The following is a 72089-nucleotide window of genomic DNA, read 5'->3' on the forward strand; positions in this document are numbered from 1 at the left end:
AATAAGTATAGGCATAAGATAAATTCTCCAATGTAGAATTCCTTAGGCAGTGTAGAATTGCATACACACACACACACACACACACACACACACACATATGCACTTTCAGTAAAATATAGATGTAATTTTTTACATATATGTATGTGCATATAATTTCAGTAGAAATACCAAATTGTAATTTCAGTAGATATGCCAAATTGGTCTCCAAGGATATATTTAAAGATAATACCAATGACTTATGAATGCATAGTGAATATCCAAGCTTTTAATTTTTTTGTTGCCAATCCAATAATGATGTTTAAATTTGCGATTCTTCTTATTAGTGGGATTGAACATTCTTTCATGTGTTTTATAGCTGTTTGTTTGAATTATATGAAATTGTCAATTTCCATGCAATTTTGAAATACAGAAATTATAATTTCATATGATACAACCTAATTTTATACTTCTTTTTTCTAAACTGTCTGCTCATTTCCTTTGCCTATTTTTCTGTTGTGTTGGTCTTTTCCTTATTGATTTCTAGGTGATCTATATGTATCTGAGAGATTAGCTTTTTATGATATGTTTCAAATATTTTTTTCACCAAAATTGCCTTTTGATATTTCTGTCCATGCAGTTTTATGTCATCAAATTATCATCTTTTTCCTTTTACATAAAGTTTATTGATTTTGAATTGCAGTTAAAAGGTTGCCCACAGTCCAGAATTATAAAGGAATTTTTATATAACTGCAAGGCCTCTTTTAAAAAGAAGATTTATAGTTTTACTTTTTACTTTAGAAATCTTTTGGTTAATTCATAATTCATCCTGGTATAAGATGTGAAGTATAGATCCAATTTTGTTTTATGATTCTTTCTAGTTGGCTACTCAGTTGTTCCAACAAATTTAAATATTTTTTAAGTTTTATTTATTTATTTTGAGAAAGAGAGAGAGTGAGCACAAGTGAGGGAGGGACAGGAATAGAGAGAGGGGGAGAGAGAGACTTCTCACTGTCAGTGCAGAGCCTGACTTGGGGCTCGATTTCACAAACCTGAGATCATGACCTGAGCTAAAACCAAAAGTCAGTTGTTTAACCGATATGCCACCCAGGTGCCTCCGAATAGATTTGTTACATAGACTTTTCTTCAAACTGCTTTGATATGCCACCTTCATCATATGCTAAATCCCTATAAACATTTGATGTTTCTCTTCATGTGCTAGTACTTTACGTCTTTAGTTACTGTCAACCCCAGGAGCAATAATGACATCTAGCAAGAGAGAAAAACCTGTGTAAATAAGGACAATCTTTTGCCTTAACTTACTGGTATTTTTCATCAAGGACATATAAGTACTGTGTAAGCAGATTTGTGTCTAAGATTTTTCTGGTAGACGCTGACTTACAGCAGTAAAAAGTAGAAAAGAGAATAATGACTGATTTTTAATGCTATGTGTCAACTAGGCTAGGCATGGTTTCCAGATGTCTGGTCAAACATCAGCCAAGATGTTGCTGCAAATGTATTTTTTAGATGTGATCAACATTTATAGTCGGTAGACTCTGAGTGGAGCAGATGACCCTACATAATGTGGCTGGGCCTCTTCTAATCAGTTGAAGGCCTAAAGAGCAAAGACTGAGGTTTCTTGGAGAACATGGAATTTTACCTCAAGACTCCGACATAGAAATCTTGCCTGAGTTTCCAGCCTATCTTGCTTTCTCTGTGGATTTCGGATTCAAGACTAACAGCTACTTTTAACTGAATTTCCAGCTTGCCAACTCACCCTGTATATTTCAGATTCTGTAACACCCACAATCACACGAGCCAGTTCTGTAAACCAAACCTCTCTCTGTATATCTCCTAATTATTCTGTATATCGGGAGAATCTCGATTGATACATTGAGTGACAACTGTGATCAGATTAAAAAATGTTTTTATTTATTATTTGTTTTAGAGAGAGAGCATGAACGGGGAAGGGGCAGAGAGGGAGGGGGAATAGAGGATCTGAAATGGGGTCTGTGCTGACAGCAGAGCCCGGCGCAGGGCTCGACTCACTAGCCATGAGATCATTACCTGGGCTGAAGCCAGATGCTTAACTGACTGAGCCACCAGGCACCCCCAGATTTTTTAAGGAGACCAACTATTTCCTACCATTGCCATGCCCCTGTGTGTAGCTGATGAGTGCATGTTTGCAGTGCACCCATGTGCTTAGAACCCTGGTAGCTTTTCCCACCATGATGCCTTGTCCTGTCCCACAGACTTCTGTCTATGTTCCCTTTCTCGCCACCACTCTCACTAGGTTGCTTTATTCTTATTAGGGAGGGGGGCTGAATGAGATGAATGGAAATATTCTTTCATCAGTGAAGGGCTTGCAGATCTTATTTAGGAGAGAATTTATTCTGGTTTTTTTGGGCTATTTTTGAAAACCGACATTGTAACGGAATAGCGTAAACTCTTGAAATCATTGAAAATTGACCTTTCCTCAAAGAGTATTTATCCAAGAATTGACATTATCCCTCTATATTTTTTAAAAGAGTTTTTGTTTTTAAAAAAATTGAGATTATTTAGCACTTTCCCAGTCTTTAGAGGTCTCCCAATTCTTTACTACAAAAAATGTATTTATTTGTAAATACATATGTATTTTATAATGCACACACAGGGACACACACACACTTTTGGTACAGTTTGACTCTAAAAGGTACAATGGGGACCAGCCCAGAGAAGACACATAGGTGAGGTCTCGATGGGTCCTGAACACCGAGCTTTTACTTCTTCTCTCTGCTTCCACCAAATTTTAAAAGAAAAAAGATTATATTATAGTTCTGTTTTAACTGGACATTTTAGCGGTTGGGTTGGTTTTTCTGTCACAACATTAAACAAACCAAGATTGTATAATTTGAGAATTTCACACATGCGTAAGCATAAGATGCATAAGTCTGATGTTTATTTAAGTGCCACCGCTTTAAAACAAAAGGTCTGCTTGGAAGCAAGAGGCAGATAACTCATGTGCAGTGACAGTGTTTTGATTTCCCGACCATTTGTAGGTCTGGACCAAGGAATACAACCGTTGGGAATTTCCCTGTCTTGGAGACTACTATGACGCATAAAGGATAGCATCATACGAATACAACGGGATTGGCAGAGCTATAATGCGTCAGAGGAAATACTGCTAAACTCAAATGTTCTTAGAAAATACCAGTACTCAGAAAGGTGGAAAATGATGATCTATCTGCCTTTAATTGAAGCAGAGTCTTCTCACTGAACCAACCAAAAAAGAGGAACATCATGAGAGAATATTCCAAATTTGGACGTGCCAAACTTAATACCTGATCAGAATCTAGCTATAAAGATAGTTTATGTAAGTCTAAATAAAATACAGACCTAGGAGTGAGAAGATAAATAAAAAATAAAGTTTTCTATTCACACAAACATTTTTGAAAATTTCATAGGACTTTGCAAACCTTCAGGAATTGAACACTGGTTTGGTTATCAGAACACTGCAAAGGGTTTAGACCCGTCATTATACACAAAGAAACCAAGGTTAGCGCAGTGGCTTTCAGTTTGTTGAAAACTGTGAGCCTTTGGTCTAAAATGTTCCGTGAATGAGGTCAGGGGATCGCGGTGGTCACTGCAGAAAACAGATCAAAACAGAATTGCCCTGAGGGAAGGGGGATCTGAGACCTGGAACTCAGGTTCTGGGCCAGGACACCTGCCCTGCCACTTCTAGGGAGTTGCTGTGGAGTGTGGAACCCTTGGTGCTGTGCATAATGCAGCTTAAAACACGCCAGCTCGCTTTTTGTTTACAGTCTCAGGACAGCACTCAAATCAGGGTCCCAGTAGGTGGACAGAGCATCTTGCAAGATCCTCAGGAAAGCACACACGTCTCAACTTACTGAGTCAGAGATAAGGCAGCCTTTTGCCAGAGGAGGTCTGACTGCTCCAGGACCAACACATCTCTCACTATAATTTTTTTAAAAATCTTTATTTTTGAGAAAGACAAAGAGAGAGAGAGAGAGAGAGAGAGAGAGAGAGAGAGAGAGAGAGAGAGAGAGGAATATAGAGAGAGGAAGACACAGAATCCAAAGGAGGCTCCAAGCTCTGAGCTGTTAGCACAGAGCCTGACGCCGGGCTCAAACCCACGAACTGTGAGATCATGACCTGAGTCAAAGTCAACGCTTAACCGACTGAGCCACCCAGGTGCCCTGCACATCCCTCATTATAAAAGTAGTGGCAATGAGAGATGGAATAGAGATTTGTGTCCTTAACACTGTCCCTGGCACAAAGCTATCCACAAAATATCAGCTATTACTGTTCCTGCACCTGCTACTGAAAAAGGCACATGAGTCCGACTGCACTTGCTGCTACCGCTGCTGTTAGTTTCTGTTGGTCACAGACCTGTCACTGCCATTTTTTTTCTGCCCCCAAAAAGCAAAAAGTGAGGATCAAAAGGAAAAAAAACCCCAAATGGCTCCAGAATTCAATAAGCACATTTAAAGCAGCATCTTGTGAGCATACCACAGACTCTGTCTTTCTTCCTTGAGTCTCATATTACATAGAACCTCTCATTCCCTAGAGAAAAAACAGCCTTCACTAAGTCAGACATCAAATGGAGGCTCCTGGTGGCTAATCTCATGCTAAGAAATGGAACAACAGAGATAAATAAGTAAAAATAGTTGATCTCATTTATCCAGTTAGTAGCACAGTGTCTAGCTATAAAGTAACTGCTAAATATACCGCATTTCATTTTATTCTCACAGCAACACTGTGGGGGAGGTACTTTTATTATCTCTACTTTACAGATGAGGAAAGTGAGGCCCAGCGAAGTCCATTAAATTGCCCATGGTCACAGAGCTGACAAGTGAAAAAAAAGTAGGACTAACTATTCTGTTGATATATAATTGTTTCAGGATTTCATCCAGAAATGGACAAGAGCCATTGAGTCGTGTTTTTAATTTATTTTATTTTATTTCAATTTTTATTTGAGAGAGAGACAGTAAGCGCAAGCTGGGGAGAGGGGTAGAAGGAGGAGGAGAGAGACAGGGAGACAGAGAGAGAGAAAATTTTAAGTGAGCTCCATTTTTAGCACAGAGCCCAATTCAGGGCTCAACCCCATGACATTGGGATCATGACCTGAGCCAAAATCAAGAATTGGACGCTCAACCTACTAAGCCATTCAGGCACCCCGAGTAGTGGTTTTAAATATGCACCCTGCACCCTATGCTGAGGTTCACATACTCAGAGAAGCATTGGCGTTAGGCAGCTCTTGCTAGATGGGCAAAGGAGAGGTGACTTTGAGCAGTGAGAGCAGAAGGAGGGGTTTGGAGTCCTCAGTGGCTTTCAGCAGCACAAGCTCATTTTCTTTGGTGGGTGATCCTGTAGGTTGGTTGTTGGTTGAAACTCAGCCGAGGAGGAGGCAGGGTTCCTGGTACTCCAGCCAGAAATCAGAGGAGGAAAATTCAATAATATTAAATAATCAAACTGCTAATTACTTTCTACCTCAGATTTGTTATATTTCCATCACATTTGGGCCAAACCTTGAACATCACTTTAGGATATTTTATTTGGGTCATACACTTGAACATTATAAAGCCATGAATCAAGTTTCCTTCTTCATCCACCTCTAAGTTCCCCAAATTATGATCCAAATTCATACTGCCATAATTTGCATTTATTGAACATTAGGCTACTTAGATGTGTTTTATGGATCAACATTATTGGGATGTTTATATATGACTGACACTTATGTATGGAAGTAGAAAATGCCCCTGAAATATTTTCTCTTAAATGCTTCTCCTTTTTCCTGTACCTTTTCTCTGTTCATTCAGTAAACACTTACTGAGTACTTTATGAATACTTACTGAGTACTTAATGAATTTAAATGATCACCTGGGTGGGTGAGGGGCGCCTGGGTGGCTCAGTAGGTTCTATCTGACTCTTGATTTCGGCTCAGGTCATGGTCTCATAGTTTGTAGTTGTGAGCCCCACAGTGGACTCTGTGCTAATAGTGTGGAGCCTGCTTGGGATTCTCTCTCTCTCTCTCTCTCTCTCTCTGTCTCTCCCCAACTTAACTTTCTTTAATAACAATAATAATAATGCTCAAAATAAATAAACTTAAAAAAAGAAGAAAAGTAAAACCCAATTTATTAAAAAAAATGACCACCATGCTAGATGTTGCATATATAAAGATGAAGAGACACAGACCCTGTCCTTTACGAAGTTCCAGCAGAGTCTATTTGAACTAGAGAAGAGAGGCTCTTGGCCCATGATCAGCTGATAAGAGGACTTTTTAAGGTCCTATTAGGCAGTATTTTGCCACTAGCCAGGAAGTAGCACAGGCTTTGGGAGAGAAGAACCTCAATTCTATGATGTTGGGGAAAGTTCTTCAACTATTCTGAGCTTTAGATTTCTCATCTATTTTATCAGTATTATTTATCATGGATTAAATGACAGCTATCATTATTTGAGAAGGTCCCTTCCTTCTTTTTCAGTGTATCTACAAATTTTTGAAAACAACATAACGTGAGAAACAGTGGAGTGAATTCAACAAAGACAGAGCTCTCTTCTAGGGACATTGTTCATTCTCTAAAAAAAAAAAAAAAGCCCAAATGACCTTACAAAGCAATTTTAAATTTTATGTAGTGTTAGGTTTTGAAATAGTAAGAAAAATGGCAGGACCTACCCCCTTGACATATCAAAGTGCTATAGAACCAGGTGTAGACTCCAATGGCACTCATTTGTAGACTCGTAGGCTCCAGGATTCTATCAGCACATTTAAAGCAACATCTTGTGAGCATACCACTGACTCTACCTTTCTTCCTTGAATCTCATATTACATAGAACCTCTCATTTCCTAGAGGAAAAAAACAGCCTTCACTGAGTCAGACATCAAATGGAGGCTCCTGGTGGCTAATCTCATGGTTCTTGAGTGGTTACTTGTCAACCCTGTAGTCAGTGAATAATTTAAAACAGACATCTTCATGCATTATTCAGGAAAACCTAACCTGGGCTACAATGTGTGGATACCACAATTCCTGAAGGGAATTTGCTGCCTTTGATTATTTGTACATTTCCTTCCCCCACATATCCAAATATTCAGTTACAAGATTATCTGCTGACCCAAATGACAGGTTTATTAATGTCTGCATTCAGCTGTATTGACATTGTTGTTTTCAGTGTTCACATATCTTCCAGATGCCTCACATGATGGGAAATTCATGAATTGAATTCCTGTTGAATTTACACCATGGTCCCAACTCGACCTGACATTTGAGTTATTCTGATTACATACATGCATATTTTTAGGCAAAATTCTTGTTGCTTCAGTTTCTTAGATTTTTAGTTGACTGGTCTTTAAGCTTCAGTATTTTTAGTGAAAACCGTCTGAAACAAAAATTTTGATAACCAAAATACTTTTGGAAATAATGGTTAGGCAGTGAAATATTTATGCTATTGAATGAATAGCATTCTGTAATATTGTAAATGATTTACATGTATCATATTAAAAAAAACCTTTAGGCAGCTATTTCTAGCAGTCAGTCTCACGTTTGGGTGTAAGCTCCTCACACCAATTAGACAAATGTTCCAGAAAGGTTTACTGTCTGCTTTAGTCTTTTCCCCTTGTTTTCTTTTGGACTAAATCATTAAGCCCCTCCTAATTTTATCTGTTATTGGCCAAAACGTAAGTACTTTACCTTGAGAGGCATCCTCAAGTCAAACCAATTCTCTCTCTTGTGTAAACAAAACAAAACAAAAGCAAACAACAACAAAAACCTTTAGCTACCTAGGTCATTTCTAAACATGCTATTTTTATTTCTTGAAGGAGTATACTGAAGAGGAAGGAATAATAAATGGCATTAGTTTTCTTTTTTCCCCTTCCTTCCTTCCTTCCTTCCTTCCTTCCTTCCTTCCTTCCTCTTCTCTTTCTCTCTTTCTTCTCCTTTCTTTCTTTCTCTCTCTCTTTCTTTTCTTTTTCTTTCTTTCTTTCTTTCTTTCTTTCTTTCTTTCTTTCTTTCTTTCTTTCTTTTTCTTTCTTTCTTTCTTTCCTTCTTTCTTTCTGAGAGAGAGGCTGAGGGGCAGATAGAGGAGACACAGAATCTGAAGCAGGCTTCAGTCTCTGAGCTGTCAGCCCGATGTGGGGCTAGAACTCATGGAGTGTGAGATCATGACCTGAGCCGAAGTCAGATGCTTAACTGACTGTGCCACCTAGTTTTTCTTTATAAAAAATTTTATTTAAATCCAAGTTACTTAACATACTGTGTAATAATGGTTTCAGGAGTAGAATTTAGTGATTCATCACTTACCTATAACACCCAGTGCTCATCCCAACAAGTACCCTCCTTAATGCCTCTCACCCATTTAGCCTTTCCTCCCACTCCCCGCCCCTCCAGCAGCCCTCAGTTTGTTCTCTGTACTTAAACATCCCTTATGGTTTGCCTCCTCTCAGTTTTAATTTTTCCTTACTTTCTCCTATGTTCATCTGTTGCATTTCTCAAAGTCCACATATGAGTGAAATTACATGGTATTTTTCTTTCTCTGACTTATTTTGCTTAGCAGAATACATTCTAATTCCATCCACACTGAAAATGGCAAGATTTCATTCTTTTTGATTGCTGAGTTATATTCCATTCTCTCTCTCTCTCTCTCTCTCACTCTCTGAAATTTTTAGTATTCTGTGGCTCCTGTAACAAATGACCACAAATCGAATGTCTTAAAATAATAAAAATTTATTCTTCGCATTTTTGGAAGCTGGGGGTCTGAAGGTGTCAGCAGAGCCACAGTCCCTCTGATGTCTCTAGGGGAGATTCCTTCCTGCCTCTTCCAGGTTCTGGTGGCTTCAGGTGTTCTCTGGCTTGTGGCTGCATGAACTCCAATCTTTGCCTCCAACTTCACACGGCATTTGCCTCCTTCTCCCTGTGTCTTCTCTCTTCTGTGTCCCTGAGGAGGATATTTGTCATTGGATTTAGCGCCCATCTGGATAATCCAGAACAGTCTCATCTGGCAATCCTAATTTAATTATATCTGCAGAGACTGCTTATCAAAATAAGACCACATTCACAGGTTATGGGGGTTAAGATGTGGGCATCTCTTTTCAGAAGTCACCATTCAATCCACACTATAAGCTAAGGTTTTATCACTACCTGTTTCACTTTGAGTGTATATAAACTGTTTTGTAACGGCCACTTACTTTACTTTATCAGTCACAGAACCTTTGAATTGTCATCTTATCAGTCATATAACCTTTGAAATTCACCAAAACAAACTTACTTGACAGAATCAAGAGTTCCTTTTCCTTTATAAGTTCAGTTCAATATCAATGATTTATCCTGGACATATTTACACACACAACTTGAAAATGGCAAAGCTACTTTTACTAACAGGTGCGTTTTGTTTCAGGCAGATAAATTGTTGGAATTGACAGCCAGCTTGTCCAAGGGCTTTGTTAAAAGTTGAGATTTGTATTTGCAATTCAGAGGTAGTCACCACTAGATGGCAGTCTTGACTCATTAGAGAGCCCCAATCTTTTGGATACTGGTTTCTCCAGGAAGTGATTGCACTGAGACCTTAAGTTCCTAAGGCAGTATTTGCTTGCCTTTAAAAACAACAACACAGTTAAAATACTAAAATACATATAAATTGATTTATACTCTATAGAAAGAGAAAGGAGACACTGAGTTAAAATTAAAATGCAAGAACAGAGTTTCGAGGCATTTTGAGATCTCATCTTCAGATTTTCTTTGTTTTGGGCTAAATCTGCAAGTATAAGTCCAGTTTGCCTTGCACATATTCCTTGTTCTTTGGTGCAGTAGTTCTCCACCGTGGCTGCGCATTGGACTCCTCTGGAGAGCTTTAAAAGATACTGATTCCTGGGGCGCCTGGGTGGCTCAGTCGGTTAAGCCTCCGACTTCGGCTCAGGTCAGATCTCACGTTTGTGGGTTCGAGCCCCGGGTCAGGCTCTGTGCTGATAGCTAGCTCAGAGCCTGGAGCCTTTTTCAGATGCTGTGTCTCCCCCTCTCTCTGACCCTCCCCCTCTCATGCTCTGTCTCTTCTGTATCAAAAATAAATAAAGCATTAAAAAAAAATTAAAAAAAAAAAGATACTGATTCCTGAGTGCCACATGGGAGCTTCTGATATGCCTGGGCACTGGGAGAGAAAGCTGAAAAGTTCCACAGAGAGACAAAAGCAGCAATTTTCCTGGGAAGGCATGGGCAGCTGTATGCTTCAGTAAACAAACAGTAGGTTGGCAGAGAAGCGATGTGGTATGAGGGGAGGAAGGCTGAGAAGCTAGAAAATACAGGGAGCAGTGCCATATTTCCCTATTGGCAGAGGTTCAATAGACAGCTGTTGTTGAGTGGGACCATTTCGAGATTTGGAATTCACATGTCTCTTACTGCCCCCAAGTAGCTTCCTACCAAGTCCTCTTGATTCGAGGCAGCCTATGGGACTCTGTTTCTTGTAATCACAAGAGCAGGGCCCAGGAGACCTTCCACTGGAGAAGATGGGGACTCCCCCGAGTGTCTCCTGGTCTCATCCCTCATACCTGTGGGGATTTAGGACTTGAGTGCGGCGGATTTGGCTAGTCCTCCTCCTGCTGCTTAAAGCCACTTGGCGACTGACTCATGGTCAACTCAGGCACCGATAAATCCAAAACTAGAGCAGTGGTTCCCAACTTGGCCCTGCCTGACCCCAAATTCTGTTTCTTTTAGACATTTCTTAAAAGAATTTGTGCATTTCTTTTAAACATTAATGTTTATATGTTTATTCAATTAGAGCACCATAAGAGGAACCTTACTGGAAGAGGAACATAGAACATTCAACTTTCCTTAGTGCCCACCCCCCCTTTTTTTTTTAAATTACAGCTGTCCCTTGAACAACATGGGTTTGAACTGTGTGGGTCCACTTACACTCTTCTTTATGATTTTCTTAACATTTTCTTGTCTCTATTTATTGTTAGAATATAGTATACATACATGTAATACACAAGATATGTGCGAATTGACCGTTTATGTTTTAACTGTTAGGGCTTCCTGTTAACAGTAGATTATTAGTAGTTGAATTTTGGGGGATTCAAAAGTTGTATGTGGATTATTGACTCCATAGGGGTTGGTGCCCCCAACTCTCATGATATTCAAGGGCCAGCTTTATAACATTTTTGTGACTGCTGTTTGGGAACATAATGAGAAGGAAGATGGATGGTTCTCAGCCAAGGAGGGACACTACCTCACTGTCTCAGGAATGGAGAATGGGTTTTTATCTATTCTTTGTCTAGAATAGAGTTATATTCACAATGTTTGGGGGCACAGAGTAGAATAAGAAGTCAGTATCAGCCATTCGCAACCTTGATTATGTAGTGAAATCCCTTTTTAAAATTACTGATGCCTGGGTTCTACCTACACAGATTTTGATTAAATGGGTGTGGAGGTAGCCTGGAAATCCAGGTGTTGAAAGAGCATTTGAGGTAATATTACTATGTAGCCAAGGTCGAAAACCCTTGGTCTATACAGTCTTCCTAATCCACACAGTGAACAGCCAAAATTTTTCATGTCTAGTCACCAGTTCACAGTAGGAATGTTATGTAAATAGAGGCATTTTTTTAAAACTTCATTTCCAAAATATCCTTTAGAAGAGACAAAATGCATTTAGGATGTATACATATATAGTATCATTTATATTATGAACCAAATACATTTAGAGTTCATTTTCCTCCGCTCAAGGTTCTATGTAAAGTTAGAGGGAAGATAAAGAAATATTTAATGATTCAGTGAGTGTTCATCAGTCATCCTTTACATGCCTGGCACCCTGTGTATATCAGACACCCAATGTGGTGTTTTTTCACACCAGCCGCGGATTAATCTCGTGGTCTGTCTTCTAAGATGGAAACTGCTGTATTCACACAGGTCATACGATGTCAAAAGAAAAAAAGACTCGGAAAAATACCTGAACTTTGATACCCCTGTGGCAATGACATGTGTGGGTTCACTGATATAAGTTCTCTCTGAATAATACAAAACATTTTTAACAACAGTAACCCTCCCCCCTCAAACTTAACCAAATAGCACTTTGATGTTCAATAGAACTGGGAGAGTGGTTTGGAAAAATGTTCTTAGTTTATTGCAGGTGTTTGTCATCAAAATGGAATCACATTTCCAAGTTTTTGTTTTGGAAGCTGGCATTTAAAAAGATTTCAGAGATGTTTTATGGTGTAGTTCATTGCTTCAAGTTACTGAAATTTATTTCATTTCTATAAATGTATTATGTTTTAAAGTGATTAACTGCAAAGTGTTTGTAAGATGGCCAACCTTATTCAGTTGTTAAAAAGGGAACATCAGGCTAAAAACTTACTTAATTTAGGTAACTAAGTTAAAGTTAACTCATAAAGCATTGCATTAGCAATGTTATGTCAGTGTTTAACCTTTATAGCATTAGGCCAGTGTTTAACAATAATAAAAGAATCTTTATGCGGGTACTCTCCTAGTCTTCCATGTGTAAGAAACCCTTGTCTGAGTGGTTAAGTTAGTGCTTTTTGTCTGGTTTGGTTCCACACCCGTTTTTGTATTTTCCCAGGAGATGTCATCCACCAGCCCTGAGCAGAACCTTTCCTATTTTGGTTCACATTTATTCAGGGTGGGTTTGCAGACCTGCTAGTGAAGAGGCTGAAACAAATATATGTGGATTTGCTTTTCCTTGAAGCCTCTCTCCAATTATTCATGCAGTCCATATGTTGGCTGTTTGCACCAAACTGTAAGTAGGACTTGGCACCTGTTAGTGGCAAGAAAGAATATACTCTAGAAAAATTTCTTACCTATACCCCAGCGCATTAGCGAGCAACATAGATTTTCCTGATGCATTTGGAGAGGACGAGGAGGATGATCTGATGCCTCAGGGAAATGGCATAAAATGTCTTCAACGTCCTTTCCTTGCGTCCCTTCTCCCATGCCCCTCAGACCTCTTCCAAATGTCTTTTTTCCCCGTCCATGCTCGTGCTAACCTTCCCAGCCTTTGCTTGGGGATCCACCTCTCCTTTTTGTGTGAAGAGCAATTTAGTATCAGCACCTCCCAGTCAAGCTTGCATACTCAAACCCCGATAAAGCAGGAGGGCATTAAAAATAAAATAAAAAATAGTTTCCTATTGCTAAGGTTGTCAGATCTAGCAAAGAAAAATACCATCAATATTGCACGGGGCATACTTAAACGAAGCACTTACTCAGTGTTTGTCTGAAATTCAAATTTAACTGGACGTTTTGTGTTTTACCTGGCAATCCTAACTCTTGCCTTTGGAAATCTCTCTGATCTCCTACCACTCAATATTTTCTGGAGTTAAAAACTGATGATTATCATAAACATTTGCCCTGAGCTAAGGTTTTGCTTTTCAGTAGTCTCATGTTTAGTACACGAGTCACAGTTTCATATCTTTTTTGCTCTTTGTCAAACTCTGGTGAAAACTGTCAATGGCCAGCCTGGCCGGGCTTCTTCGAGTAGTGAAAACATCCACAGGGACGAGGCGGCTTCTTACTGCAAAGCTGCTCCTACCAGGGATCCTCGTCTTCCTCCTCTCTCGACTGTGTCCTTCTGACTTCCGGCATGTGTTTAAATACCTCCAATGATATACACTACCAATTGTAAGATTCAGTTTGAAAACCCTGGGTTTTCATCTATATACATTCAAGATCTGGATATTAGGCATCAATATGGAACTCACTTTTTCGGTTTCGCCTTGGATATTTGGTAGAATGTAGAGAGATTTAAACATATGTTACGGGGCTGCATCTGCTCCTGGAATTGCCCATGGAAATAGGAACCATAATCATTAGACATGGCTACTTATTTTTCAGATTTGTGTTCAAGCATTTGGTAGAGCAGTAAGAGAAAGCTTAAGTGCACGTTTTCATAAACTTTTCTTGTGAAAGAGGGCTTTTGGGGTGGGTGTCATTTACTGATAATTCTGTGAAATTCGTATGAGGCATCAACATACACATATTCAGAATTACTAAGTTAAATTATGTTATCAATTACTCTTCTTCACGGTGCTGATTAAGAGGCACAGAAATTGCAGGATAGGTAGGCTCTGAATTTCTGGGATCCAATTGACTGGGTTTTGATTTGAAGAAACTTATATTGATCAATTAGAAAGTCAGTTTTGGGCTAAGGAGGTATTTGGCCCATGTGTAAAATTCAGCAACCAGTAGATATTTAGATTCTTACCATAGGGAATCAATAAATTGTCTTTCATGAATCAGCACAAGGGATCCCTTTGTCTCTATGCTGATAAGCTATGATTAATCGCCAAAGAAACTCAAAACATGCTTTCATCGCCAAATGGCAGAGGTGTAATATGGACTCCAGGGTAAAGGGCTGGTGGGCTGTTTCCCATGAGGTTGATAGGATGGCATTGTTGTCTTGGTAGATGTAATGTTTGCTCTGGCCTTCTGTCTTGTAGACTTTTAAACTGGATTTTGGCAGAACACTGAGAGCAGATCCATCCCTCACCAGCAGACTTGTTAAATCAGCTCATGAGGCCAAGGAATGCAATCAGAACATCTCTCTTTGTCTCCAGCTGTGTCCCCAGGCCTCTTCTCCACTGTGCCTTCTGCTCCCGTCACACTTTTCTTTTAGTTCCTGAATGTTCCGTCATGCTCTTTATTTCTCATCAGCACGCTTGTATGTTGTTCCTCTTCCAAGGATGTTGATCTCTGTTTTCAACATCACTCATCGAACCCCATGTCTCTCTCTCTATTTCACACATGCACACACACCCACCCATACACACACAAGCTCAGGGAAGCCTGTGTGGATGCAGGACCCCCACCCCTCCTGGCTGTGCATTATGTTAGGTCCCCAGGCTCCATTTCTCTTTCCATGCATGCCGTTTTTCATCCTTGTAATTATTTATTCAACGTCTCCCTCCCCTGAGAGGTTGTAACCTCTATGAGAGCAGACCCAATCTAACACAACGTGACTGCATTATGGCTTTGGAATTAATTGTGATGCTTTTGCTCTTTGCTCCAGAGTTTCTATTCTCTTTGACACGTTTGGGAACTCAAAGCTCAGTTCTGTGAGATGGATGTATTAGCCATCAGTGAGCAGCTCTCTTGACGATTCTCAAGGAAGACTGACATTTACTCTTTTGTTCAAATGGGTTGAACACTGGTTGGCCCTGGCCTGGGCTGGCTTAGGTCTAGGCAGCTTGACACATGCTAGCTAAAGTGATTTTGGGAGTTACACCATAAACCACTGGCCATCTGATTCAGTTATTAAGAAAATAAATTCTTAGGGGAATTTTTAGGCGACTACCCATTACGGGCTTTATTTTTTAAAATGACTTCTTTATAGTGCCTCTTCTTTCCAGGATGAGAAACCTTCAGACAGAGAGTTAGCTGTTAGTTAAGAGTCCAGGCCTCTTAAAAATCCCAGCTCCACTGTTCATGCGTACATGACCATACACAAGTGGCGTAAGCATCCTGAGCCTCAGTTTCCACTTCTGTAAAATGGGATTGTATTGGCACTCATTAGTTGTTGCGAGGCTTAAATGAGATGATTCATGAGAAGTCTTTAGCATAGTTCCTGGGACATGAGAAGCGCTCATTAAATTTTTACTCCCGTTTATAAAATGGGATCAGTAATGCCTAATGCTGGGATTGTGAGGATCAGGTGAGGAAGCCTGTGGGGATGCCAGCCATTGTGTCTGGCCATGCATTAGTCCAATAAGAGAAAAACTCTCATCCCTCCTCTTTCCACTTGAGAATGATATGACTTCCTGAAAACCAGAATAGGCCTCCTTCCTGCTGATAGTTCCAAGAACACAACACATTTTCTTCTTTTTAAAATTATTTCTTTTTCTTCCATCTAAACTGGTAAGTAATCATTATTGCACTGAGGTTATAATGACCAGCTTGTAACCTATACCCTATGATTTTACCCCATTTCTTCATCCTTTCCACTATCATATATTCCTTGTAGTGATCATGGTCTTGAGTGGTTCTGACATATTTTATTTGTGGATCTCATGTATGTTATTTAGATTTCTGCAATCCCAAAGACAATGATGGCTTCTCCAATTTTTGCCTGTATCTTCTATCATCTAATTACATAGGTGCTTCTCAATTTTTAAGCATGCTGCACTTTGAAATTTCTTTCTGATTGCTTTGATAAAAAAATGGCACTGACAATTCATCTGGTTGTTAATTGGATTCCCTTTAAGCAGAATAAATTTGAATTTTGGGGCCCCTAGTAAAATTCCAGATCAAACCCGTCCTTCTATTTCATTAATAGGAAAATTAAGAGTTTTATAGAATAAAAACTTCCTTTATTCCATGGGCCTTTTTACAAAGGACTAGCAACAACATTATTTACGTCTGTCTTTGTGACAGCAAAGATATTGCTTGCAAGTTTCTTTTACTTATTCCAGTATGTTTAGTTTGAATGTTCTTTCTCCTAATAAGTTTTGGTCAATATGTTCTGTTACCAAAAACCATTGCCAGTCTTACAGTTTATTTTCCGAGAGGCTTTGTTTTTCCCTTTTTATAGGATGTGCTTGAGTTTTTTATTTTCTAAAAGACAGTTGTAAGAACAATCTCTTCCCTTCTTTCACATTTGTGGTTGTGTTCATGTTTATTTTTAAAGAGGTTTAGGGTCATGACATGGGCTTCCAGGAAGTCCATTAAGATGGACTGCGGTGTCGGATGGAGTCATTTTTGCTTTTGTCACTGTCCTCCTTTCAATGAGAGCAGCTTCACGTTGCAAAATAGAAAGAAACTTTGTTTCCTTATAACGGATTTGTAGTTTATGGCTCTTGGAGCAGTTAATTCTCTTCTTTGTTTATGTAAGTCTGTATCCAGGCCTGCTCATCTGTAAAGCTCAGTGCTTCTCAGTTGTCTCATGACAGTCCTTTGTTTCTTTAGGGGGAGGGGGAAATTTGGATGTGGTTCATTTTATTTAGTTATTTATTAAAATGTTTTAAAATTCAAGTATAGTTAACATACAGTTTATTAGCTCCAGGTGTATCATATAACGGTTCAACAATTCAGTGCATTATTCAGTGCTCATCACAATGAGTGTGCCCTTAATTCCCTTCACTTATTTAACCCATCCTCCCACTGACCTGTAGATATCTCTCTCCCTATATATACATCTAATGTAACATATATCTATATATGTCTCTATGTCTCTATGATCTATCATCTATCTATCTATCTATCTATCTATCTATCTATCTATCTATCTATCTATCTACATGCCATATCTTCTTTATCCATTGGTCTATTGATGGACACTTGGGTTGCTTCCATAATGTGGCTATTGCAAATAGTGTTGCAATAAACGTAGGGTATATATATCTTTTTGAATTAATGGTTTTGTATATACTCAGTAGTGGAGTTATTTGGATCATATGGTAATTCTATTTTTACTTTGGGGGAACCTCCATACTGTTTTTCACAGAGGCTGCCCATCTTGCATTCCTAGCAACGGTGCAGGAGAGCGCCTTTCCACCCTTGCCAAACTTGTTATTTCTTGTGTTTTTAATTTTAGCCATTTTGACTATCCATTCTGTGATTTGCATTTTCCTGGGTATTAGTGATGTTAAGCAACTTTTCATGTATCTGTATGCCATCTTATGTCTTCGTTGGAAAAATGCCCATTAGGTTCTCTGCCCATTTTTAAATTGGGTTATTATTATTATTTTTTTTGGTGTTGAGTTATGTAATTTCTTTACATATTTTGGATATCACTCTCTTATTAGATACTTGATTCTACAAATATCTTCTCCCACTCAGTATGGTGCCTTTTTGTTTTGTTGATGGTTTTCTTGACTGTGCAAAAGCTTTTTATTTTGGTGTAGTCCCAATAGTTTAATTTTGCTTTTGTCTCCCTTGCCAGAGGACAAATACCATAGGATTTCACTCATATGTGGAATTTAAGAAACAAAACAAATGAACAAAAGAAAAAAGAAACAAACAAAAGATAGACTCTTAAATACAGAGAATAAACTGGTGGTTGCCAAAAGGGAGGCAGGAAGGGGGATGGATGAAATAGAAAAAGGAGATTAATAGTACACTTACCTTAATGAGCCCTGAGATGTGATTAGAATTGTTGAATTATTATGTTGTACACCTGATACTAATATAACATCATATATTAATTATACTTGATTAAAAAATTAAATTTGATCATTCTAACAATGTTGTAAAGTTGAGAGATAAGATATTGTACCCATTTCACAAGTGAGAAGTCTGAAATGTGGAGGACAAAATGATTTCTCCAAGTGATGAATCTAGAACAAGAGCTCTGACCTAGTGTCAGTTCAGTCATTTATATAACAAACACCTAATGAGCATTTCATCACTGACTGAACACTGGGAACCAAAGGCAGAGTAAAGTCTTTGACTAGGAGGAATTCATCATGTAGAGGCAGAAAGGCTTGGAAAGCATATACAACTACAAAGAAAGTGTAAAGAAGTGTAAGCAAATGTTTTATATGTTAGAGGAATTTACAAAGGATTCCTGGAAGAAATAAGGCATGAATATGTGTTGCCAGATGGAACTGTAAACAGAAAGACTAAAACATGCAAAGGGGAAAGGGACATGGTATATATATGGGAGATGGCCATGAATCCTAGGTCAGTAATGTAGGCTGGGCTTAGGGAGGGTGGTTCTTCTGGTCTCCCATAAGGTTGCTTACATGTCTAGGAAATGGCTGGCTGTTGGCTGGGTCAATTGGGATGCTTTGACTTGCTCTATAAATCTCTTATTACATCCAGCAGGCTAGCCTGGGCATGAACTCATGGTGATGACAGAGGTGTGAGAATATAAGCAGAAATGGGCACTTTTCTGTTGTGTAGTATGGTCAGTATCTCATTGCCCCAAGAGGTGCATGGCTGAGGCAAGAGGTGACGTGGAGAATGGAGTGGATATCAGGAGAGGTGAAGCATTGGGACACATTTGCAATCTGTTGGAGGTAAATGCTAGAAGTAAAACTGCTGTGTTAAAGAACCTGCATAATTTTAAAGTTTGGTTGTCTTCCTGAGAAGTACCAGTGTGAATTATTATCAAGGTTGTCTGTATGAAAGTTACTCTATACTTTCACCAGCACATGAAAAAAAATAGCATATTATGTATGTATTGACCTATGTTTAATTTTATTTAATTTATAGAGAGGTTGGATTTTTAAAAATAATAGCAGTTTTACTGAGGTGTAATTCACACACCATACATTTCAGCTATTTTTATTATTTTTAATGTTTGTTTTTGAGAGAGAGAGAGAGACACAAAGCATGAGCAGGGGAGGGGCAGAAAGAGAGAGGGAAAAACAGAATCTGAAGCAGGCTCCAGGCTCTGGGCTTAGAAGCCAATGTGGGGCTTGAACCCATGAACTGTGAGATCATGACATGAGCTTAAATCAGATGCTGAACCGACTGAGTCACCTGGTGCCCTACAATTCACTCAATTGAAGTGCACAATTCACTGGCTTTTAGTATATTCCCAGAGTTGTACAACCATCATCATAATTTTGGAGCATTTTTATTCCCTTAGGAGAAATCACATATTCAATAGTCATTGCTCTCCATTTATCCCCATGGACATTTAAAAATTGTAAAAATTCAGGGGCACTAGGGTGGCTCAGTCAGTTAAGCATCTGACTTCAGCTCAGGTCATGATCTTATGGTTTGTGGGTTGAAGCGCCTCATCAGGCTCTGTGCTGACAGCTCAGAGCCCAGAGCCTGCTTCAGATTCTGTGTCTCTTTGTCTTTCTGCCCCTTCCCCTGCTTGCACTCTGTCTCTGTCTCTGTCTCCAAAATACATAAACATTAAAAAAATTAAATTGTAAAAATTCAAAAGTTCACTTGCTATGAGTTCTTTATAAATTAAACATATTTTCATCACATACGTTACAATCATTACCTAAGTTTCTAGAAACTATTTGTTTTTCCTTTTGTGATATGTAGAAGTTTTAATTTTTTATTTAAGTATCTATATTTTCCATTTGAATAGGTATAATTAAATGTGGCTTGGTGAAAACACGAGGTAATGCATTTATGGATAACTTCCCTGAACTTTATGTGTATATCGGATGAACTGGATTTATTGCTTTTAACTAGGAGGGGAACCTACGTCTTGATTGTTCCACAAACATATGTCTGTATTAGTCAGGGTTCTCCAGAGAAACAGAGCCAATGGTATATATATATATATATGTGTGTGTGTGTGTGTGTGTGTGTGTGTGTGTGTGTATGTAAAGAAAGGCATTGGTTCATGCAATTATGAGAAGTCCCATGATCTGTCATCTCAAGCTGGAGACCCAGAAAAGCTGGGGGTGTAGTTCAAAGCTCTGAGAACCAGAGAGTCAATGGTGTAGATTCTGGTCTGGTTCTGAAGGCCTGAGAACCAGGATTACTGAGGGCAGAAAAAGATCTATCTCCTAGCTCATGAAATAAGAAAGAGAGAGAATTCAATTTTCCTCTACCAATTTTTTTCTGTTCAGGTTTTCATCAGTTGGAGGATGCCCACCTATACTGGGGAGGCCATCTGCTTTATTCAGCTCACTAATTCAGGTGTAATATTTTCTAGGAATACCCTTATAGACACATAATATCGACATGATGTTTAATGAGTTATCTACCTATCCCTTGACCTAGCAAATTTGGCACATAAAATCAACCATCACAAGGTCTGTTCCTTTGGGCTAAATGCCTATAAGTGTTGAGCATCAAACACAAGTGTTTTGGACATAAGACATTTTGAAAATATTTTAAACACATATTTTCCTAATATCATGTATAAATCATGTATATTGCACATACTTTCATTATTAGGTGTTGTTCTGTCCTTTATGTCAAATAAAATTAGTGAAATATGAAAATGACCAAAAGAATAAAGTCACTTTCAACAAAACACACTGTAAAGATTAAGACTATTCAATTTTGAAAAGTCAGAAGGGAACATGGCTAAGAGGTGATAAACACTGATATTGATATTTGAGCAGCCTTTTCATTTAGGAAGAAATAGTTTTTGTATGAAGACAAAACAAGATGGTCTAATAGAACTGTACAGTAAAAATCAACTTTTCAGTTTGTATCCTGTCCATTCCAAAGAAAGACGGACCTATGACTTGCTCCTGGAAGGCAACCACTGACCCTTGGAATATCCTGCTTGACAAAAGTGTCTTTGTCACCTGGTATCAGCTTGACCTCTGGAGGAGGAACTGGAGACTGAAGGTCAGTCCTATGGGCAGTTAGCCTGGACACCAAAATTAAGTGAGTCTCCCTGGTTGGCCACACTCTCTGCATGTTGTCACTCATTGTAGGGGGAGAATTAGGCTGGTCACATGCAGGCACTGAGGGAGTACTTGAAGCGTGTACCTGGTTTCTGATGGCGTTTGTTCTGTGTCCCTTTTTCCATTGCTGACTTCAATCTGAATCCTCTCATTATGTAATAAACTGTCATTGTGAACGTGAGTTTTTCTGAGATCTGTGAGTACTTCCGGTGAATCACTGAGGACCTCCAAGCATAGAAACATACCTGGAAAACTCTAGCATGGCTTCGCGGGTGGTCCCGTGTCCTGTTTAAATGATGAAAATGATGTTAGAGATTGGCAAATAGGTTGCACGTCTCTAAAGTTAAACATATAGAACAAGAGGCATACAAAACTGCATTCTAATCTTCAGGGAGATCCTCAAGTTGATAGGGAATTCACCTGTAGGTAGGAGTCATGCCACGGAAGTGTGCTTTAGACGTTGTAAGGTGCTTCATTAATATCTGCTGACCTGTTCCTGGGTCCTTGAGACCCAGGTCATGGAAAAAATCTGAAAAGTAAAATATTAAAAGCCACCTTTGTAGAACTTATTTAGGAACCAGAGAGAGAGGACTATGCTTTTGGGAAACTCTGAAAATCTATAAACGTGATAAGAAAGCTCTTGCTGTCTCAGTGAAAAGCCTTGACTGCACAGAAGTGTAGCCTACTTGGAGGCCTGGTGATGCATGAGTGATGTCACTGAGCCATGACCACAGTCACAGCTCAGGAACAATGTCAGGGGATGTTCAAAAGCCACAGAAGCAGAGGCAGGTAAAGTTGACCCACAGGGGACGAAGATGTCCAACGCAGCCACAGAAAAACTGTGATGGTGATGGAGAGGGATTCCTGGGTTTCCCAGGATTCTTCCAGGGGGTTGGGACCTGAGGGATTTGAACACCTTCTTTGCTGTATAGACAATGAGTGTGATCACTGTAGAGAGTAAAACCTTAGTTTTAACTAAATATTATCGTGATCTCTTTGAGTCTCAAGGTTCAAAGGAAGTTTAAAAATTGTCTTATTCAGTCTCTCAAAGGCACTCAAGCACAACCGGATGGGATCTCATCTGGCATATTAGTACGGTGCATCTAATGAGAATCTAGTTCTTATTGAACACTAAGGATCTTCCTGCTGTGGGTGGTTATAGTTAGAGGTTTTTGTTTGTTTAAAGTGGCACACATGCTTTGTGGGTACAGGGTGTTACAGGTTACATGTCTACGAGAAAGTACTGTGCCAACTAAAGGGGAAATCCCTAGCAACGGCAGTATTAACTTCAGGAATAAATGCATTTTTTAAAATAATAAATTATTTAAGTAAGCCTCTTTTGAATACCCAAAGTAGTCCAGGAGCTAAGTCTCAGGTGGGTGTTTGGAGCAAATTTCCTTTGCCTTATAAAGAAATAGACATCTTGGAATTGTGCCTTCATGCTTGGGATGTTGGGAACCAGAAGAAGAGGGATGTTGGGGAAGGTCTAGAGAGGAAGCACTGGAAACATGGCAGGTGCCCGCGGCCCAGGGAGAGACAGGACCCATGAGAAATACTTGTGGAGTGGCTAAGAATTTCAGGAATAGGGATCTAACAATTCAGTATGAAGTTCTTATTTTACTTCCTGGTGTGTTTTGTTCTTTACCAAGGAATAATTTTCAAAAAACTGAAATCATGATCCTGTTACAAAAATTTTATTTCATTCATAGCTTAAAATCACATGTTTAAAGGATAACTTGAAGAACACACACACACACACACGCCCCCCCCTAGGTAATGAAGAGTGTCAAATAGATGCAAAATTAAGTCATACCCTGCAGGGCAATAAAGTATAAAGTTTAAGTATATCAATTTTACTGGATCGAAGTCAATCGTATTTCTCCTGGATAAAACTCAATTATGTCGTTAGTTTCTACAGCTTACTCCTGCAGAGTTGTAAGACAGCCTCATCAGTGGAAGACAGTCTAGGTGCCTTCCCCGTGGAGGTTCTGGTAGACAGGGCCAGCGCTGTAGGGAAAGGGCACCCAGCAATTACTTTTCAAATTACTGCATCCTCTTCCAAGTCTTTGATAATTTGTCCTGTCATCCTCCTGAAACCTTCAACTGTCCATAAAACATTGTTATAGCAGCCACATTTTAATGGTGCTTTGTAAAAACCAAAGTGGAATGAGTGTGGATGAATGTCAGGTAAAGCAGGACCAAAGAAAACAGCACGTAAAGAACACCAGATTGTAAGTGGATGCCAAGACTCACACTGAGAGTGGGGTTAGAACAGAAATCCTTAGGCATCTCAAGGAAACATCTGGCCTTTGTGGCATTTGGGATGGGGGCTTAAAAACTTTATTTGGGGGCGCCTGGGTGACTCAGTCGGTTAAGCGTCTGGCTTCGGCTCAGGTCAGATCTCACGGTTGGTGGGTTCAAGCCCCGCGTCGGGCTCTGTGCTGACAGCTAGCTCAGAGCCTGGAGCCTGTTTCGGATTCTGTATCTCCCTCTCTCTCTGACCCTCCCCTGCTTGCACTGTCTCTCTCTGTCTCTCAAAAATAAATAAAAAGCATTAAAAAAAATTAAAAAAAACCAACTTTATTTGGATAGTAAAGTAAAGGAGGATCTCAGAAGGGTGGCATGCTCATGGGTATTTGAGTTGATAGACTCCTTGTATAGTAGAATTTGTGAGAGAGGAGGAGAGACTTTAAGTGAGCTCTGATATTTCCTTCCCCATTAATACCTGTATAAATCAATATAGAAACCTATAGAAATCAATAGAAATGTAAAAAATTAATAAAAATATATTTACTGAGAAGTCTCATTCACAGTCTAGTTTCTATTCATCCTATTAGGGTAGCTTTTATTAAATGTGTAAATATCCTCCTCTTGTTTTTATGGAGACCCATAGACTATTTTTCTCTGTGTTTAACACTGTTATCATCCTTTATGCTATTTTGTGTCTTACTTTTAATTTAATATTTCTTAGAAATCTTTCCATGTCAGTTCCTACAGATCTTCCTCATTCTCTTTGACTGTTGTACAATATACCATATGCAACTGTACTATAGCTTTTTTTAATTTAAAAAATGGACACTTGGGTTGTTTTTTGTCTTTGTAGAAAAATTTAAGTACTAGCTAACATATAGTGCAATATTGGTTTTAGGAGTAGGATTCATTGATTCATCACTTACAACACCCAGTGCTCATCACAAGTGCCCTCCTCAGTGCCCTCACCTGTCTAGCCCATCTCCCACCCACCTCCCTCTGTCAACCCATTATTTGTTCTCTATCATTAAGAGTCTCTTGTGGTTTGTTTCTCTTTCTCCCCTTCCCTGCCCCTTCCCATATGTTAATCTGTTTTGTTTCTTAAATTCCACATATGAGTGAAATCCTATGGTATTTGTCTTTCTCTGATGGACTTATCTTGCTTAGCATAATACATTCTAGCTCCATCCACATCATTGCAAATGGCAAGATTTTATTCTTTTTGATGGCCGAGGAATATTCCTTTGTATATGTATACCACATCTTCTTTACCCATGCATCAGTCGATGGATATTTGGGATCTCTCCACAGTTTGGCTATTGTTGATAATACTACTATAAACACTGGGGTACATGTATCTCTTCAAATCTGTATTTTTGCATCCTTTAGGTAAATACCCAATAGTGCAATTGCTGGATTATAGGGTAATTCTATTTTTAGTTTTTTGAGGAATCACCATACTGTTTTCCAGATTTTTTCAGTCTTTTTATATTTAAGTATTATGCTACCATAAATAACCTTGAACATGCAGCATTTTCCAGGAGTGCAGGTATAACTGTTAGTTGAATTCCCATTAGTGGGGTTGCTGGGACAAAGGCTAGGGGGTCCTATAGTCAGTGGGGTTTTCATAATTACCCTTTAATAAGGGTTGTGCAACTTTGTACTTTCTTTAGTAATAATGAGAAGAAGGCATGATTCCCCGTAGCCTTGCTGTGCCTGATAGCTTCTCCTGATCATGTAGCTCAGCTACACTAGATGATCTAGGCCATCGGAGGCTAATTTTAATGTTCATCATTAAGAGACTAACCTTGTCCTGTGGTATCTTGTTGCATTCATCTAATGAAAGGAAGATGAGGCTGGAGAGGAGGAGAGAGGGATCATGGCACTTGTTATCATTTCTTTTCATTTCTGTGAGTTGACTGTTTTTACCAAAGACCTCAGCTCTGTCTCCTACTTCTGTTGTCTCTGGGTTCTAGTAGTTGTTTCCTGTCCTTGCTCCTTCAGGCCTCGAGGTGGTATTACGTTTTAGCTTTTGTTAATTTCTCTGCCTGCTGGGTTCCCTGCTTCATAAGTATTCTTTTTGTAAATAGTCACTCCATTTAAATGTGCCCTCTCTATAAATGAACATATGCCAACAGAGGATGTGGCTAAACCTAAATTGACAAGCTGATATATGAGACTGGTATTTAAGTCTCAAGTTTTAGCTTGTTTTACTGTATGATGAGAGGCTGAATATCCTTTCATAAGTGTAGGTCTCATTTGTAATTTTCTAATTCCATGAATCACTCACTTCCTTTGTCCATTTTATTCACCTATGTATTCATTTGTACCTGTAAATTCATTTGTGGGATTTTCTGGAACATTTTTGTTTTACTTTTTTATATACACATTTAAATTTTTTTTAAACATTTTTATTCATTTTTTTGACGGAGTGAGACTGTGAGTGGGGGATGGGCAGAGAGAGAGGGAGACACAGAATCCGAAGCAGGCTCCAGGCTCTGAGCTGTCAGCACAGAGCCCGATGCGGGGCTCAAACCCACAAACTGTGAGATCATGACCTGAGCTGAAGTCGGGTGCTTAACCGACTAAGCCACCCAGGCGTCCCTATAAACACATTTTTGATTCATTTGGAGTTTTTCTGGTTATAGTTTGAGGCATAGATTTGACTTCCTTGTTTTCTAGAGAATCCTGGAGAAGTGGTAACACATGGATGAAAAAGGTGACCATTTTTTTCAAAGAATTCTTAGACTTGACCCCAAAGCATGATACATAAATTGAAAAGTTGATAAATCAGATTTCATCAAAATTAAACATTTTTCTTTGTGAAAAAACCCATGTGAAAAGGATGAAAAGATAAACTGTAGACTGGGAGAAAATATTTGGGAATCACATTCCAACAAAAGCTTATATATAGAATATAAAAAAATTTTTCAAAACTCAACTAAATTCATGTAAAAAAATCCAAATGGAAAATGGCAAAGAACATGAAAAGATATTTGAGTGAAGAAAACATGCAGGTAGCAAGTAGGCATGTGAACAGGTATTCAACATTATTATCTATCAGGAAATGCGAGTTAAAACCATGGTGAGCTAGCACTGCATACCGATCAGGATGGGTAGTCCATAGTGACAAGAGCAAATGCAGGGGAGGATATAGAGAAACTCAACTACATGGATGTTGCTGGTTGGAATGTAAAATTATACAGCTGTATTGGAGAGTTTGGCAGTTTCTTATAAAAGAAAACTGCAGGGACACCTGGGTGGCTCAGTTGGTTAAGTGGCCGACTCTTGATTTCAGCTTAGGTCATGGTCTCACCGTTTGTGAGTTCAAGCCCTGCATCCGACTCTATGCTGACAGTGTGGAACCTGCTTGGGCTTCTCTCTCTCGCCCCACCTCTCTCTGCCCCTCCCTGCCCCTATCTCCCTCAAAATAAATAAAAAAACTTTAAAAAAAGAACTGCAATTTTCATATGACCTAACAATTCTACTTTTGGGCATTGATTGTAGAGAAATGAAACCTTGTATTCATAAGAGAACCTACACAGTATTTATAACAGCTTTATTTGTGATACTCTAAAATTAGAATCAGTCTGTCTGCCCTTCAACGAGCAGTTTGTAAACTGTGGTACATACACACCCTGGAATACTGCTCAGTAATAAAAAGGGAAAGACTATTGATACACACAACAACTTGGACAAATCTGTGGGGGCTTATGCTGAATGAAAAAAAATGACAGTCTTAAAAAAGATGGCAGATTGTGTGACTCTACTTACATAATATTTTGAAGTGGCAAAATTTTTGAAACGGAAGATAGCCTAGTGGTTGCCAAGGGCTGGGGACATGAAGTGGGGAGGAGGGGAAGGAGGTGAATGTGGTTACGTAAAGACCACATGAGAGCCTCTTGTGCGATCTGTTTAGTATCTTGACTATATTAGTGCACAAGTCTACGTAGGTGATAAGATCATACCGAACACACACACACACACACACACACACACACACACACACACACACACGACAACAAGCAAAACTGGGGAAGTCTGAATAGGGTAGGTAGACTGTTTCAATGTCAATGATATTTTAGTATAATTTTACAGAATGTTGTCATTGAGGGAAAGCTGGCAAAGTGCACAAAGGATCGCTCCATATTATTTTTATAACTGCATGTGAATTTATAATGATCTCAATAAAAATTTCATTTAAGAAGGTTTATTTTTATTCCAACAAATCTGAGATTCCAACTTTTTCACAAATTACAGAATTTAATTCCTAGATATTACAGTTTCTCCTAATTGGTCTTCTGTCTGGACAACATGAAGATTTTGAACTTGCTGTTTCTAAAAGATGGCTGATTTATAAATAGATATTTTGAAATTTCACTTATTACATTACCACCTGTGGTAAATTATTTCCAAAAATGACTCCAACAATCTGTCTTAAATGCCTTTTTTCTACTCCTCCCATTGAGAGATGGAGTGGGTTTCCTCTTCTCTTTGCTTCAAGGCCAGTCTCATGACTAACAATGGTCAATAGAAAGGCAGAAATCATGATATGTGATTTTTAGTTCAAGGACTTAGGAGGCCTTGCAGGCTCCATTTTTGCTCTTGTAGAAACAAGTCACATGTAAAGGGGGTCACGATAGACTAAATTATGGGAAACCAGTTGGAGAGAAGGTGGTTCCAGCCTTCCATCTTTGCTTAAGCATAGACATGTGGGTGAGACCATCTTGGACTTCTCAGCCCAGCTCAGTTACCAACTGAATTCAGCCTCATATGGGTCCAAGTAAGATAAGCAGAAGAACCACCCAGCCACTATGTGGGATTATGGGAAATAAATCATTATTATTTTAAACCAATAAGATTTGGGGTGGTTGGTTATGCAACAATAAATTATTTATTTATTTTTAAACTTGCTTTTATTTTTTTGTTTTTAATTTTTATTTATTTTTGGGAGAGACAGAGAATAAGTGGGGGTGGGACAGAGAGAGAGTGAGACACAGAATCAGAAGCAGGCTTCAGGCTCTGAGCTGTCAGCTCAGAACCCAACGCTGGGCTTGAATTCACAGACCTTGAGATCATGACCTGAGCTGAAGTTGGACACTTAACTGAGTGAGCCACCCAGGCACCCCAGTAATAGATAACTTATACATGTAAATATAATAGGCATAATTTATAGGTGAAGATAAAGACTTTTCAATTAAATTAATTTTTATTGAATGCATACTATGTGACCAGCCATAACACAGGCAATTTAAGGGATATATTAGATGAGATCATATATATAAAAAATGCTTTTTTTAGGTAGTAAGGGACTTTTACATTTAAGATCATTTGCATTACTTGTCATAAAAGGAGCAGTTAAGGGAAAATGGGGACTGAAGAGGAATGGAGAGGGATAAAAGAGAAAGGACAGATGGGGAAATGAGAGAAAGCCAGAGAGAAAGTGGTGCAAAATTACTGTGAAAAGTGGTGAGGTGTGGGGAAAAGAGACACGAGGAGAAGAATGGACAAGAGCCATGAGAGAAGACGTTGAGGGGGAGGGGAAGGAGGCTGCAGACAAAAGATGGGAAGATATTGAAACAAGTTTGACTGAAGAGAAAACTGCTTATCACATCTTACATGCGGATTTCAAGAAAAATTTGTTCTGCCCCTTGAAAATTTGATATCCAAGAAATTATGTGAAACCTAGGAATTTGGGATAATTCTTTTGTACTGTTGAGAATGCTTTCAAACTTCAAAATGTATTTTTAAAAAAAAATAAAGGTTTTAATGGGTTTTCAGAGGTCTTGTCCTCAAGTAAAGATGTTATTTAGAATTGGGAAATTTACTTTGCAATTTTAATGGTATCTCATATATACAAAAATCCTCATTAACGTTGCTGAATAAATAAATGAATTCACTAGTGAGGCTTTTGAAAATCTCTTTGAAATCAAGCACTGTTTGGCAACCCTATCTTTCATCTTTGGGAGGTCAAGGCCAGTTTCTACTCTAATAGCAAAGGTCCTTCGTTTGTGACCAGTCACCTTCTCTTGCCAAGTGTGCTTTTTTAAGTCTTTAAATTTTGACCGTTGTTTGCCTATCCTAAGCCATCCCATCTCCTTTTCCTTCAGGGCAGAGTTGATATTGTCTTCATGTCACCTGATAAACACAGAGTAAGTGAAACCTCTGTGGACTCATTGAGCGAATTACGATTCGTCTAAAGCAATCATGGTGTAATCATTCCCTTTGCAGATATTGATTTAAGGAGGGGTTTGTGACTAACTCCAGTCAAAGGTCCCTGAGGAAAAGTTACCTGGGGTGTTTCTGGAAATTTCCATGCTAAAAACAATTGGGACATCGGAAGAATCTCCCCTTCTCCTCACTAGATGTTGTTGTGTCTAGAGCCATCAGCTGATGCTCCTGCAGCCATATTTTGACTGTAAAGAAATCATGCTGAGGAAGACAGAACTGAGGTCGGAAAGGCCCCAGGGTCTTGAGCCAAATTTAGATGCAACTTGAGATAAGTGGAAGAAATACTCTTATTGAAGTAAAACAAATATTGTGAGGGTGCTTATCATCACTCCGTGTCACTCAGCAATACATAATTTAGGAACAAAGGTAATAATACTTCTTCCTAAAAAATAATCTTGAAATAGGAAAATATTTCTACTCTTAGTGACCTTGATAATGTCCATATGAGATCATCATATCACTGCGGAGAAGGAATAAATAATTGACAGAATTTCAAGTGAAGTCTGAATGGTTTATGTAAATGGACATCTCTCAATATTGGCGACAATTTTTAGGAGGTAAACTTGATCTACAGATATCTTGATAGAATGCTCCAAGAGGGACTTGAGACCACCCAAACTTAGAAAACAAGTAGGTCTTATGTAGTCAGAGATAACCCTGTCAACCTCTTTTATTTTGAAGATAAGAAAACTGGGTCTGTGAAGTTCGTGATTTACCCCTACTTATGTAACTCGCCGAAATCCGGCCAGCCCTAGGGCCCACGTCTTTGGGTTTCTAACCAGAGTCATAAATTAAAGAATGCAAATGATGAGGCACACTTGGGAATCTACTCTTCAATTGTGCTTGATTTCTCTCTCTACAAAAATAATGTCAAAGCATCTGAAAGATTTGTACCATCCTTGGTATTTGTAAGCAGAATCCCAGCCACAAATTGTAGCCTGGGAGTAGTGTTCCTACTGGGGGACATCAGGTTTCAGGTCATAGGAAAACAAAATCAAACCAGATTAGCAGGGCTTTGGCCTTCCCGGAGATGGTGGAGAGACTGGTGGAGAGAGATCACAGCATCGGAGCTGGGCTTTCCCCAGAGATAGTCCCTTTCTCTGGATTTGTTTTTGCAATGACTGTTGCCAGGCAGAGCTGGTGACTTAGTTCTGTATTAATACGCGATTTCAGTGGCACAGTGTATATATTTAAAATGCAGTCATTAGGATGGTTCCTAACTCTTGCAGAACAAACTCCCTTGGTCACTCAGGACATTCTGGATAAACATTTTCTGTTAAAACAATCTTTTAGATTTTTTTTTTTTTGGATATTTAGAGACTCTACTATTTTGTTTCTTTATAAGGGTTCAGCTCTATGTCCTTACTGAGCTCTGCATTTATAGTTGCTGAAGATACCTACCACATATTAGGTGTTCAAACTTCATTTGCTGATAAATAATAAATGAGGTGGTTATTAAGTGAGGGAATAAGTGGGGTAGTTTGAAACAAAGTATTTATAGAAAAGCTTGCCTTTATTACTTATTAGCTCGCTTGCTGCAAGCACCTAGAATCAGGCCAAATACCGAACGCATTATACACCCACCTGGACTGTGGTATCTGGTATGGTCCCAATCCAAGACGGCATATATATCAGAAAATGTTTTGCTTATCTCCTGGCACTTACTGGCACTCAAACTTAAGTCCAGGGGAGGGGAGGCATTGAAACTATTTGTCTTAACTGATTGAGGTTTGGGTCTCATAATTATTTAAGTGAGCAGACTATTTCAAGCAAACCAAGAGAACAAGCTGAAAAATAATTTCAATCTGATCAAACCTGTCCAGGTTTATGTAATTTAATCAACCATGATTGAGTGTTTGTTAATTCCAGGCTCCTCATCAGTTTCCTGGGATGAAAATGAGTAAGATGCTCTCAGTTCCACTGAAGCTATTTTAACTCAGAAGGACAGATGCAGACAAGTAACCAAAGCATAAAACAAAATGATTATTAAAATGTTTAACGAAAACAGAAGCAACGTAGTTGGGAGCAAAGAGGAACTTTGGTTTTATGTTGAGGAGGATTCCTGGGCAGTTCCATGGTGGAAGTGGTATCTGATTTAGGTCTTGAATGATAAGGAGAATTTTGGAGGCAAGAAGGGGAGAAACAGATACCCCAGGCTCAAAGAATGAGCAAAATTTGCCAAAACATTATAATTTAAAAAGATACTAAATGAGGTAATAATTATAATGTATTCCAGATTTTTCCTTTGCTGTGAAGCAATTAAATACATTCTAAGGTATAAATAACTTCTACCCAGAATTGGCTAAAATCTGGAATGCTTTTTTAAAAAAACTGACATAATGATTAATAATTCTTACGGCGTTAAGACAGCCTAATGAGCTGTCATAACCAGAGACCAGTCAGGCAACATTTTAAACAAGTTGAATTTGCCCCATAAGAATATTTGAAAGGCCAATTAAAATATTTTCTTTAGTCCATAGCGTGTTTTCAAAGTTTGCGTGTAAGTACTGTAATGTAAACAAAGATGTTTCCCAGTCACGTTGCCTTATTGTCTATTGTTTCTTGATGTTTAGGGCTTGCTTAATATCGGGACAATTGGGACATATGTTTTATTACTGAAGCCTCTTGAATTTATCTTCTGACTAATTGGGCTTTGATTTCAGAACCACAGAACAATACATTTTCTCCACGTTGTCTCTTCCGTTTCTGCAAACCTCAGAGAATATGCCAGTTGAGTGTGATGGAAATTATTTCACTTTCTCTTGATTTATGCTTAGTGGAGAGTATTTAGGTTACAGGGTTTTTTTTTTAATTAAAAATTTTCTTCCCTCTTAGAAGATTTCTCATTGCAACAGCATGTTCCAACCACTCTCCCCACCCCCAAACATTTTCCTGGGACAAGATTCCAGGAAGCACCAGTCCTGACAGTGAAGGGTGTGAAAATGACAGAGTCAGACTGCTGGGTCTCTGTTCCCAAAATAGTGCCCTCAGGGCATTTTGTTCCAAGCAAGGTGCTGTCCCCAAAAGAGTCTTCAAAAGCCAGTGTGTTTGTCCTTAGTCACACTCTCCCTGCTTCCTAAAAGGACTTGGGGTGCCTCCCAGTAGAAGATTAACAGAAGTCCAGTAAAATCCCCATAAAAAAATAAAAATCCACAACAAAGAATGGGGTGCTGTGTTGGAAGTGTGCCAGCTAGACCAAACCCCAAGTGCTGGTGCCGGATTGCAGCACTGTTGACATGTGGGACTGGGTGGTTCTTTGCTGTTGGGGGGCTGTCCTGTGCACTGAGGGATGTTGGCAGCATTCCTGCCCTCTCCCCACAAGGTGCCAGTAGCAGCCCCCAGTTTTGATAACCTAATGTGTCTCTAGACATTGCCAAATGTCTCCATGTGGGGGGGAGCATGTGACCTCCAACTGAGAACATCTGCCCTAGACTAATAAGAACATATCTGACTTTGTACTTCCAACTCATCTCTGCCCGAACCATAACTCCAGAGTACTTCCCAATATGTTCCAGTACATTCCAGCACTTGCCTGGCTTGCTTCCTGTTCACAAGGCGCAGTGGTAACCACAGACCAAGATTCAAATTTTTGTTTGCCACTTACTAGTTACATGCTCACTATATCTCAGTATCCTAATTTACAAAATGGAAAGGATCACATTATTTGTGAGGATGAATTGGTATTGTGTTTCTAAAGCACATATCACAGCGCCTGGCATGTAGTAAGTGTTCGATAAACTCCAGTGAGTAGAGTGAGGGTCTTTTAAAACAACAACAACAATAAAACTTCTTTCTCCATCTTGCATCACAGCTTGGGTAAGAGAAGAGGGGTGCACTAGTGCTGAACTGAGGTGGAGGAAGAGACAGACATGCAGCATAATACTACTACTCAGGAGGGATCCCAAGAAGAGTGCTTGGAAGGATCTCAATATTTGTAGAGATATGACTCATCATTGGAAAGCTTTTCTTCCCTTCACCTGGAGACAGAACTGAATGGGTGAGGAAAACTCAAGAAGAGCCCACCGGGAAGGAGTCAGGAGCTTAAGGAGCCTGGGTGCAGCCATGGGATATAGAGAAGAAGGAAGGTTCTATGGCTGTTGAGCCCAGTGGTCCAGGGAGGGGTCAGACAAGGAAGGTTTGCGGAATTCATGAGAGTGGAGGAGTCGCCCAAGACTGGACCTTTTTATGAAATCTTCTGTGAGCTGGACAAGCCTTCAAGCACAAATGCCTTGCGACAAGGATAGCAAATAAAAATTACTCATTTACAGTGCACTCTAAAGATAAATTCAGGACTCAGACAGTCATTACTTTTGCTTGTAAGTATTGCCCCATGGTGCTCAGGGTGCTGGTTGATGACTTTGATGCCCCCCAGATTTAATTATCATGCAACCCATCAGCCCAGAGACAGAGGATGTTTAGTTCAAAATGTCACCCTTGTATGCAGTTCATTCAGTGAAAACTATCGTTCACAAAGGAAACCTATTTAGAAATGATTCAGAATAGGGAACCTTTATAGTTATGAAGCTCTGAATTTTTGTCCTTGGAAGTGGACAGTTAAAACTTGGGCAGAATAATTTCAGTAAGTGCAAGCTTTTTCCACATAGGACAAGAAAGCCTTTACTTCATGGATTTTGTGGAGAAAATCTTCTCCACTGTTCTCCTGTTTGAATCATTATGACCAAGTAGGAGAGAATGAGGATCTGTTCCAGTGGGAAGTATTTAAATTAGGAGGGATTAAAAAATATCTACAATTATTTTGTATCATCTCCAAGGGAACCTCACTTTACTAACATCCTAGGAAATTTCCATCTGGAATAGAAAAGACAATGGAATCCAAATATGGGTGTCCTAGTGCACACATATGGTGCTGTTAGGAGCCAAACTTCTGGCTTTGTTATGCTTTGCGAAAGTTCTAGTAGATCTAGACCTTCATTTTTGGGAGATCTTAAATATGTTACTGAGCTGAAATGTGGGCCCAAGTGTTATGTTAACTCACAGTCCAAAATAAATTTTTTGCAGCTTTCTAATTTTTCCTAAATACTTACACATCACACAGGGAGCAATGCCAGAGGATGCAGGTCAGAGATTGAGTCTTGTTTTGGAACCTGGGGGTCCCAGGTGGGCCCAAGATAATTGACTTCTGGAGGCATCTCGTATCTGCTAGTGAACCAGTTGGGATCCCTGCCAGGGTATAGAATGCAACTGGATCCTAGAGCAGTCATGCTCCATTCATCAAGAAATTAGTGAGGAAGGAAATTGTACCACCAGCTTTGGTACCTGTGAGATGTACCAATATACACTGGCTGTGTTCCAGATGGGACTGAAGAGATGCTGCATCTTTTCCCAACCTCCCCTCCCCTCACCCCCCCATCCAGGAGTAGGTAGTAACCTGAACATGAGGAGAGAGGTACTTCTTGGATGAAAGCTGGGAAAGGAGAGAGCAAATTCCAAGTACCCCTAAGCTAAGAAGTGGGGTGTGGGATGGTTGGGCTCTGAAGTATAGAAGTAGTGATATTTCCATACAGACAACCCTCAGAAGTCTACCATTTAGGCTGACACATGAAATAAGGTGGATGTGAACAGAGTGGACACTGTCCCTGTGGTTGGATGCTGTCCACTGCCTGCACATACCTTTTTCAGTATTCCATGGCAGTGGTGTGGAACAAGAGACACTCATCCTTTGAGCAGACTCAGAGTTGGTTTAGGTAGAGAGTGTGGTTACAAGTCTTTTGCTTCCTCCAAACTCCAAAGCTCCCAACCTCCCGTGGAAGCTTGGTGCATGGGTAAGGGTAAAGACCAGGTTAAGAGAGGAGCATGCTGTTTCCTCAGAGGAACACCTCATGGCAAATAGGCTCTAGGAGGAGGTCACCTCTAGGCACAAAAAGCCTGAGTCTCAGAGACACAAGGAAAGAGATTCTCTTCTTTTCCCACACTTTCCTGATACGCTGACTGTTTACTCCTTATCCACCAAGGAAGCAAGTGGAACTGAACAGCTGATGACCATGTTGGGGGCTGAGGTGAATGAAGGGACGATGCTGGGGAGGGTGCAGAGAGGAGCTAAAGGGACTGAGGGGCTCTGGGAGAGGAGGTCTATCTTAACATATGGCCACTAGAGAATGTCTTAAGAGCCAATGTCAAAGAAACCATGTATGTCAAGGAGTTCCAAAGGATAAATCCAAGAAAGGAAAGAAGCCACCCAGAGCCCCCTGAAATATCTCCCATCTGCATGTGCTCCAGTCATGTTTGCATTCGAAGATATGACTTGAATATGCAACAAAGGGCTGTTTTATATGTTCTTCTAGGCTCTAAGTGTGGTTATAGTAAAGTCATTTCATAACGAAGTTTACACTACCTTTCTTTCATTATGAAAAGCATTATACCAATTAGCACTACATTGGTGCTCTTATCAGGTCCCCTGACAATTATCCCTAACCACATAATTATCCACACAGATAGGTTTTATATGGAGGTTGAAGTCCTGAGTTCTTTTGAGTTCTGTTCACTGTATGGGAATCTCACCAATCGTTCAAGAGCATGATTCTTCTTTCTCCTCCTCCTCCTCCCGCTCCTTCTTTGCTAATCTCATGCCTTTGTAATTTAATTTTTTTCCCCCAAATCATGGCTCTTTAGCGAGTCATTATTCACATTTCTGGCTTTCCCTAATTTTTCCTGAAGCTCAAGTGTGAGGAAAATGGAGCGCAGAGCACTAAATATTTCCTTCTGGTTAGAGGTTGATTCTCAACACGTAGCAGTAACAGTGGGACTTCTCCACTCCTCTGTCAGATCTGGTTATTGTCAGGTTTCTCTTATCACTCACTGAAGGAGTTTTGCGTTGGTGAAAATGCTTCTGGTCAGTTTGGTAGCCCTCATAGTCACCATCACAGGTTTTTGAAAGACAATGGCAAAATCAGTAATTTACAGATCACATGGTTTATTGGTTAGAACTTATTCAAGATAAACAGCACAGTTCTAAGAGGCAATAATAAGACAATGCAAAATTAGAACTAGCACATTAGTTATCTATTGCTCTGCAGTAGTATTACCACAAACTTAATTGATAGCTTAAAACAATATATACTTATTATTTTGTAACCTCTGTAGGTCAGGAGTCTGGCATGGCTTAGCCAGGTCTTCTGGTCCCCTGATTACAAATCTGCAATAAACATGTCAGCTGGGGGGTGCTGAGTGGCTCAGTTAGTTAAGCTTCTGACTCTTGATTTCAGCTCAGGCCATGATCTCACCGTGGTTTGTGAGTTCAAGCCCCACATTGGGCTCTCCACTGGAGCCTGTTTGGGATTCTCTCTCTACCTTCCTCTCTCTCAAAATTAATAAATATACTTAAAAAATGTCAGCTGGGAGTGCAGAATCTGAGGCTTGATGGAGAAGAATTGAGTCCCAAATGCATGTGGGTATGACTAGAACTCAGTTCATTGTGACATATTGAATTGAGGGCTTCGAGTTTCTCTAGAATCCCGTAAGTTCCTTACCACACAGACCTTCCCAACATAGGCACTTGCTTCTCAGGAGAAGCAAGGAAAGAGTTTCCTTGCAAGATACACGTTATTATTTTATGTAATGTAATCACACATATGTCATCACCTTTGTCATGTTATGTTGGTTAGAAGCAACTCAGACATCCCACCCACCCTCACGAGGAGATGATCACACGAGGCATTGAATACCAGGAGGATAGTGTGATTATCAAGCAGATCATGGGGACCAACCTAGAGTCTGCCATCTGACAATTAGCAACACCTAAGAACAAATAATACTCATGGCCAGAATTAGAAATAAGTGTAGTGATCCTTGTGCACTCTTGCTTTGGTAAAGCAGATGGGAGAGAGGTGGAATGGTCATATCACCCGATCCCCAGCCAGTCAGGAATCGCCAACGTGGAACTCACTGACTGTCTCCCTCTCTTCCCTGATGGTTACAGTTTTAAGTTGCACAAGAGACGGTACCTTCTGGTTTGGGGCACTTCTAGGATGGGGCACTACTGATTAGAGAATCATCTGTCTTCTCCATTCTTCCCTACCAGGTAGATGCAGGGTCCAATTAGTGGAGTGTCAAGGGACACATTTCTATATTTTTAAAGGACTAGTGTGATATGTGTATGTGTCCTGATAGAATACAGATGTGCTAGAGGTAAAGAGGTTTCATTGTAGTTTCTCTCTATGTCCTGTACATTCCTTATTTACTACAAAGGGCTCTCCTGTTATCATCTGTCTATCTTTCCATCTATCATGTATCTATCTATCATCCATCTGGTTTTTTTTTTGTTTTTGTTTTTTTTTTTTGCTGCCTGGTGGGCCTCTGCAAAAGTATTTCCTGCTCAAGCTGTCTCTTGCTCTTAGCAGTTTTGACCTCACTTAAGATTTTTTATATTTAAAGCTAACTCCCTCTAAGCTCTTTTCTACACAGTAAACACGCATATACCACATCTTGCAAATACAGTTTGTCCTTCTGACGCAAATCCCAGGCTTGCATCTTGGACTACGTGCTGGGTGTTTCTGCTTGGCTATCTTGGGTTGGATCTCCCCAGTAGCAGATTATAAGAGGAGGATTTGAGCACAAGTAGTCTATCTGGGAGGCGATTCCAGGAAACAGCAGCAGGGAGTGGGGAGGTGAGATAGCAAAGGAAAGGAAGCTATTAAAGAGCATGTCAAGCAGGTTATTGCTGCGTGTGGCAGGGGTTTTGTTCTGCTGGGTGATTCCGTAGAACTTCCTTCCAGAGCTGTCGGCCTTGCTCCCACCTACAGGAGTGAGGCAACTGGGATTTTTCAGTCTTTGGTTGAGGACTGCCTCTGGGGTGCATTAACTCTTTGGCATTTTTAGTGTGTTCTCCAAATGGGCTTTAATGTCCAGAGATTCCCTCAGGGAAGGAGTGGCTGGTGCTTGAAGTTACAACTGTTTAACTGCCCTCAGTTTGGCTCCTGAAAAGAACATGGTCATACTACCTTTTCTCTTTCTTTCTTTTTTTTTAATGTTTATTTTTGAGGGAGAGAGAGCACGACTGTGAGCAGAAGAGGGGCATAGAGAGGGAGACAGAGGATCTGAAGGGGGCTCTGTGCTGACGGCAGAGACCCCAGCACGGGGCTGCAACCTACAAACTCTGAAATCATGACCTGAGCTAAAGACAGATGCTTAACCAACCGAGTCACCGAGGGGCCCTTCATTTCTTTTTATGTGAACATATTTCTTCCTTTTAATACCGCTCTGACTGTCAGACATCACCACTCCATGGTTGCGTAGGCTTGAATTTCTGGATTATCCCTATTTTTCTAGTGAGGAAGCTGAGGCTTAGGAAGCTCAAGTGAATTGGCCAGTGTCACATGGCTGCTTAGTGAGGGGCCTTTCCAGGGCTGCCCATAGTAGGGGGGGGGGACCCAGGGATGGAACAGGGCCCAAGCTGCTTTGCTTGCAGAAGCTCAGACTTCAACGAAGTCATTGACCTGACCTAAGGCAACAGGGGTCACATTCCAATAGATTTCTCTCTGGGCTTCTTATTTCTGAACTTCCTGTTTCCCCTAAGCTGAAATTAGTGCACTAGCTCTCTATAGTTATGTAGATGGCTTAAAAATTCTCCTGCTACCAGCTCCAGTTAGTTCTAGAAATTTAGATGAAACCTGTATGCTCTCTACAGCTTATTTTTCTCATTTAGTCAATTTTGGGGGATCCTTCGAACTCTGACAATGTGAGACAGGTGACAGAGGATTTGCTTTTTTTGGTAAGGATTTGCATTTGTCTGTCTGTCATCTATCTATCTATCTATCTATCTATCTATCTATCTATCTATCTGTCACCTATCTATCTGTTGGTTTTTAAAGAGAGAGAGAGAGAGAGAGAGAGAGAGAGAGAGAGAGTGCATGAGCTGGGAAGAGGGACCAAAGGGGAGAGAGAATCCCAAACCAACTCCATGCTCAGCACAGAGCCCCATGTGGGGCTTAATCCCATGACCCTGGGATCATGACTCAAGCTGAAATTGAGAGTTGGATACTCAACTGACTGAGCCACCCAGGTGCCCCCAGGATTTGCCTTTCATAGTGAGCTAGTTGAGAAGGAAAGGCTCAGCCTTATTTATGTTTAGCATGGAGCATGCTTTGGATAGCCTTTCTATGTCAAGCAGAAAATATTGTAGACCTTTTCAAAATATCCAGGAATATGTTCCTTGTCTTCTTCTCATTTTTTAAATGTTTATTTATTTTTGAGAGAGAGAGAGAGAATGAGCAGGAGAGGGTCAGAGAGAGAGAGAGAGAGAGAGAGGGAGACACAGAATCCGAAGCAGGCTCCAAGCTCTGAGCTAGCTGTCAGCACAGAGCTCGATGTGGGGCTCGAACCCATGAACTGTGAGATCATGACCTGAGTGGAAGTGGGATGTTGAGCCATCCAGGCACCCCTGTCCTCTGTCTTCTTGTGCAAAGACTTACAAGTGTCACAGGAATAGCTACTGATGTGACCCACTAGAGCCCCGAGCGGGAAGGGTTGTGAAACAGAATGTACTGGAGACAGCATCTCCGGGAGCCACACACAGCAGAGTCCTCTCTGCTTGCCTGAGTTCCTGCAGGTTGTCAGCAATCCGAGCGCAACATCTTTTCTTTGGGCAAGCTAAGATATGTGCTGTTGCCCCAGAGTGAGTATCAAATTACCTGCAGTGTAAGGAATACACAATGGCGGAGATTTTATTTCTAATGAGCGGAGACTGGAAACACATTTGGAAGTCTGTCATGATGTTTCTTTTCCTACCTCAATCTAGTGATCTCATTGGGTTGAATTCTCTGTGGTTTGGCTCCAAACTCTTTTCATTCCCATCTTCATCTTTCCAGTTTGCTGCCCCATTTTATGTTCTACATCTCTCCTTCCAAGTCTTGTTCCTCTACAACATCTTGATTCCTCATCTTTTATTCAACCTGTTGCAAGTCCCCTCTGATCCTTCCCTCTGCTTAGTTTTATAAAACTGATTAGTGCATGTGGCAATATGGGGACAGAATGAAGACTGGCAGACCTCTTTAAGACAGGCCACATGGTTTTCCTCTAAGGCTTTCTATGCTCCTCCAAAATATCTGGTAATAAATGGAAGAAAATCTTTATAGAGCAGAGAGGAAAGCTGAGGTGCCAGCGAAATCATGGATGCAGTTGGGGTTATGTGACGTAGGTAACCCAAAGAACAAATTTCATGTCATTTGACTTAAAAAAATTTTTTTTAAATTACTTATTTTTGAAAGAGAGAGAGAGAGTTGGGGAAGGGAAGAGAGAGAGGGAGATACAGAATCTCAAGCAGGATCAAGATGCCGAGCTGTCAGCACAGAGCCCAATATGGGGCTTGAATTCATGGACTGTGAGATCATGACCTGAGCCAATGTTGGATGCTTAACTGACTAAGCCACCCAGGCACCCCTGACTTTTTTTAAAGACCATTTTGGTGGTTTTTTAAAAAGTTTATTTTGAGAGAAAGAGAGGGAAAGAGAGAAGAGACAGTAAACAGGGAAGGTGCAGGGAGAGAAGGATTGAGAAAGAGAATCCCAAGCAGGCCTTGCACTGCTGGTGCAGAGCCCATTACAGGGTTCAGTGTGAAGCTGCATGTAGGGTTTGAACCTACAAACCATTGGATCATGACCTGAGCTAAAAACTAAGAGTTGGAGGCTTAACCAACTGAACCACCTGGTACCCCCGAGGACAAGAGAAGATTGAATGTCCCAACTCAAAGATAGGCAGAGACAAAGAATTCTTTCTGACTCAGCCTTTTGTTCTATTCAGGCCTTCTCAAGATTGTGTGAGGCCTACCACCACTGGGGAAGGTGATCTGTTTTGCTCAGTCTACTAACACAAATGTCAAGCTCATCCAGAGACCCCTCCCTCCCCTACAGACATACCCTGAATGATGTTTAACCAAATATCCAGGCCCTGTGCGACCCTGTCAAGCCGACATATACAATGAACCATCACCAGTTTCCACCATGGTGGTAGGGGTGTGCTGTGGCAACACGTTTTCCTCAGGCAAGACAGGAGCAGGAAGATGCCCTAGACCATGGCTGCACTGTGAGGTCTCCTAGACCCTGTGATACTTTGTGCTCCAAGGAACCCAGTCTAGAAGAAAAGCTGTGATCCCAAAAGTGATGACACACCAATCCTTGTCGAGTCTGACAAGGACAGACACAGATCCCAGGCAGGGCCAGCTCCAGAATTCATGAGGGCTAGTGTAGATGAAAATGCTGGCCGTTGTTTCAAAAAAAGAAACTGTGAAGAATTTCAAGATGGCAGCCTGTCGTAACCCGCGCTCAGGGTCGGGCAGACAGAAAACTTGGCGGGCCCCGACAGCAGCCATAGGGTTAAACGGAGTGCAGGACCCACAACACAGGGCCCAGCAAAAATGCCCAGATTGCCTTCCTAGGAGGCCGGCCTTGAGCCTCGGAATTTGGAGCTCAGAGAGACATCAGAGGCCACCTTTTCATAGATTATGACAGTTGCATGTTGAAAACTGGCTATGCCGCACTGCTCTGCTGATGACCCAGAGAGCGGGAGGGGAACCCACTTTGGCAGCTCTGAAGAGGGCCCCACCGGGAGCTCATGCTTCTCGGACTTGGCCTGAGTTACTGCATTGCGCACTTTCTGGATCTGAAGAGCGTATCTGGATCCACAGCCGTGTGGCTCCAGCCTGTGTACCAGCTCTCCTCGTACCTGGCTGTTATTTTTAGGTGACGGATGGTGAAGAGCTTGGGCTTGTAATTTTCATGCCCAAGGCTTGAGTTTCACAAGGAACATTGCAGAGAATTTACTACAATGCAACGCATACGTGTTAACAAGGGCAGATTGGTTGTGTTCTTGCTGCCTGACCATTAGGAATTTCTATTCTAAGGCTTTTTCTCTTCTCACTGCTCCTTCCTGATTCCCTTCCTCCACCTCCACAGTTCTCTTTCCTGCCAGTCCCTGGGCCCCTCAATGCCACAAGGATTTCCTTTCCCTCCTCTGCTGCCAGCCCCTCTGGTTCTCTGCGATGAATGAGTATGTGTTGTTGCCAACTTCCTCTCAATCTTTTCCAGATTCCATTCTCCTTTAATTCTTTGCTCTGACGAGATTCTCCTCTTAGTTTACAGACCTTGAATCTAAGGAACAACTTTCTTCTGCTGTCCCCCTAAACTGATTACACAGTGCAGCTCATACTTGATTGTGGTTCCTGTCCTCTTTGTCTCTATGGTTTTCCCAACCTTCTGTTCAGGCTTCTGTCTTCGTTAGATTTGCTGAAGCAGTCAGAAAATAAGTGACCAGCCAGCTGAATGCCTTACCTCATTCATTTTTGTCTAATCTCCCTCCAATCCTTTGGGTTGTATGTTCAACCCTTCCATACTGCTGAGAAGAAAAGCATCTACTATACTTCCTCTGTGTCAGACGAAAACAAAAACCTGAGCTCATGATATATGTATAATCTGCCTGCATTGGGAGGTGCAGTGAAGAAGATTGGAAGTTAAACCATGTAGTGGGGTAGCCAAAACACGTAGTTCTGTTGGTTGAAGTCAACTCAGTCATGGGAGTGCGTGGCTTCAGTGTGGGCAGGTGCACAGCTCATAGAGAATGCACAGTTGAACAATCCATTCGTTGCTCAGAACCACAAGGGTACATCTATAAGTATTGATAATGAATCAAAAGCCTGACTTTGCTGTGAGTCTGCTCTCATGAAAACTGAACCAGTGATCACTTGACTTCGGTTGCTACAGTTCAGCTCTTAGAAGTATGGGAATTGGGTTTACGCATTTAGTCTGATATTTGGTTTAATATACCTTTTGTGCTGGAATATATCCTTTATTTTCTTCCTATCCTTCTGTCTCTTGCTCATCCAATCCATTAATAGATGGACCAATTCTTTCTTCATAAAGAAAGAGCATACTCTTATTTCAGTCTTACTGGCTATATTCTAGCTGCAATTTTCATCACCTCCCAGGTGTATAGATGGTGGGTAGTGAGTAACTGCTTATTGAATGACTGTGTAATAGCCACCTGATGGGTCCTGTCTGGTAGTGTCAGAACGTGGCAATCCATTCTCTTCATAAATGCTGGATAATTCTTTATCGTTCTACAGGTCAAATTAAAGGTAGTTCCTGGGCAAGTCTTCAAAATCTCTGACCACCCAGGCTATTATGCTTCTTGGACTCACTCCCCCAAACTCTATGGAAACATGGTTGAAACCATGAGTTGCAGCTTTTTTTTTTTTTTTTTTTTTTTTTTTTTGTAAATCTGTTATTGTGGATGGGAGATACCTAAATTAAAAGTCAAAACCAAGAGGATTTGGGTTGCTGATAAGGAAAGAAAGATGAAATGAAGTGTCTAGAGTGAAATGTACATGCCTCGGTATGTACGTGGACTTGACAGTCAAAGAAGGACAGCTTTTTCACATGTCACCAAATAAGGCTTAGCCTTGCTTACCTCCAGTGTAAATCATTACTCTTTGGCCATTTTGCAGACATGATATTTCCCCTCTCATTTAGAATCTTCTCCATTGTAGCACATTTGATTGCAGAGGTTGTGGGAGCTACTATTCTGATGCTATGAGCCTTCTCACTTTGGAAAACCCTATCATCTGTGATAATGCAGAAACTTGAAGATCTCCCACTAATTTTGCTAAGGTCCCGGACTTCCTATCTCTACATACACATGCTGTTCCTTCTGGCTATCATGTTTCCCCATCTCTGCATTGGCTAACTCTACCTACTCAAAGGCCCAGATCAAAATGGCACTATCATCAAAAGCCTTTGCCAGTCCTTGCCAGACAGATTAATCTCTTGTCTCTTCTTCTAGCTATTGATTTATGCCTCTTCTAAAGCATGGATCACAGTTTGCCTTGCCCAAGAGCAGCTCATTCCCAGAAAAGTTCTCAACTCTTCCTGTCTTATGGGCAGATTCAAAGCTAGAACAGTTACTTATTTGACCTTATAATCCCAATGGGGCCCAACAAAGTGCCTTATATATAACAGGTTCTCAATCACTACTTGTTGAGTTAAATTAGATTACATTTTAAAAATGTTTATAATTGAGAGAACATTGCCTTACAAGGTTTAAAAAAAATAAAATATGTTGAGATAAAAATAGACAAACAAGAAGTTGAAGGGTTACATCTTACACAATGAGGATGTGTCTTTTTGAATTTTTGGGAAGCCTCTCAGAATTTATGCTTCCTACATATCCTTCTGCTCTAGCATTTTGCATAAATGCTAAAAGGCATTAGAGTGGATTTTGATAAAATGGGATATTTTTAGGCATTCTGATCAGCCCCAGCTCTGCCAAATTCTTGGCCGTTGGTATGTGCTGCTGAGCAATGTCAGATGTCACACGTACACACTTTGACATTTACAAGGCAAGAGGTGGGCTCAGCCACGTTTAGAAACAAAGCCCCCCTTTTGATTGGTTCCCCAGAACTTCCTCAGATGCATTTACTTTTTGCTACTGGAGGAACTGACAGGCTGCTGATACCAAATGAATTTCCATTTGCTGCTTCTGTCTGGGGAATGACAGCTGCATGCAAGGGCCAGGTACTCTGTGGAGCTGTGTATTCATGAGGTTACATTTTCGCCTGTGTGAGGGGGACCTTGGGCCACTCCTGGTATCGGCACTACCTGAAGCTGCACGAAGGGCTGGGGCTGTTTTAGAACGCCCTGGTGTGGGATTTGCAGAAATGAAATGAACAGGGCTCCACCCCAAACATGTACTCGATGACTTTAGAAAATTCCAGATAAGAATCCAAGAGGCCTACTCTTTTCTTTCAGAAAAATACTATCATATATATATATATATATGAAGTATATCATATATATCATGTATATATATATATATGAAAGCACTATTTTACTTTTGTGCTCCAATATTTAGTAACTTCAGGAATTCCACTGCCTTTTTAGTTGAAGGAGCATCCCAAAAAGGAGCGACCCGGATGGTGTGTGTGTATGTGTGTGTGTGTGTGTGTGTGTGTGTGTGTGTGCACGTGGGTGTCTGCATCTCTGTCTAGACAAAAATAGAGGTTAGGGAGGTTGTAGGAAGGAATTTTATAAGACTAAGCAAAAATGATTTTTGTTTCTAAAATAGTGCTATTTATAAAATAGTGCTTATTTTTTTCACTCTAACTCTGAGAGCTGTGGGTAGCTACCTCTGGAGATGAAGTACTGCTGAAAATTCACATGGTCTCTTTTAAAGGCTAACAGAGGATTTACAGTGTAGACACTGTTTTTGTATTAAGGCACAGGATATCACTACTTGCATCCTTAAGCCTTCTGTCCACACAGGTGGGGAAGGGTGGGCTCCCTCTCCACATGGGGATGTCGGGTAATAACTTTCCTGGTCTCTGCTGTGGTGCGGTGTGTGAGCAACAGGATGGTCCTGGCTGCCAGCTTCATTAAAACACCACCATCACCAGGCGGTTTATAGTGCTTTCTACTTTTCAAGTTTGTCTCACACTCACTGTTGTTAAAATAACTTTTGGAGGCGTGCTAGCTGGTGGTACTTCTTCCCTTTCCCTCGAACCCATCAGAGGCAGACATGTGACTTGACTAAGGACACAGTTGGTGAAAGACTGCTTTGAGAGAGGAACCTTGTTCTCCTGAGGTTAATACAGGCTCTGCCCCCCCCCCCCCCCCCCCCCCCCCCCCCGTGTGTGGGCATTCAGGGTCACAAGCAGGGAGCTCCTGTCTCTAGATGGGACTAGATATAGGCAAGCAGGGTCATGTAAGTGAGTGTCCAATTGGAACACTTCCCTTTCCGATGATATGACAGAAGAAGAAAACATGACTCTATATTGCAAGAATCATACTTTTCCAGGCATATTTCTCCAAGAAGCTTCAAGATTATTGTGGAGCATTTCTATGTCTGAGTTATGATTGGAACTCAGACTCACACACCTTAGTGAAAAATGTACTGTAAGGACTTTCTGGTATCAGGAACAAGGCCCTGTCTGGCGAGATGTTATCCACGGAAAGGCTGCTGATTAGTTGTCTTTTTTTTTTTTTAAACTATCATGAGGGTCAGTTGATTCACTCTCTGCTTGGTAAAATGACCAGATAACCAGACTGATGATGTTACTTCTAGGTATTTCACATTTTTGAATTTGTTTCAGCAACGTAAGAACAGATTTTTTTTTTCCCTTTGGGGCCAGCTAGCCTATTTACTGGCAAACAGGAACTGAGAAGATGTAGATTAGAAATTGGTTTCAGGAGTTAAATGTATCAACTTAATTTTAGAGCTTTGAAGAAAAAGTGTTTGGGAAACGACCAGTCATTTTACAATCAAGATAATTGTCTAATCCGACTTGTTTTTTAGGCTTAAAGAATTTTTTGTTCTGTTTTATTTGTTATTTTCCTATATCGTTTCTGTGAACTGAAGGTTTTATTTTAAAGAAAACTTTTGCTAATGTTGGTTGTAAACAATATAGATGTTAAAAATTGGCTTAAAAATTTTTTTTGGCTTAAAACTTCATTTGTAACATCTCTTTGTCCTTAACCAACTGCTGGTTTTGTGGGCGCAATTACTAAAAGAAAAGGAAAAGGAAAAGAGTTTAAGTCTACTCCTAGAATAATCCACGGTGGAATTTTTAACTAGCATATATATTAACCTTCCTTTTTTTTTCAATTATTCTAAGCTCAACAGAGTCACTTTGAACAGCAGATATGTTTATAAGGATCATCCTAAAGGATAGTTGGTCCTTTGAAATATCATTTACACATTCAAAAATCTGATAGGAAGCCAACAGCCCTTAGAACTATCAGGTAACAAATGCCTCAGGATTTCCCTGTGTCATGATAGTGAAACAATACATTTAACATTCTTTGAAATTTCCAGATATGGTGAGTTTGGAAGAGCTGGCTGAAAAGTTGTATAACTAAGACTGAAGGGTCAGCTGTATTTCAGTTACCAAAAATTCTTTCTTTCATTTTCTTGTAAGAGAGACTGAACCAGGTTCTAGTCCTGGGTCTGATACCCAGGAGGTGTATGATCCCGGAAAATCACTTACCTTCTGTGAGACACTGTTCTCTAATCTGTAGAGTGGGTTTGGCCAGGAAGACATCAGTGGTTACGCCTGCAGTTACTGTTTGCTTATTAAATGGTCACGCACTGTCCTGCGATGTTCTACACAATAGTGCTGAACAGTGAGAACCTTACAGCTAAGGATTAAAAATCTTCAGAGAAGAAGGGAATAAAATCTTAAGGGAATCTCATGCTTACGGAAGATGTTTCTTTTTTCTCAAAGCTCATTCTACACTAAGATTTCCATGTGCTTTTCTTTTTCTTAATTTAACATAGATACATGTCTGTATTCCTTGATGCACTAATAATTTCTTCACTGTGTTTTGAACACTGTAAGTTTGTATGCTTCATATTTTGGAAATATTTCCTTGCTTATTCAACTCTTCTGTCTTCAAGGTGATCACCAATTACTTCTTGGCAAAGCAATGGTTCATTTAGTCAGGTTAGTTAAAATAGTTATAATAAAGTGACTGACAATAAGTAATTTTTGCTTCTCAACCAGTTGTTTTGGCAAGTAAAGAAACAGTTTGCTATCTTCTTAGAAATCATGCAAAGTTTTGAAAGAGAATGTCATTACAAAGCCATAGAGACACCTCCAAGAGTCTTGTAAAAGTTGCGCAATCTCTTGTTATATTCATTTTACTTTATCGGTAGACTGATCAATTAAGTTGGCTGAGAGCCATATCCAGTCTAAGCCGTCCCCTGGACACTTATCTTGCTTCTGAAATCACCATCCTTTTTGTACTGTGAGCAAAGACTATGTTTTAATAGCAAGATTGCTTCGTAGAGAGTCATATTCTGAAGATCAGGCTCAAGGTTGCCAAGTCCTTAACAGTATTGGTGTTCACACCTCTTGATTGGAACAGTTTTAGATTCCAGTTTTAGATTAGAGCAGTTTTAGATTCATAGCAAAATTGATAGAGAGGTACAGCGAGTTCCCATATATTTCCTGATCCACACATGCAGAGTCTCCTTCATTACCAATATCCCTCACTAGAGTGGGATATTTGTTACAATTGATTAACTTACACTGACACATTTCAACCAAAGTTCATAGTTTACCTTAGGATTCACTCTTGGTATTATATATTCTATAGGTTTTGACAAATGTATAATGACATGCATCCGTCATTAAGGCATTATACAGAGGATTTTCACTGCCCTAGAAATCTTCTGTGCTGCACCGATTCATCCCTCCCCACTCAGCCCAACCCATAACAACCTCTCGTCGTTTCCTGGCTTCATAGTTTTGCCTTTTCCACATTATCACGTATAGTTGGAGCTGCATAGTATATAGCCTTTTCATGGTGCCTCCTTAGTGCCGTAGGCAGCGTGTCAGTCTCATAATCTGAAGGTCCTGAGTATATAGCCTTTTCAGATGGGCCTTTTTTCCCCTTAGTAATATGCATTTAAGTTTCTCCCATGTCTTTTCATGGCTTGATAGTTAATTTCTTTTTAATGCTGAATAATAATCCATTGTCTGGCTGTACCACCATTTATTTATCCATTCACCGACTAAAGGACATCTTGGTTTCTTCTAAGTTTTGGCAAGTATGAATAAGGCTGCTATAAACATTTATGTGGCGGTTTTTGAGTGGACATACATCTTCAACTCCTTTGCGTAAATACCAAGGAATGTGACTGCTGGATGACATGGTAAGAGTATGTTTAGTTTTTTAAGAAACCACCAAACTCTCTTCCAGAGTGGCTGTGCCATTTTGCATTCCCACCAGCAAGGAAGGCAGGTTCCTGCTCCTCCACCATCCCCATCAGCATTTAGAGTTGGTATTCTAAACTCTTAAACTTTTTAAAAGGTGACGTGGCTGTTAGAAATTTTGTGTGGAGCTTTGGCTGTGTGTCCTTGATGCCAAAAAATGCGTTTGCGCTCTCAAGTTTCAAAATCGACCTTGGAGGCAAGGACCGTGGATCTTCTGACTTTGAGGAAGTCTTTTCAACTTCCTGTGCCTCAGTTTCCTTCTCTGGAAAACTGGGACAATAGTAGTATCTACCTTATAAGTTCTTGTGAGAATATGTGCATGGAACAGTGCATGGCACAGACAAAGCACTATATAAGTGTGCACTGTTATGATTATAACGATATTGACCATTACTATTACTATCAAGAAACAAACTATGTTCTTGTTTCTGATGGAGGCGTAGATTGATAGAGTTTTAGGGTTCCAAGGATCCTTGAAAGGTAGATAGCCCAATCTCGGCCGATGCTGGAAATGCCCCCAGTAGCAATGTTAGGAACTAGAAGCAATGTGCAGAGCTCCAACTATAGGTGGGCTCATTAACCTGCATCAGGAATCTGAAGTATTAAGTCTCCAATATCCTAGAAGTAGATGACAATGTGTATGATGTTTATTGTGCAACAGGACCTATCAAAAATCGAGATCAATGTGCTCAATTACAGATGTTTAGTGGTTTTGGTAACATGAATAATTCAGCTGCCCTTCAAATATTTGGAGAAAGCAAATCAGAAAATGGAAAAATCTATAAAAGTTCTAAGGAACAGGGCAGGAATATTCCCACCCCACCCTTACAGTCTCTTTCTGACAGTGGAAAGAAGGACCAAGTTTTAAATTCAGCTTAGCTCCATATAATGGATAATTCTGCCTAATTTCCCAGAAGATGGAATATTTCTTTCCACCCTCTATTTCCAGTGCACATATGCTGTGTCCACAATCATTTTGATTCCCCGGGATTTTCTTAAGAAACCCAGATATTCCAGCAAGAATTCCCAAACCTCACAGCATCCTCTAAAAATAACCTGAGGAAAAGACTAGAGTCCAGGCGGTCCAGCACTTGATGGAAACTGATGTGAAGAACTATGACATTGTCAAATAAAAAAGAACTTACTTCAGTATACAACATTCATTGGAAGTGTGCATAAATCCACAAGCAGATCCTTCTGTTGTCCAGAGGAATTTTACCTCTGAAGTTTTCAGAATTATGTAACATGAAAATTTCATTTTATGCCAGTAATGTGGTAGGAGTATTATGACTTTGGGGCACCTGGGTGGCTCAGTCGGTTGAGCATCTATCTGACTTTGGCTCAGGTCATGATGTCACGGTTTGTGGGTTTGAGCCCCGTGTCGGGATCTGTGCTGACCGCTAGCTCAGAGCCTGGAGCCTGCTTCAGATTCTGTGTCTCCTTCTCTCTCTCCTTCCCCTGTTCACGCTCTGTCTGTCTTCGTCTCTCAAAAATAAATAAAATGTGAAAAATAATTTAGGAGTATTATGACTTCAGAATGTAACTTCATCTTTGTTTCTGGACATTAACTTTGAGGATTGAATCCCACTGTGGATTGGTTGGTCATTCATTCATTCATTTTGCCACACAGGATCTTCCAGAGTAAGCTAATCTATATTTCCATCACTACCCATAGGTTTGGAAAGTTTTAAAGCCATTCTTTGCAAACTGCAATTAATCCCATGGAGAAATTATCCAGAAAGGATCGGCTCCAGCATTTTTATAGACAAGGATTGTGGGGCTCAGTTTAGTCAATAGTTTGACTACAATCGCAGTCAGCAAACGGAATGGGTGTCCCGATTTAGGTCTTGAAGTACATACAACTCCAGACTTTGTCCTCCCCCGACCATAGCAAACCCCCATATCTGAGCATTATTTTCAGTTTGTCTTTCTCCACTCCCCGTCCACATTGAAAGCATGTGACCTGTGACGTCCATGCTCACAACACACATACACAGCGTACGGACTCCTACAGACCTGTCCATCCCCACTACTACTACTGAAAGGCGTCTGTGCAACTTGATGCCCTACTGCAAGTGATTTCCATCTGGGATATCTGCTTCAGTTCTCTGTTCCTTCAGACCCTTTCTCTACAGAGCAGCCAGAGTGAGCTTTGTAACAGGTGTAAAGCCTTCCAAGGGCTTCTCTTCCTACCTACTATAAAATCCCCACCCATGGCCCTGGCTTATCAAGCCCTTCACGGTGCAGCCCTTCCGGGCTCTCAGACCTCTGCCCTGCTCCCTGTCCCTCCTCTTCCTCACTCCCACACCAGGCCCTAGTTGTGCTCTTCAAGCTGGTCGACATGCTTCCCTCCCTCAGGGTTTTTGCACCAGCTCTTATGTATTTTTGGAATTTTCTCTATCTCCATAGAACTTCATATCAATAGTTTAAAAAATTTCTTTACAGAAAATTTAGTATCATTTGGTATCTATCACCTCTTTTCAGACCACCCAACATAAAACACCTTCTTGGTGACTTCCTCTCTTACCACCTTATTTTGATTCTCAATATCTTACATATTTTATAAGCGATACAGATCACACATATTTTTCTTTTTAAAATAAAAACAGGTCTTTCCTGTTGTTCTCTTCTTGCCAGAAGTTCTCCCTACTAGCTTGCATGGTAGTGAGCAAGGCGCTTGCCTGCCTCCTGCCCCCTGCATCGGCAGTGCCCAGCCATACTTGCGAAGGCATGCCAGGCGACCCTACATCTGATTTCCCTTATTTCACAGCCTCGTGCTTTCTCGTCATTGTCCAGCTTCCTGAAAGGACAGGGGTTCATCCAGTGGTGAGGAACACTGACTTTGAAGGCAGACACACAGGGCTTAAATCCCAGTCCAGCTATCACTTGCTGCAGAACTTTAGACAAGTTTGTGGAGCCTCAGCTTCCTTGTCTGTAAAATAGGGCTGATAATGTTATCATGGGGTTGCTGAGACAAGAAATATGTAAACATGGTATCAGTGATAAAGTACACACAGCCCTGCCTGCCACACAGGGAGCTCTGTAAGTGCCAGCTCTTCTTACTGTAGGATGTGTGCGCATCATTTATATTCACGCTTTTGTTATATGTATAAAACATGACATTTCATGTTTTGATTATTTATCATAGCTACATTATATATATAGACACACATATATATAGCTACTTTTATTCTATTATTTGATAAAGCATCAAATAAGATGTGTTATAAGATTTGTAAAATGCCATGGACTAAATGCCAGGCACTCCTTTCTGGTAGCCAGGCTCCCTCCCTCCCTCCCTCCCTCCCTCCCTCCCTTCCTTCCTTCCTTCCTTCCTTCCTTCCTTCCTTCCTTCCTTCCTTTCTTCCTTCCTTCCTTCCTTCCTTCCTTTCTCTTCCCCTCTCTCCCTTCCTCTTCCTCTCTCAAATAGCTTTATTTATTTATTGTTAAGAACACACAATATGAAACCTACTCCTTTAAGTTGTAAGTGTGGGATACAGGGTTGTTAACTATAAGCAGGATGTTATAAAGCAGATGGCTAGAACTTACTCATCTTGTGTAACAAACTTTATGTAACAGTTTGCATGAAGTAAACAGCAGCAGCAGAGCATGCTGTTATGACAAATGTCCTGAAGGTGGCAGCAGAGGTCTAAAGTTTGGAAAATGTGGAGGGGTTTTGTGGACACGGTGACTTGAAGGGAAGAGAAGTTATCCCACGTCCTGTTTTTGTATCTTAAATTCCCCTTTATTATAATTGTTGCTGGGAAGGGATGTGTCAGGTTATTTCGGGAAGCTGCTCTAATGCAAATCATATCTGGGAAGTGGAAGCCCGCTGTTGTCATTAAAACCTCAGGCAAAATGAGAGCATTCGTGCATTAATAGGATGCAAGGAAGTGAAATTGATGGTGAAAGTGAGATAGAGGGCTTATAGCAGGAAGAGAAGGGCTGGGTTTGGGCGGGCACGGCTTTGGGCCCCCAGAGTTTGATCTGAAGGAGAGGCACAGCCAGGGGAAGTTAGGGGAGCCCCCTAAATGCTGGGCCAGAGCAGAGTGCCCTCTTGTCCAGAGTTAAGGTTTGAACTCCTGGAACCACCTCATTCATAAGTTTCAAATACTATATGGAGTCTACAATGCCTGTGTGTACAGATTAGATTCTTTGTATCTAATAGATATCAGGGGAGTAGTAAAATGGATAAAAGAAGGCCAGGAACATTGTCAAGGGTTCAGATAGTTACTCTCTGCAACTAAGTTTGAAATCTTCATATAAACCACCAGATGCCACTATTGCACCGTAGAATACTTCCACTGACCCGGTCCATCTTGTACGCCAAGTGGAGCTTCTACACCACAGGTGTTTCCCATTTGCAGCAGTAATTGGAATTATGCTTATACGGAGCAGTTATTTGCACTTTTCCCGTAAATGAAAAATATGGTTGTTTTGTTAGTAGTGGCTGCTTTAGGTATACTTCAATTATTGTTTCTGGAAGAAGAGAATCTAAAAGTTGTATTGTCTCTGATTCTATGTATTTTATCGTTCAAAATTATCAGTGGAAAAAAAACTAAGCAGCGTGTGAATTGAGGTATAATATCCCCACTGTGAAACTATATCAACTGCTGCGAAACTGCAAGAAGAAAACAGTATAAAATTCTTCAGTTCATAATTTACTCTGATTTGCAGCCTATGGTTTTTCTCTAAAAGCATAAAACAAAATGGTTACAAAATATGGCTTCTATTGTTTACATATTTTATAACCATTTATGTATAAAGTAACTCTCTGAAGGGGTGCCTGGGTGGCTCAGTCGGTTAAGGATCCAACTTCAGCTCAGGTCATGATCTTATGGTTCGAGCCCCATGTCGGGGTCTGCGCTGACAGCTCAGAGCCTGGAGCCTGCTTTAGATTCTGTGACTCCCTGTATCCTTGCCCCTCCCCTGCTTGTGTCCTCTCTCTCTCTCTCTCGCTCTCTCTCTCTCACTGTCAAAAATAAATAAATAAGCACTTATAAAATAGCTCTCTGTAAAATGCATCTGTGTGGTTGAAGAGATTGGAAAGGTGATTATCAGATAAGGGATTGCATGTAAAATACCCGGCACAAGCCACACACGTCGCAGGGATCATAATAAATGCACACTGTTGTCCCATTTCTGAAGAAGTAATAGATCAGGAGATAACGTGCAGCGATCCTTTAAGGGAGCAGCCAGTGAGGTATCAGGCCCTTGCCTGATGGAGGCATCACAGGGGAGCTGTCTGCTGTGACTCCCAGGGCATGAAAAGCACGGATTCCACCCTTCAGCAGACACTGAAGACTACAGTGTTCAGCAATGAGCCATTAACACCTTTTGAGAATAGCAGATCCATTCCCCCCACCCCGCTTTTTGTTCCATTTGGATTAAATCTCTAGGAAAAATTGAAAAGGACACCTCTGGGGGTGGTTTTTGCTGGGATCTGCCTAGTGTCTAGTTTCTTTGATAGCTTCAGAGCAATAGAACATTTGGTTGGTGCAGTGAGAGTGCAGTTTACAGACACTTTTGGATGATGTAGAGCGTAGCAGGCAAAGATGAGTGGTCTAAAGAGCTGGGATCATCCAGTCTTCAACATAGATTCTGATGTTGATGAACCGATGGGCTCCTCATAGGCATAGATGGGGTGAATTCCTTAATTAAGCAAGATCTCTTGTTTGGGCCAATTAGACTCCAGTCATTCATGAAGCTTTTCTTTCCCCTTTCCATCTTCTCTCCCCTGGCTTCGTTCCTTCCTTCCTTCCCTGCCTCCCTCTCCACCACCACCACCATTTTTTTCTTTCTTAATACCTTATTACTTGATTAATTGATGAATGGATCAAGAAGATGTGGTATATATATATATATATAAATGGAGTACTACATGGCAATGAGAAAGAATGAAATATGGCCATTTGTAGGAAAGTGGATGGACCTCGAGGGTGTCGTGCTAAGCGAAATAAGTCAGGCAGAGAAGGACAGAAACCATATGTTTGCACTCACAGGTCTAACAGGAGAAACCTAATGGAGGACCAGGGGGAGGGGAAGAGGGAAAGAGAGTTGGGGAGAGAGGGGGACACAAAACTTGAGAGACTACTGAATGCTGAAAATGAACTGAGGGTTGAAGGGGTAGGGGGAGGGGGGAAAAGAGGTGGTGGTGATGGAAGAGGGCACTTGTGGGGAAGAGCACAGGGTGTTGTATGGAAACCAATTTGACAATAAACTATTAAAAAATACCTTATTACTTACTGTGTTCCATTCATTTTGGTTCCAAATATTAGAAGCAAGTACTTTATCTGACTTATTTCCATTAAAGGCTGGATTTGCTCTCCCTGCCCCCTTCCTATGTCATAGTCCTAACCCCCCAGTTCTCAGCATGAGCTGTATTTAGAGATAGGGTCTTTAAAGAAGTAATTGGAGTTGAAAAAGGTGATTGTGGTGGGCCCCAATTTAATGACTGGTGTCCTTACAAGAAGAAATTAGGGCCCAGACACACAGAGAGGGAAGATCCTATGAGGACGCAGTGAGAAGCCGAGAGGGCCCTCTAAAGCAATCACCCGGTACACCTTGATCTTAGATTTCCGAGCCTCTGGAGCTGTGAGATAATAATTCCCGGCTGTGAAGGCCATCCCATCTGTGGTCCTTTATTACAGCAGCCCCAGCAAACTGACACATCCCCTTAGATGCTTTTTGATTTTTGTCTTAAATATGGAACACTTGGGGAATTTGCGCTTCCTCCTTATACAGGGACCGTGCTAAACGTCTCTGCGTCATTCCAATTTTAGTATGTGTGCTGCTGAACCGGTGCTCCCCTTTGATTCTTTAATCCTCAAATCTATCTGAGCCTTTTAAAAAAAGTTGACTATTTTGGACCGACGGTCACAGCGCACTCAGCAACTGTGACCGCATTTGCGTGAGTGTGAGCAGACACTGAACTGCAGCGTTTCCGACCGGCTTTGTGGGCTTTCTGACAGTGCGGCACTCGGCACGCGGATCCCTTCTCATCCGTAACCTCGCTGCGGTTCACAAGCATCCTCAGGAATCAGGACGGGCTTAACAACGGTGCTGGTATGTGGGCGAGAAGGAAGGAGCCCCCTGGCCAATGATAAAATTGCGGTCTACAATGTCCTGTTGTTCTGGCATAGCTCCTCTCCTCCAGTATCATAGACAAAAGTGATAGCGCTCATTAAAAATCCTGCGTTTGGGTGAAAATCCTGAAATACTGCAGATGGCAGCATGACATCGAACATGATGATTTCAGAGCAAAACCTCTGCATCATTGTCCTGCTTTCCTTTTTTTTTCTTCTCCTAGTGGGTAAGTTACTGGAACCTTTTAAAAAATGATTATTTATGGTGCAAACTTGGAAAAGCAATTATGCCTGTTTTTCAAGCTCACTCCCGTGGCCTGGGCTACAAAGTACCAATCAGCAACATCCCCTTGAAAGGTCCCTAGGCAAATACATTCTTGTTCTAGCTACCCACTTGGAGAACCCCAACTTGGATTTAAACATCTATTGAAATTAAACTTCAGAGATGCTTCCCAGCCTTCTTTCAAGTTCCTAAAGATAAGTTTACCACATGTGAAAGTACTAGTTATTCCCAGAACTCACAGTATCGGAGCAGTAAGACTGAGAGCTGCCTTCCAGACTGTGGCTCACGCGCTTCTCTGTAATGGATGGAGGCACCGATACCATGCAGTTTGCCCCCATTCATTTTCGAAGTAGTTGCTTCAGGGAACTCTAATAAAGACCATTGGTAGTAAAATCTAAAACTAAACCAGGGGCCAGAAAACTTTTTCTCTATAGGCCCAGATAGTACATATTTTCAGCTTTTTGGGCCACATAGTCTTTACCACAACTCTGCTGCTGTTCCCTGAATCAGCCACAGACAATACCTATGCCAATGGGCATAGCTGTGTTCCAATAAAACTTTATTTACAAAAGCAGGCAGGCAGATTTGGCTCTGGGCCAGTGTTTGCCAACGTCTGCTTTAAACCTGGGCCTGCTGTCCCTCTGAGGAAGACTCTGTGTGGGATCTTTGAACTCATCTATACACTTTGCCTTCCATCTTTTTTTCCTGCCTAAATGCTGCTATGTTCCACACATATTTCAATTATGGTCTTAGTCATCTTTTTTGGAGGTAAAATATTGGACTGGGTGGAGTAGGGGACTGACTCTTGAGCTTGATACTGTAGATCAGGCTAATCATGATGTTGACCAGGGCATATCTCATTTTTTATTGTTTTACATTTTTGAATTAAAAATTTTTTAATGTTTATTTTTGGGAGAGAGAGAGAGAGAAAGACAGGCAGACAGACAGAGATGCAAAATCCAAAGTAGGCTCCAGGCTTCAAGTCAGCACAGAACGTGATGTGAGGTTCAAGCCCATGAATCATGAGATTATGACCTGAGCCAATGCTTAACCAGCTACCTCTTATTTTCAAAATCTTATTTCTTCCCATGGGATCCATCTGGATTGGGTTCCCTCTTAGGGATAAGAGTTTGAAGTTGGGATTGTGCTCAGAACTGTCCCAGTAAGTATGAAGGTAATGGAGAAAATGTTCTTTAGGTATCTTAGGGATAAAGCATGTGTCTATTAACCAAATACTCAGCTTAGGAAGTAAATTACACTAGTAATTGTATTAGAGATCCTGTACATGTATGTTTATGAATCTATTAACAGTGCCCCGGCTGTAACAAGATGCATTAAACAGACACACTGAATTTTCAAGAAGTTGATATATTTATTGGGTCCCTGGGTGCCTTAGTTGGTTAAACATCCAACTTGGGCTCAGGTTATGATCTCATGGTTCGTGGGTTAGAGCCCTGCATTGGGCTCTGTGCTGACAGCTCAGAGCCTGGAGCCTGCTTCAGATTCTGTGTCTCCCTCTATCTCTGCCCCTCCCCTGCTCATGCTCTGTCTCTCCCTGTCTCAAAAATAAATACAACATTTAAAAAATATCTCTTTAAGAAGTCGATATATTTATTAATATATTTAATCAATAATGAGATCCCATGAGTGCTAATTCCACATACAATCCATTTGAGGTCGTTTGCTCATGTCTAGTCTCTAGTGGAAGATGGCTTAGATGTAGATAATGGTGAGGAGTGTGAAAATCAGCAAACACAAGCTCCTCAAGGCTACTTTTAGGCAGACCTGAGCTCTGAGGGACCTCAGACTCTTTTGCTTCTTGAAGAGATTCACTTGAGGGAATTGACCTGCTAGGTTATTTCCCACCTATCCAGACTGGAGCAAATCCCAGAGGATTACAGTAAATAATTTCCAGGAATTCACCCTGGTAAACTTCTTGTGGGGCAGGTAGAAATGGAAGGGTGCTTTGGATTGCTTCTAGCCTCATCTTAAGTCTGCTCTAAATACCTGAGTGAAGCCCTTGAATATGAAACTGAGACTGGTTACGGGTATCTCTTCTTTCACACAAAAGCCCCCCAAACTACACTCTGTGCAGATATACTTTGTATGGATTAATTTATGATTAAACTCTGTATGTGTAGTATGATACCCATTGACTGAAAACTAGGCAGAAATCTGGCCAACCAGTGTTCAGATACTGTCTCGGGGGCATTTGAATCCCTACTTTATGCCTGCTCTCACAGGGAAGGAAAGACATTCCAGAGGCTTACCTGTACAATCAGGGACTTTGTCTACTTTCGCCTTACTTGACAGTTTGGAAATCTTATTGTGTTGTCTGGGTTGCAGAAATAGACAGAACTAAATAGAGAAATCTGCTTTGTGGGAACAGACTTGGAAAGTGTGGTTGCTGAGATGGTGATAGGCTTTATGTAGGGGGAATTTCCATTATAATTATACTCAAGGAACCAGAAAAGTGAATTCACATGAAAAACATACGTTGCGTACTTGGGAAGTGTGCTTTCTGTAGACAGGTTGTATAAAGCCATATTGAGAGAGTTCTCCAGAGGAAGACTTGAGAATTTGCTCAGGGCTTCTGGATGAAATGTACTGCTAAGTTGTTTTAATGATTGGCTGAAATGTGATGGAAAGAGGGGAAGAAGTCCCCCAGATGATACAAAGTGAACTTATTTTCTCATCCCACAGGTAATTTTTGGGAAACAACTTCCTTTTCCATTCTATCTGACAAGCTTTGAATATGTATTTTCATTGCATACCTAAACATCTTTCCTAGGTTCTAGAACTGTGCTGTGCAATAGGGTGGCCACTGGCCCCATGTTGCTATTAGGCAAAAATGTGGCTACTGTGACTAAAGAGCTGAATTATTAATTTTACTGAATTTTGGTGAATTAATTATTTTTGAATATATAATTTACTGTCAAATTGGTTTCCACACAACACCCAGTGCTCATCCTGACAAGTCCCCTCCTTAATGCCCATCACAGTTTGGTTAATTTAAGTGTAAATACCCACCTGTTGTGATTGGCCTCTTTACTGGGGCAGCACAGATCTAGAACATTTGCATCATCATGAAAAGTTATATGTAGGTAATGCCATGTTCTACAGTGTGAGAGATCACATTTTTATTCACAGAGTTGTTTTTCATATTGAAGACTTGGTTTTCTTTGAGCTAACAAACTGTAAAAAAGAAGGTTATGAAGATAACTTACCTCCCATTTTATTCAGGCAGTACTAACATTTGTTCAAAATGCTTTCCCCCTGTTCTGAGTAATTCTATTTCTTTTCACCTGTAGCATTTTATGTTTGTTTTTTTTCTAATGAAGTTAAATACAAATGTAGTCATTTCAGGAAAGTCTTTTTTAATTAGCTGCACTTGGAGTATTTTCACCAATCCTCCGTGTGATAGCTGAGTAACCAACCCCATATTCTCAGTGAAAAAGTCAAAAAAGAGAGTCGTTTTTTTTTCTTTATTTGAGCTAAATAGGAAAATGCTGTGGTTTAGCAATAGAAAGTTCAGAGGGAGGAAGCTTTCGAGGTCTTCAGAATGGATTCAGGATGGGCATGTTAACTTACTTTCCTACTTTCTTTAATTTCTCAAGAGGTAATCTGTGAATGTCTAATTTAGGCTTTTTCTGTTTTTGTTTTTGGTATTATATTAAATACACACTGGCTTCAGGAAAAAGAAGTACAAACCTTTATTTTTATTTTTTAATTTAAAATAAAATTAGGGGCACCTGGGTGGCTCAATTGGTTGAGCGTCTGACTGTCGGTTTTGGCCCAGCTCATGATCTCACAGTTTCATGAGTTTGAGCCCCATTCGAGCTCCATGTTGACAGTGTGAAGCCTGCTTGGGATTCTCTTTCTCTCTGCCTCTCTCTGCCCCTCCCACACTCCTGCTGTCTCTGTCTCTTTCAGAACACATAAATAAATTTTACAATAAAATAACATAAAAAAATTAAAATGTATTCCATGTACATCAACCCTTTCTCCTTTTACACACAAGAAATCCAGAAAGTTTTTCATATACTTTTACATATTTGTTTTCCTATTTGAATAATGGATAAAAATTGAACAATAACAATTGAACACATCAATGTCTGAAGGATATCTGAAGTACCTGAATATGCTGACAGAAAAATTTCTCAGTAAGCACACTTGAGGGGACAGTACATTTCTTTGTTTCTCAGGGTCGGTTTTGCTGAGAGACTATGGATCTGAAAATGCATGATGTATTGAAGGGTCCTTTATTTTTAGGTCATGGTTTGATTCCTTGTGTTAACGTATTTTAGGATGTATGTAACAACCTCAAAATGGCAGTATGCCATCAAAATGGTGAAAATAACAATTTCCTGATAATTCGATCAGGAAAAACAAATTGAAGGTTAAAATGCATTAAAGTTCACAGAGAGCAGGTTTCCTGAGGGCAATAATCCTGTCTGTTTTGTCCCTTAGGTAAATCCAAGGGTCCCCAAAATGCCTCTGTTGTACTTGGTTTCCATAGATTGAAGGCACTTATTTTTATTTTTTATTAAAAAAGTTTTTTAGTTTATTTTTTGAGACGGAGAGAAGAGAGACGGAGAAGGGGAGGGGCAGAGAGAGAGAGAGGGAGAGAGAGAGGGAGAGAAAAGAGGGAGAAGGAGGCGCAGAGAGAGGGGGAGAATCTCTGCACTGTCAGTGCAGGTCCTTATGTGGGGCTTGAACTCACAAACCATGACCTAAGCTGAAATCAGGAGTTGTATGCTTAACCAACCGAGCCACCCAGGCAACCTTAGAATGAATGCATTTAAATGTGAGAGTCAGCTTGTCTATTATTATGGAGTAAGAAATGTTGTAAAACCACAGAACATTGGGGATTAGGGCTGCCTCTGATTTTTGAGGCCAGAGACCCTACTGTCCAGAAAGGCAGATGGTGACTCGGGGTAGCAGCCTGTGGGACAGGCCTAGGCTCTTGGTCTTTCCCTGTGATTGTTTCCTGTATTGCAGAAAGGTTTCTGAAAGGCAGACCCGGTGTGAGAGACCAGACAGGGTTAGCGATCCCTTCTGGCATTTACACTTTAAAGAGCTACTCAGCTTTCTGATTGATGTCAAGTAGAAGGATGAAAGTGGAGGGGAGTCCTTCCCCAGACCCACATCAACACCGAACTTCGCATTCCCTCCCCTTTATCTTGTCTCATCTGTAGACAGTCAGAAAAATGCATCAGCAGCATTGCGCCCTGCTCAAAAAATTGCCAACACCTTCTCCAAATAATAGTGATCAACATATTTAATAGACTTCAGCTGTCGTTTTGGGCGATCTGGCAACAAACTTAGCTAAAAAGAGAGTTTTTTAAAAAGAAGCACTGCTTTATTGCTTAAGTGTGGAAATAATAGAGACCACCAGCTGAGCTAATCGTTTTTCAAAAAAGAAAGTTAAACATGTCCGTTGCTGCTTCAATAGTATATACCTAAATGTAAGGTGACAAAGGGGAGTAATATGTGAAAATGGGCTCGAGTTTGTCCCCAAAACATTAGTATTCTGAGCTCTCCACCAACAACATGATGTGCATCTCATCTGCAGATGGTAAGAAACAATCTGCAAACCCTCCAACTGTGCTATCTTCCAATAAATAAAAGCACAGTACAATTCACTTTTCAATGTCTCTTTGCCTCCCTCCAACCCTCTCTTGCCTGTGTTTTTCCCTGAAAGTGATTCTTGACTTTGCACTTCCCTCTTGCCCTTGGATGCTGGCTGGCCTCCAAGCAGCAATGGAAACTTGTGAGTTTGGCAGACCTGACTTGTGAAATTATGTAGTTTGGTACATTTAGCCTATTTAGCGGAGATGTGAGAGCAGTGACGTGATGTACGCAGGGAAAGGCACGGTTCTTGACGGCTGTTGAGAGTCCTTAAAAGAAATATATGTTCCCTACACGCTTTCATTCTAGAGTTGGTGCCCACCTCCAAGGTGGCCCAGAAATCACACAACAACTCTTCTCTCTTTCTCCTTTTCTTTTGTTCCTTTTCCTTCCTTCCTTCTTTCTTTCTTTCTTTCTTTCTTTCTTTCTTTCTTTCTTTCTTTCTTTCTTTCTTTCTTTCTTTCTTTCTTTCTCTTTCTTTCCTCTTCTCCATTCCTTTATTTTTTCTTCTCCTTTTTCCTTCTCCTCCTTTCCTTCTCCTTCTTCTTCTTCTCCTCCACCTCCTTACCCCCCTCTTGCTCTCCTCTCCTCCTTCCTCCCCTCCCCTCCTCCTCCTCCTCCTCCTCCTCCTCTTATTCAACATTCTATGAGCTAATTAAGCTCTGAAAAACAATTTAAACACAAGTAGGCCATTTCAACACTACCAAACAATAAATAAAGGCTGATAGTTGAAATTTTGTTTTCTCTGACCCTGCGCCCAAAGCCTCAAAAACTTTTTTAAAATAGTTTGTTGCCAAGTTGGTTTCCATATAACACCCAGTGCTCTTCCCCACAAGTGCCCCCCTCCATGACCATCACCCTCCTTCCCCTTTGATTTAAAACTCTGCTGAGGACAGAAAAATCTCCCTACCCCCAACAGTTTTGTATTAGTTGAGGCTCTTGCCTCTTTCTACATCTGAGTTTATAGATAACCTCTTTTAGACCTCTCCAACTCTTCAGTTTTATATGTAGAAGGGAGATGAGAGCTCCTAGGACTTATTATAAAGCTAGGATTTAAAACTCAGTGAATCTTAAAATATCAATGAGTGAAAGGAAACCTAAGTGCTGGCTTTGACTTTCCCATCTGGCTAGTGGTGGCTTTTATTTCCTCTGCACCTGCCTCTCATCCTTTTCTTTGGGAAAAAACACAGTCAGCAGGGTATCTAGAAAGGATATTAATATATTCAGGTTTCCGGTTTGGGAACAGTAAGTCCCCTGTCCCTCTGGTTCCCTCCTGAAGTGAGGTGTGGAAGCATCCTGATGTTTTATTGCACTGATGAGAGAGCAGGAGGCAAAGATAGATTAGGTTTTGTGGAATGGGGAGGCCAGGAAATAAAGGTGGCTGGTTCTACTTCTAGGGCCAGTGTGCACCTGACCTTTGCTGCCTGCCCGTTGGGTTCTCATCCTTGGAATTAGACATGGGCTTGCCCTCCTGGCCACCTTGTTGTGGCAAGAGTTACTGTGGGTATTGCCATTGGACTCTGTAGGGAAGTTCATGCATGCTGTCTGTGGCAGACTGCAAAGGTGGTCTCAGTCCCTCACCCCTCTTTGTGTCCACATCTCCTTTCACTGTGACTTTGCAGCTCCTTCCATCAAAATATGGTGTCTGTTTCCCCACTGCTTGCATGTGCGCCGATCCACTGTGGTCTTTAGAATGTAGTAGATGTGATGATGGTCCTCTGTGGCAGGCAGAACTCCAGGATGAACCCTAGTGACCATCACCCTTGTGTGGTCTCCTTGACTCAGTCAGAACCTGTGAGTATGAGGAGCTGTCACTCTTACAATTACATTGCAGAAGGGATTTTGCAGAAAATATAATTAACTTTACAAATCAGTTGACTTTGAGACAAAGGGAGTATCCAGGTGGGCCAGACCTAATCACATGAGCCCTTAAATCTGGGCCTAGAGGTCAGAGACTGAGGAAGTCATAGATCTGAAGCCTGAAAACTATTTGAAGGGCCCTTTCTGATTGGAGAGGGCCATGTGATGAGGAGTGTTGGAGGCCCCTGGGTGCTGAGAGTGACTGACAGCCCTCAAGGAAACAAGGATCTCAGTCCTATAGTCACAAAGAATTGAATTCTGCCGACACCAAGAATAAGGTTGGAAGCAGATTTTGTTCCCCTTAGAAGTCTCCAGACAAGAACTCAGCCCAACTTGCTTTCTGCCTTGTGATGCCTAGAGAAGCCAGTCATGTTCTGATGAACTTCTTCTTCTTCTTTTTTTTCTTAATTTATTTAATTAGAGAGAGAGAGAGAGAGAGAGAGAGAGAGAGAGAGAGAGAGAGAGTCTCAAGCAGGCTCTGCATTGTTGGTGCAGAGCCTGATATGGGGCTCAAACTCATGAACAATGAGATCATGATCTGAGCCAAAGTCAGACATTTATCATACTGAGCCACCCAGGTGCACCTGAGCTTCTGATTTATAGAACTATGAGCTAATAAATTATTATTGTGTTAAGTTCATGGTAATCGTTACACAATAGTAGAAAACTAAAGACAGTCTCTAAAGACCTGTGCATGCCTGTCCTCTCCTGGAACCTTGCCAAGGACATGAGCTCATGTTCAGGCTGTCCTGCAGTGAATGGAGCACGGATGAAGCACCTCAGCTGACAGCTGGCCCCCTTCTAGAAGCAGAGCCACATAACACCCCCCTCCCCCTCACCCATATGCTGGAGGGAGCTCAGTTCAGCGTAGGACCACCCAGCTTATCCTAGGTTGCTAACCTGCAGAATCATGAGTGCCATGGTCTGAATGTTTGTGTTTCCCTCAGGTTCATAGCGTGAATTCTAACCCCTGTGATTAGGGCACGGGGGCAGAACCCTCATGAATGGGATTGGTGGTCATGTAAAAGACGTTCCAGAGAGATCCCTTGCCCTTTCTGCCATCTGAGGTGACAGCCAAAAGGTGGCTGTCTGTGAACCATGAAGCACGCTCTCACCAGGCACCAAATTTACCAGCACCATGATCTTGGATTTCCCAGCACCTAAAACTGTGAGAAATAAGTGACTGCTCCTTATATGCCCCCATTCTGTGGAATTTTGTTATAGTGGTATGAACAGACTGAGACCATGAGCTATGGAAAGCCTGTTGCCTGGTCCATTATGTTTTGGAGTGTTGTGTATCTTCATGAGCAGACACACCCTTTGGATGTCTTTGCTTGATGCTGACGTGTACATTATCACCTCTAGAAGGGATGGGCTGACTGTCTTGTCCAGTGTCAGGACCTCAGTTCTGTGAGGTGTTCAGGCGGTGCACTGCCTCAGAGCTGATGACACTGTGGCCTGGTTCTGAACAGGGTTATTGCACAGGCTGGGTCAGAATTCCTCACTGCCTCTCCAGTTCATGCTAGAAACATAATCAATTTATCAACATTCATTGTGACCAGGAGCTCAGGGTAAATGATTTTAACAACCCAACTTTTTCCCAATTGTAGATAGGATTGTAACTTGTAGATATGCAAAAAATGAGTTATCTTACCAGATTTTTGATTACGGCCCGAAAGCAGCCAGGCTGTGGCAGACAACAATGTAAAGCATGAAGATGAAAGCCTTTCAGTGGTGGATGCATGTCAGGGTTTAAAGTTGTACAGACAAAGGGGCCCCTGGGTGGCTCAGTCAGTTAAGCGTCTGACTTCGGCTCAGGTCGTGATCTCGTGGTTCCTGAGTTTGAGCGTTGTGTTGGACTCGCTTCTGTCAGCCTGTCAGCACTGAGCCCACTTCAGAGCCTGTGTCCTCCTCTCTCTATGCCCCTCCCCCACTTGGGCTCTCTCTCTCTCTCCCTCTCAAGAATAAATAAAAACATTAAAAAAAGTTGTACACACATTTGTAAATAAAGGTGGTGTGCCTCCACATGAGGGTCTGAGCTATTCTTGATAAATTCAGGGATGCTGTTTTTCATACCTGGGTCTCTTCTCCATGGCCACAGCCTGTTTTATGTTTCTTAGACAGACCAGTAGTTCTGTGAAACAAAGATGTGGGAGGCTCCATTTTACTTTGACTCCTGGTATGGATATTAGGGATCTCAGATTTAGAACATTCCATTTCTATAGCGTTTCAGTAACAGGAAGACTGCGGTGGCATCCACTGTTAACCATCTTTACCAAGGAGCTCTGCTGACGGTCTACCTCCATCCACAAAGGAACCAAGAAATGGGAGAACAGCCAGCAGTGATTGGAGGTCACTGTAAGACTTGCATGAAAGAGGAACTAGATCAGCAATAGGGCTGCCACAGCTGGCGGGTTGGGTGGCGCTGTGTCAGGAGAAGAAAAAGCAGTGAATTGCAAAGAACAACACGCAGGTTCTTTAAACATCAGACAGGGAAGAACTTTCTGTGTGAAAAAAACTGGGGTAGGAAACTTAATCCAGCATTAGTGACCGAGAGAGAAAAAGAGAACCAAGTGTAGGATGACCATAGGTTGGTGGGAGGGGGCATATGAGTAGTCAAGTCAGCTGTGGAGAGGCCCGCAGGTGCATCACTGGTTTCTCTGACATGGTGACCTGTAGGTATGTCACAGCAGAAGTGACTTCCTGGAGGCTTAATGTGTTTGACAGGGCATGCAGCTGGAAGTTGTTGTGGATGCTGACATGGGAAAGAGAGTCAGTGCAACCTGAGAGGAATTCTGCTCTGTATACATAAATGAAGCCTGGCTGTGGGTTCAGCTTTCAGCTTTGTCCAGCAAAGCCAAGGACGGCAGAAAGGATTACTCAAGACCCTATAAGTCAAGAGTAAGAGGGAGGACAAGAGAAGCCTCCCCAAGCTGCTCTCAAGCTCCTGTATTTATTAGTCGTACATCAAAGGGAAAACATTGTGCAATACATCAGTGGTTACATGCCAGCAAGAACGTATGGAAAGCTCGTGCAAAAAAAACAAGGCATTCCCAAGACTACAAAAGAGCAGATGCCAAAAGCAGGGTGGAGGACAAGATAAGATATTCCATAGATAACATGATCTAAGGAATTCATGAGCACAGCCAGGACCCAACCCCTATATACAGATACTGGTCAGCTGTTTTCAGCATGTCAAGAAAGCAATGTAATGTGTTTCATTATAATCTCCTTAATCAGGACATACTGTTGATTTCCCACACTGTGCAATTTACATAAATGCTATCACTGCTCACTTGTTGCAGAGGCGAAGAGCAGGGGGAAAACTGACCCCCAGTAAAGCCTAAATCTGGCACAGTCTCTATTCTAGAAGAATCTGGGTATTACCAACAAGCAAAATTTGATCTGGAAGGAGAGATAGGTTTCTATAGGACATTTGGAAGAGGAGAATAATGGTTAGGACTGAGACTTAGCAAAAGCTTGGGTTTTCTCATTCTGATGGAAACATTTCTTCTGGGGATGTGGGGAATCACAAAGGATTTGGGTGTATTTGCTAATTGTGCACTAGCCATTCATTAAATGTTTTATCTCTTTCTTTGGGAAACATTATTCACATAGGTTTCTTTATCCTGACCTGTAGACAACCATCTAGTCCTCTCTCTGCACCCCACCCCCCATACCCCTAGCCTTCTTTTGTTCTGGGCAAGGGAAGAGGAGCTTAGTGGACCTACTCTCAGAGGGAGAGATGCATAAATATGTCCATGACCCAGAATCTCCTGTCTTCATGAGTCCCCTTCACATGTGCACATGTGCACACCCTCCTTGGAGACCTGGGACATTCCTTTACTAAAGCGTCCATTGTATTGTCTTTGGGAATCAACTTGTTTCCTCTACACTAGACCCTGTGCTCCTGGCACATGAGACCTTTGCTTTATTCATGCCTGATGCTCAGCACACATCACAGTGCCTGACACACGTGGGTACTCACATATCTGTTGAGTAAATGAGACTAAATATGAGGGTGCACGTATGACCATTTTTCTGTTAAAATATTTTTTTGGTCCATTTCTTTAAAAAAATGATGTGAAAACTTGAAGAGACAAAGCTTCCTAGGCATTATATTTCTGTGCCGTATGTAGGGCTAGAAATAGCTGTTGTACGGTGCTCATACTTCAAAGGCTGCAGGAAGCTAAGCGTTGCCATCTTTGATCGATAGCCTATATCAAAGAACAAAAGGGCAGGAGACACTGGGTAGTTGATGAAAGCAAGTATCTTGTTTCAAGTTCAAAGCAGTGCTTTTGCGACCTGTTACATTATCAGGAGTGATATATCCCACCCATGCTTTCTGGACAAACCTTTGGATGTCACCACTTCTGCCTGGGCGACAAGCTACTGGCAAGTCTCTTGGCTGTAAGCACAGGTTGCCCAGTCCTGAGGTGTGGTTGACTCCAGTGACTGTCTGCTTCTAAGCCAGGTGTGTATTTTATTTTCTGGCAGAGCTGTTGTTTCATTGCTGTCATAGAACATCAGATTTAGGGGATATTTAAGGACACGGAAGGAACAATTGAGTCTCATTCCTGAAATGAAATATTTTCACTGGCAAGTATAAATGTCTTCATCACATAGTTGCTTCCAAGCAGATTCTGAATATGGTGAAGTGTAATTACAATACAGAGTATGGCACTTTTTCAGAGATTGGGTATTTATAGAATCTGGCTTCATTACGTAGCATCTGCATTTCCTTCTATGTAAAGTAGACATCATAATATAAACGGTATTGTGAGTGTTGGGGGGGTGTTCATTCCTCACTCCTGATGTTTCTTTCCATTTGGAAGGACTTCCTCCTTCCCTTTCTCCCCTCTCCATTATCAGACTAAGGCTTATAGCCTCTCTTCACTTTTGCCTCACTCAGTCAGAATTCATTTACCCCATTGGTGGGTGTATGGTGTGCCACATTCACTATCATTTCTCCTGGGGGCAAGTTGCAGGACAGCAGGACTTGTTTCTGATGGGTCAGGGCAAGGGCAAAGAGAGGTAAACTGCCCTCCCCCAGCACCACCTGACTTGTCGGTCAGGTGGGCTGTGCCCTATGATCCCTGTATCCTGGTAATCATGTTCTTGTGTAATTTCCCTTTCCTTTAAATTGTGGACATGACCTAGTAACTTGCTTCTAACAGAAAATATGGCAGAAGTGATGGGTTATCACTTCTGAGATTAGGTTACAAAAAGATTGTGACTTTTGTCTTTCGTGGCTCCTCTCTGTGTCATAGAGCTCTGGAGGCAAGCAAGGCTGCAATGTTAGAAATAGCTTGAAGGAGAGGTCTGCACAGCAAGAGACAATGTCTCTGGCTAACAGCCAGCAAGGAAATGAGGCCCTTGGGCCAAAGGCCTATGAGCAATGAATTCCTGCCAATAGTCAGTGGGTCTGGAAGCCAGTCTTCTCCCAGTTGGGCCTTTAGATGACCACAACCCAGTCAACACCTTGATTGGAGACCTCGAGCCAGCCCCTGTACCAGCTATGCTGAATCCAGATTTCTGATCCACATAAACCATCAGATAAGAAGTGTTTGTCATCTAAAACGAATACATTTTGGGGTTGTTAGGTATATCTGTTAGGCTTTAGGTAACTAATACAGCTGGGTAGACCTGGGTAATTCTTGTGTTCAGTTTTAGGAAGCCCCCTGTCCCTCAGATATAAGCATGTTCTCCACCCCATCCTATACTGGACATGAACGTGGTAGTTTGTTCCCCTCTTGCATTTTTCTGTTTGTCATATTTCCTAATTATTAATTAGAAACCCGGACAAGGGAGAGATATGAAGGCCTTTTTGCAGCTGTTAATTATCTTTAAGAATTGCTGTACAGATTGTTGTAAGCAGAGTTGGAAGCTCTGCCCGAGACATTTTCGGTTTCTCTGCTAATGCTCATGCTCTTTCTAGTCCTGTTATCAGCTCACGCCAGGGCTTATGCGCTTTGAAATCTCTCCATCTCCAAGTCCAATTCACAGACTTTTCCAAGACGACTGCTTTGGCCTTGTCATTTGCTCCTATCAAAACCTCTCCGTTTGACACCTAGATCTCAGCAGTAGGAATCTCAAGTGAAGTCAGTGAAGCAGGAAGCTTGGGGATTAAGCATCTGCTGAATTTTGAGATCACTTCAGGAGGCAGACAGGTTCCCTCCACTCCCCACTCCACCCTGATCGTAGTGGCATGCCCATGTTACTTTGGGGAGAAGTAAAGAAAGAAGTCCAGACTATACATAGTTAAAGACTTCTCAGAAAGTGTTAATAAGGCGGCAAGCATTTGGGCACCCTTTACTTTTTCTCACTTGTTCTTTCTCAGTTCAGGGAATTTAAATGTGTGCACATAATCCCAAAGCTTTGGTTACTCCTGGACGTGTTTCAGACATGGCCTCGGAGTAGACACTATGAGTGGGCTCTCACTGGGAGTCAGAGCTCCGGGAGGACGGGAGCAGACACAGTTCCAGACCCTCTGGCGGGAAAGGGGGAGAGATTTGGGGCCTGGCAGCTCAAGAAAGTTAAAATGTGCTGTCTCCGTTTCTTCCCTTGCATCCTATTTCAGAGTCTGTTTTTTAAAGAAAGTATTTAAAAACAGAAAAACAGCATTTGGATTTTATAAAATACAACAGATCAATTCCTACTTGTGGTTTTACCCTGGAGCCTGGAACGGGGGGCAGTTCTAACAGATATTTTTCAAAAATCATTAGGCTCACCAGAATTTAAGCTGGCCCTTGACATTTGGATTGAATCCATTCTTTTAAGTCTAATACTTTTCCACCCCCACCCCCCAACCCCCGCCAGTGGTCTCTGGCCTTTAATCTTGCTCTCTACATCATAAATTTAGGAAAAAACATGTATTTGCCCACTGAAGATATACTTTCATATTCTTTCATATTCATGGGTTTCTGAGCAAGCACAACTCCTGGTTCATGTCCCATTGTTTAGGCAGCTGCCATGATTTTTAATAACCCTCAATTTCTGATACCAACCCCTCAATTTCCCTTGGGTTTACCCTGGTGATATACTGATTTTCATATCTGCATTAGATTATTAAGGGTAATCAAAAGTCAGTGATAATTATTAAAAAAGGACTTTATCTTAGGGAACATTACATAATTTTCATGTATAGTTAATATGTGGTACGTCTACATAGTTAATTTATGAAAGTACCTGTCATTTAATTAGGGCACTGGATTAGTTTCCTATTGTTAGTGTAACAAATTATCAAAAACAGAGTATTTTTTTAAAACAACACACTTTTAAAAATTTTTTTAATGTTTATTTTTGAGAGAGAGAGAGAGAGAGAAAGAGAGAGAGAGAGAGGGAGAGAAAGAGAGAGAGAGAGAGAGAGAGAGAGAGAGAGAGAGAGAGAGAGAGAGAGAAAGTGGGGGAGGGGCAGGGAGAAGGGGAGACACTGAATCCAAAGCAGGTTGCAGACTCTGAGCTGTCAGTATAGAGCCTGATGTGGGGCTCAAACTCACCAACTGTGAAGTCATGACCTGAGCCGAAGTCGGACGCTCAACTGACTGAGCCACTCAAGCGCCCCTAAAACAACACACTTTAAAAAAATCTTACAGTTCTGGGCATCAGAAGTCTGAAATGGGTCTCTTGGGGCTAAACTTAAGGTGTCAGCAAGGGTGGTTCCTTCTCAAAGCTTTGGGGGGATCTGTTTTCTTGCCTTTCCCAGTTTCTGGAGGCTTCCTACATTCTTTGGCTCATGACCCTGCATGGCTCCAGTCTTTGTTTCCTTTGTCACATCTCCTTTGACTCTGATTTTCA

General features: G+C 41.0%; 1 long non-coding RNA gene and 1 other non-coding gene across 2 annotated transcripts; one reads left to right on the forward strand and one right to left on the reverse strand.

Annotated features, from left to right (window-relative positions):
- The first annotated feature begins 21975 nt into the window (after window positions 1-21975).
- LOC115292592 lies at window positions 21976-34001 on the forward strand. The gene is made up of 2 exons (XR_003909045.1): window positions 21976-22024; window positions 33528-34001. It is a non-coding gene; the product is annotated as an uncharacterized LOC115292592 (long non-coding RNA).
- Window positions 34002-56132: 22131 nt separating this feature from the next.
- LOC115293050 lies at window positions 56133-56240 on the reverse strand. The gene has a single exon (XR_003909317.1). It is a non-coding gene; the product is annotated as a U6 spliceosomal RNA (small nuclear RNA).
- Window positions 56241-72089: the final 15849 nt, after the last annotated feature.

This window comes from Suricata suricatta, chromosome 5 (assembly GCF_006229205.1).
Source record: "Suricata suricatta isolate VVHF042 chromosome 5, meerkat_22Aug2017_6uvM2_HiC, whole genome shotgun sequence".
NCBI classification, from domain to species: domain Eukaryota; kingdom Metazoa; phylum Chordata; class Mammalia; order Carnivora; family Herpestidae; genus Suricata; species Suricata suricatta.